The sequence below is a fragment of the Ostrinia nubilalis genome, chromosome 16 (genome assembly GCF_963855985.1).
Source record: "Ostrinia nubilalis chromosome 16, ilOstNubi1.1, whole genome shotgun sequence".
Taxonomy (NCBI): Eukaryota; Metazoa; Arthropoda; class Insecta; order Lepidoptera; family Crambidae; genus Ostrinia; species Ostrinia nubilalis.
In genome coordinates, this window is record NC_087103.1 from 4956547 (window position 1) to 5028635 (window position 72089).

The following is a 72089-nucleotide window of genomic DNA, read 5'->3' on the forward strand; positions in this document are numbered from 1 at the left end:
TTGTACATCATAAGATTAAATAACTCATTATTTTAGTACCTATAATTTTAACTTTATTTTTAGAGTTGTAGAAAAAGCGATACAGCGATTTTACAAATAAATATAAATATTATATAGTAATAAATATTATAAGAAACGTTTATGTTGAAAGAATACAATATTTCAAGTAGAAAATTTTAAAGGTTTTACAGCTGTATTCTTGATATAATATAGCAGTGTAGAATAATTGAAATAGAAGCAGAAGTAGATTGTGAAATAAATATACTAAATTACTAAAATAGGAATCGAGTCCATTTACAGGAAAATACACAGCCTACTTTAAGGCTTGAAACAAGTGATCAGACATTTACAAAGAAGAAGACCAGATATATTATGATTTTTTTTATAAACAGTGTCGTGTCTTACGAAGTGGTCATACACTATTAACTGGATGTAAAAATCTCTACATGTAAAGCTTACCTCAATAGTTTCTGATTAACTACAATATAAAACCCCCTACAGCCTATGATACTTCAAAAAAGCAATTCTGAAACTTACCCTCCCATAAAAAGGGATCTCATAATATCGGGAAATATTTATAGGCCTTTACGACCGACATAAAACAAGGACGCTGTCGGTCTTTCGTCGGGCGTTTGTCGGTCAGTACATAGTAATTACAAAGTTCAATATTGTGATAAACCGGGCCGCGTCACGGGCCGAACTGATGACATTTTGATGGGGTCCACGCATTCGCTATACATTTATTACGAACCAACGCAGCGGGTATTACAAACTTGTTTGGTGCACAGATGAGAGAGGCTGGATGTGACATGTTTTGTAAAAACTACACGGCTCTACGATTCTTCTTTCAATGACGGAAAACTTTTGCTCCAGATTTATGTAATACATCATTGCGTTACTGAAATCAAGCGAATCGAATCTAGAATAGAATAGATGGCTCTACATGCTCACCGCGACGCATAATTTTTTATAAGAATATCAGATGAATTAAAACTCCGAGACCTTATTTTTGATGATGATCTTATGAGAAATCGAACCCAAGACTTATATCTATCTCTTTTTTATTGCGATAAACTCGTCTTGTCCATTTCAATATTAGAAGAAGAAGTACCTATAATAATAAGAAGTGAAAATAGTATGTAATGTAGTAGAAACTTTAAATAATCGTCTTCAAAAGAGCACAATGAAAGAACACGCAACCAGGAGCCTTCAAGGAGAAAACCCCCTTATGCTTTTTCTATTTATTTCATTCTTTAGAGCACTTCCAGTAATATTACATCTGTAGTTTCAAACTCAATATAAACAGGCAAAAAAGTCACGCGCCCATTGCGCCTCCGATCGCGCCGATAATTTTTCAACACACCATCTACTTATTACGATCATAGGCAGAGCATTAACTAACGCGAAGTCTTTTCAATCTTGTCCCTCCACTGCCAATCGAAAACCAACCCTAACGTGTCACAATTCAGTAGATTTTCAACTGGCGCTTTCAGAATAGCATCAGCAGTAAAGACACATGAAAGTATGCTCTATAACGAATAATAATAAAGTGAGTTTTTGTATGTGTCTTTAAAGAAACAGTATAAGCATTTCAGCTAGACATCGGTCAAAGAATCGTGACTGTCCCGTCCCCGGCACCTGACTTCCACCGTACTAATGTACGGAGAGAAATAGTTTCGACATTTGAGACTGTTTTAAATAGGTTTTTTACTAGTAGTTCGCTTGAGGAAGCGACGGTAGGTATTTGTCTAACCTCTAAGGGTCAAGTTTGAAGTAACTTCGGTTTTACTTTATAATAAGCACCTTTGGTGTTAATCAATTGAAAATCAACAAGGTTGAAATTAGAATATTAATTTATTGGATAATTTAATAAGGAAAGTGTTAGTTCAATCGCAATTGGTAGTGTTGCTAAAGCAATACTTATATATTATAATTAATCGTGTGTAATATTTTAGAGTGTTAGAACTTAAATAGACTACAAAACCTATTCAAAAGTTATGAATTATTTCTTTTCTTGATATAATGAACGATTCTATTGCGTATTTTCTTTTAAAAATTTGGGTTGATGGAAAAAAAATAGCAACAGCGTTCGTACCTTTCGAACCTACGTAGGGGGATGTTCTAAGAATAATCTCTCGAGGACAAAAACTGTTACGACTCCTTAATATATGAAAATTCAGTTATGTAACCATCGAGACCCATATCACCCATATTAAAATCTGTCCGCCCATCTCGCAATTTGCGTAAGTAGCCGTGTTATTCCTGAAGAGTTTGTAAGTACAAGAAAATAAATTGTGTATCAAAAGCCGACTCGAGATTAATCCGGGGCTTGTGTCCTCCAGAACACGTATCAATTATATGTAATGCAGCATTGTTTATCATTACTTGTAGCATGTAAGGTCTTTTAGGGGTCAACGGGCGATTTATTGTGATGGGAAAACGCCATAATATTTTTGCTTAATTTTCGTTTAGGATCAGGCACGGAATGTTATGTTTTTTAAGACGGTCTGAAATTGGGTGAAGAACTTAAAACAGGAATGCCAAAGAGCTTCCAAATTTTGGTTGCGCAAATGTTTCATAGTATGGATATCTTATTCTGATTCGATCACTCAGGGAAACTCCAAGCATAGCAAGCTCCATCGCCCTTTGGGTGACCTTGAGACTTCTTATGAGGCCCATAGTAGGCGACCACGTCTCAGACCCGTATACCATCACTGGCAACACACACTGGTCAAAGACTTTTGACTTGAGACACTGCAGAAATGAGGAGATCCTTAGGAGAACCTGAGTGACTGACATAGCTCACAGAATCGCTAAAATCAAGTGGCAGTGGGCGGGGCACATAGCTAGTAGAGCTGATGGCCGCTGGGGCAGGAAAGTTCTTGAGTGGCGAGCCGGAAAACGTAGCGTGGGCAGGCCTCCCACTAGGTGGACCGACGATCTGGTGAAGGTCGCGGGAGGTGCCTGGATGCGAGCGGCGCAGGACCGGTCTTTGTGGAAATCCTGGGAGGCCTTTGTCCAGCAGTGGACGTCATTCGGCTGAAACGAACAAACGAACGATGGATATCTCTTTTTCGTAATATTGACCTAGCAAACTACAAACTATCTAAAATACCAGAAGTAGAAAACTTCAAAATTGTACTGTGGAACCTGCATCACCAGAGGAAATCATAATGTGTATAAGTCGTTTCTTTTGTAGAGATATTCTCAATCCAGACCGGTACTGACGCGCCAAGAATTTATAGCTTGCGACATAACTAAAAAACTTTAACAAAATATAAGTAAGCATTTTGTAAAACAAACATTTTTGTTTTCCAAAAAAGTGTAGGTAACCTTTGACCCAACTCCATAAAATTATTAACATTATTTTATATATTTTGTTACTGTTATCAAAGCAAGCCAATTTTAATATTCTTAACATTAACATTTAGAAATAAAAGGATTGGATTGGATTAAAAGGATAAAAGCCGCGTACTGGAAAACGCAGCGTGGGACGTCCACCCACAAGGTGGACCGACGACACGGTGGAAAACATTGGGGGAATCCTATGTTCAGCAGTGGACGTCCTATGGCTGAAATGATGATGATGATGATGAAATAAAAGGATAATTTTAAAATATACGGGACCACAACCTCAATCCCGGCTCGCCCCCAACCAGTTTTTTCATAGCGCACCGGCCGCTCGTGACCGTCCTGACAGCTACTTTTTATCCGCGCCTTGCTCCTTTTGGTGCTCTTTGTCTACCCTTATTTACGTGCCGACTGGCTCCATATTCGCGAGAGACGTAATAGCTGGTGATTATGTAGGTACAGACAGGAAAAGAGGTTTGAAGTTGGAAATGAGTTTCAGTTATTCTGCCTACGACGATGAAAAGGTTTTGTAAAATTATAATAATCATCAGGATCAGGTTCTTTGGTCTCCACTACAAGAGGAAGATTCTATCTAACTAACTTTCTTTGAGGGTTTTAAGAGAGGGTTTGATCAACACAGGCTAGACGGGCTGAAGAGACCTTTTTATTCCAAACACCTTGTATTAAATATTTATTTTCAAAAAGAAAATAATCAATCACATTTAGCTTCGTCCGAATTGGTTACACGATAACAGCAATAATTTCTGAATTTCTGAAACATTAAAATCCACACCTTTGAGGTTATATTTTTCAATAGCATAAGTCTAGTAACTTGCCTGGTGGAAAAACAATGTCAACAAATGTACGAAAAAAAGTACTGAAACACAATTACTTTTTATACAACGTTTTAACAAAAAAGTACTCTAAAATATGTATAGGAATAAAATTGCATAGGTATTACATAACTGCATATTACATACTTGAATTCCAGCGTTTCTCGCTGGTTACTCTTTGCCAATAATAACGCCCTGTCCCCGGTCTCCCCGCGGAATGCATGGGAACGGGTGCTGTGCTCCTATTACCCCATTACACCGCTGTGTTTAGTGCTGGAATGCTAAACGCACGCATTATGTCGTGGAAAGAAAGCTGCCAACTCTATTTTCTAGTGACTGACTGAATGCTAACTTAAAGTCTGAGATAGGTTTAGAACAATCTACTTACTTGTACCTTCTTCAAACGAATCAACTAGCCCCGAATGATACTAAAATATGGAGTAAGTAGTTCAACAAAGAAAAATCAAGGACAAATTATTTGAAATACTAAATTAAATCGTTTAAAAAATCACATTGGTGGTAGGTGTTCATAAAAAAATGTATCAATCCAATTCCCATCATTTCAGGACCTCTTTACGGTCGAAATAATCGAGTAGAATTAAACTTGAAATCAATAAATATCAGAAAACAAGACATAGTTACCAGATAGAGATATTTTAGCTATGCCATAGCCAAATTAGTTCTTATGACTCCTAAATCTGAAATTTATGAATGTCAACTAATAACTTGGATAATGGAAAAAATCTTGCAACTTAGTCACAAAATAAACATAACTGTGCACAAGTTCATCGGTCCCTCAAAATCCGTTACCATCTGAGGATGCATTTCACAGAAGCATGTGGAGTGAGGAAGTGCAGGCGCGGGACAGCGGCACGTGAAAGTGATTAGTGCACAGAGCGCCTTGTCGCGGACAACGGGCCTTGTGAGGAGGGGAGACTGGGGCGATGAGGATATAGGGAAACATGGGATTTTGACTCTTATAATTCAACTAGCGGCCGCCCGCGACTTCGTACGCGTGTATCTCGTTTTACCCCCGTCTTCTATCTTACGCGGTTTAGATTTTTTCATACAAATGTTTTTTCCCGCTAACTTAGTGCACCTTCCAAATTTCAAGTGCCTACGTTTAGCCGTTTAGGCTGTGCGTTGATATGTCAGTGAGTCAGTTTAGATAGATACATTTGTTTATTATAAAGTGGATAAAAACGCCGAATATAAAATATAAATTCTGCTGAACTCGCCCTGCTAAATAGCTGTTAATAGCCATTGTTCTTTTTAAATAAAAATAGTAAAAACATAAAGATACTACTTATTAGTATTTCAGATTTCTCAGCATGGAATAATAAAATTCTATGTGCATGGTAATTTTATTGCATTTGAATAAGCAAAGTAAAGACAGATAGAGCAGACTCTACGTTACCGTTTGCACGAATAACCCAATCGATATTATTTTTAAATCGCTCATATCCAGTGTGCCAAACCAGCCCTACCTTCCCCAGCGGCGATGTCGCGTGCGATTGAATTTCAACACTCACAAGGCTCCTCTGTCCCGCTGCAGCGAACAAAAAACAGCATGTTAGCGGCACTTCGCGGCGATCTCTATCTAATGTCCGTAATATTACAGTTTCTAAGTACTCCGCTGAATGCTGGTGTAGCTTGGCCTGGCAGAATTTGAAAAAAAAAACGCATTCTCAAAAAAAATGGAGTTTCGAAATAAACTATGGACATCCTTATGCCACTAAGGATTCCTTTTTTAGTGCTTTTTAGATTGTAAATCGCTTTATTCTAGTGTTACAAGCAACCCCTCTCTCCCCCAGCAGCGATGTCGCGTGCGATTGAATTTCAACACTCACAAGGCTCCTCTGTCCCGCTGCAGCGAACAAAAAACAGCGTGTTAGCGTCACTTTGCGGCGATCTCTAATGTCAGAACATTCTTGCTAATGTTACTTGCTAATTACGCCGTTGGTCGCTGGTGTAGCTTGGCCTGCCGAAAATTGGTGTTTTCCAGCGACTGGGCCTACTTTTAGCTTGGGCCACGGGCTAAGTCAGTGGATTGAATTTTTCAATATATTTTTAAGAAAATATATTTAAAATTCATTTGCTGTAAGCAGCAACTGGGCCCATTCTAATATTCTAGAGTAGATTTTTGTTGATTTGGTGTTTAAATTATTAATATGCATTTATGCATATTGATTGAAGATGCTTCTTGCTGGAAGAAAAAATATTTAAAAATTCAATCCAGCGACTTGGCCCGTGGACTAATAATTTCAGCCATAGGACGCTCCACTGCTGAAAATAGATTAGATAGGCCTCCCCAATGATTTCCGTGTTGACCGGTTGGTAACGGCCTGCATCCAGCAGTCCAGTTTTAGGTCAAATGTCTAACATTTTTTAATTTATCTATTTAATTTATGTTACGTAGTTCAAGTAAGACTGGTCGAGTGGTAGTGCCAAAATTGGTGTGCCGCTGGTAATTGTACAATGCGATGCGAGTCATAAACCGCGCTGTAAAACAGTGAGGTCATTCATTTTCGCGTTCCTTGCTCTTAAGACATAGGTATTTCGACATTAAAACGGTGCCGTAACTCTACATGAAGCTTTTGTTTCAAAAAGTTTTTCAATGAAACCGGTTAGTTTAGTTTTCGTCATCATCATTTCAGTGTTTTTCAGTTGACTGCACTAATGTTACGACTGGCAATTTTTTATAGACACTTGTATTTTTCCAAAAATCTTCGGACTTCAGACGTCAAACGCCTAAGACTCTCTAAAGTTGTAACTACAGTTGTTACCCAAACGATAGAAGAAGAAGTTTACTGAGATGAGTCAATCAAGGAATTCCCAAAAGTACCGTTTCCCACTTTTTATTTACGGTCATCATCATCAGTGCATCTCTATTGACAATGTCCTTTAAAACCGGACTTCTACTCTCTACAAAATTCACAACCGAACAACGTAATTAAATGACCACCCTTATTACGTTCCACTTAAAGTTACACAAAATTATCAAATTCCCGATAAAAACCACCGAATATTTCGTTATGAAACCCACAAAATCGTGGCACTCAGCAATAATGGACCAATTTAATAACAAATCTAATTTGCAAAACGAAGCAGGAAGCAGAAACTCTGGGTTGTTTGTAAAAGCCCTCCACACAAGTGCAGATATCGGTAGAGATTTGAGAATTATCGAATGAACCGAAAACGGCAATTACAAACACTCGAAACGAAAAAGTAAAAAGTTTCACAAAACCCGGGGCCACTCAAACTGAGCGTGAAATATGGAAAAAAAATATGCGCAACCGAACAACGGCCTATTCAATGCTTCATAAAAATATGATTGACATGTTTCTTAATATGACATCTTTTGGGCCGGTGATATTTTTTTGTCGCCTGCCTGTACCGGGAAACTGGCCAACAATCTAAAACGTCGTAACTGACTATACACTTTACCAAATTTTACATTTTATGGAACTCAGAATAGGGATAATTTTTCTTTGTTCAAAAACGATATTAAACTCGAAATATGTCGGCAAATGCATTAGAAGAGAGATATTAAGTGCTCAGTAATCCAATTACACGTTCTTTGTTGAGTTTAGGATGTGGATTATGTTTCTGGAGCCACCATGTTTTCCCCCCAAATATGTGATTATGTACAAAGGGATATCTATTGAAGTTTTGTCCCTTTGTCCCTCTGTATGTCGTAATGACACGGTTGAAAGGCACCGATGGGTTTTTGTGCTTTTTGTGCAATATGAAAGCATGTACAATTTTGGATTTTGGATTTCGTTGTACAAATATTTCTTTACAATGATGCGTGACAAAACGATAGGCAAGCTGCGCTGTCAGTAGTAATGTTTGCACAATTGTTGCTATGATAAATACATAAGCAAAGTTATACGGTAGTTAGTTATGTAAAGATTTTCAAATTCTTTTTATAATAATTACTTTTCCAATTCAAAAGAATTCAGATTTCGTTCGTTCGTTTCTTTTGTTTCAGCCGAAAGACGTCCACTGCTGGACAAAGGCCTCCCCCAAGGATTTCCTCTCCATGGAATTCAGATTAATTCAATTAAATCCAATTCCATCATTTAGAAATAATCGATATTAATTTACGCTAAGTGACTGTGAATAAATTCAGTTTTGTTTTGTTTCAGATTTAGTTCAACTAGGCATTCAGAAATATTACATTTAGGAACTAAGATATTGTTATTTCTTTTCTCATTGCCAGTACCTTAAATAATCTTTTATTAAAGTCACTACAAAACTATATTTTCTAGATATTTAGAAAATAGTAAAATTTTTCACGACCTTCGCAGCGAGTAAAGTTGTGTGGTCATCATAGATTGGTTCACGACTATTTATAGTATCGGCATATTCCCTAATGAACTAGTGCCCGATAAACCGTGTCAGCACTATCAGCACACATACCTACAGCAATTACTTTAATGGGCTTATTCTATCATTCCGATGTGCGTGACATTTAATTACTAGCAAGCGAGATAATGAAAAGGTTATGAAAATAATTAATCAACGCAACACACTCGAGAACACGGAAAGTTACAAAAAAGTTTACGCGCGGTTATGACAAACAATACTGGTGAACATAACTCGTTATTTAAAAAAAAGCGTAATGAGGTACTTTCGTTCGCCACAAAATTAACATTTTTGTATCAATAAAAACAAATGCCGATCGTTTTATTCCAAGTTCACGCGTAAAAAACAAAAAACTGTCGCAAAAACAATCGAACAAACATACCGGCTATGTTCGTAGACGTGTCAAATAGTTGATTAGTGGTGTGACTGTCACTCTGCTGTCTAGGATTCGATTCCGCGAACGAGTTTATTGTTGCGATAGCGCGACCGGGATACGTCAGGAGTGACGGCGGCTGCGACTGAGACCCACCGAACGCGGGCAAGGGTTATCTCTTATTAACGTAGAAAGTTTGGTGTAACTATAACGATATTATTATTGACTCATTCAGCTCTATAAGTTTCGCGAACATCATTGGCTTTATTCGGGTTTAAGTATAAGCAAGCATCAGGCATCCTCAACCCGTCTGGCCAGCGTGGGGCAGTAGGCCAAAGCCAAATCATTTGCCTCTAGTTTTTTTAAAAGTATAGAGCACGTGCTTCTGCAGTGACTTGGTGATGATGATGATGATGATGACAGACTTATTAATACCATGTGATAGGATTGCAATTTGCAATGACTGTGCTAAGAGCCATCATCCTCAAAAGTTCATAAGTATGGAAAGCCGGGCACTTAACTCAATGCTTATTAGAAAGATTTCTTAATATGTACCATAATATGATAGGATTGCAATGACTGTACTAAGAGCCATCATCCTCAAAAGTTTAGTATGGAATGCCAACTTATCAGAATACTAAAGATCTGTTTAGTAAATATTAGCCAACTGCATGTTATTACAAATTTTAAAGTCATCATCATCTACTTATGAACATGTCGACCGAGATATTTGTTCAAGTGAAACCAAATGTTCGTTGCCCAATTGCAAATTATCTCTCATAATGTTTACTAAGAGTGAAAGAGCAAATTAAGAAGAAACATGGCAAGATCTTAATCGGGAGACCCTGAAACCATTCCTGGTGTAAAGTTGAAGCTTCATCTTGTAATGTGTAAGGAACTAAATCTAATAATAAAGGTTGCTACGGCCAAAATGTAGTACATAAATAAACTAAACTGACCCCAATCAAATCTTCTAGTCGCCTCCCAATTATGGACCATGTTACCAATGACATTAAGTTTTGACATTTGCGTCGCAAGCCGTTGTAGTGTTGAACAGTCGACCGCACAACAAACCTATATTATTGCTGCAAAATATGACCTATTACCACTAAATAAGAGGCCACAGTGTAGGTTGAAGTGCTGTACAGCAACATGAACCCTCAGGTCAGTGGAGGGTACGATTAATCCAATAGATGCGACGCCTCGATAAGTGCGCCATACGATGGGTCAGCCATACTTTTCTTGTACCGCCCAGAGCCACGATTGTAATCAAAGGTGAAGGACGGACTGTACAAATAAATAATTATAATGGGTGGAGGGACAGAGATAGACAATCGAATATAAATTACTTTAGGTTTTGTACACAAAAAATTCAAGTAATTTGCATCCATTTAAATTGTGGATGGCCGATTTGATGGCCGGTTTTTTGGCGATGTTATGCAAAAAAAAATGTGTTGACACATCCCAGAAGTATTCCATAAATAATTTGTAAATTACAACAGAAAACAGCCTCGAATGAAGTAAAATTGTCTTTCTGAGAGCGTTTAAGGAATATCTAAAGTAGTCATTCGTAAAAGAAGTTCAGAATCATTTCAGCTGCAAATTATAAAAAACAAAATTGGTAGTTACAACTTTGGCCTATAATAGCTTATTTGACAGCTTATCCAAGATCCTCATAACTGTCTTCCATACCCTTATTCATAATTAGCCATACTTTAGCCTACGAGGCTACGAGTGCACGGTCGGGCGAAATCGCAATTAACGATAAATCGGCAGCGATTGATTCTCGCCTGCGCACGAGTCGGGAGATGTCGTGTGAGAGGTACAGTCTGCCACAAAAAGGATTTAGGTATTTTCTATCTGCAATGGTATTAAATTGATAACTCGTATCTTTGAGAGAGTAAATTACATAAAAGGAAGAAGCCGAAAATGACATAGGATCATTTAAGGACCATGACTGAAATGATGAAATCCCAAGTCACCAGTTACTTATTATTATTATTATTTATTATATTTATATGTATTGATATTTCGCTAAAATTCAATGAAGTTACGAAAATCCTTGGTGCATACTTGTAATTTTATTTCATAAGTCAAATTCTTTCGTTCGTTCGTTTCAGCCAAATGACGTTCACTGCTGGACAAAGGCCTCCCCCAATTTAAGGCTACCATCAACTAAACATCAGTCGGAGGTTACGCGAGCGTGTGTGCGGGGCGGCGCGGTATAGGAACAACAGATTTATTGTTAATGGTGTCCCGAACATAATTAAAATGGTTGATGTTCCGCCCGCGTGGCCCGCGTCCTTCGGACGGGTACAGGGTAGCCACGGGACAGAGATAATTTTGATAGGAATAAAAATACCAAGAAAGGCCTGTTTCTCACGATAAAATTAATAGGGTTACTCTTAAAAGGGTTGACAGTGGAAACAATGTTATACTATAGTTCTTCCTTCCTTTTGCATTTTGGGAGCAAACGTTAAGTTAGTTATCCGATTGCTGCAAATGTTATGAATAGGTAGGTAGGTAGGTAGGTAAGCCACATTTATGAATTGCCAAAGTAGCAAAATGAGGTGGAACATAACCCTACACAGTACGCGGTTGGGCTTGAGCCAGGGATTCTGAGTTTTTGGATCTGGAATTTGCTGACACTGAGACCGTTTTACTATTGTCTCCTAATTTGCAAACACTTCAAAGCCAGCCTTTCTTCAAGTCAAAACCTGTATACTCTGCATTGAAGCTACTCTGTGCCACTTCATAGTTATAGATGATACCACCGATAACCGAGCGACGGCTCTCACCTCGTGCGATATGTGGCGCCATCTGCCGGGCCACTATTCTCCAATATCACCTGCCGCGGTCGTGACTGCGGTCTAATAACGTACTTGCAATGAATAAATTAATGCGTTATGTAATTTTAAATGAATTTACGTTTAAATTTAATAAGGCACGCGTCTATTTCTTTTGCCTATGATCCATAGGCTTTAAACTAATGCAAAGTTTTTAAAGGGAAGATAAATAAATTACCTGGCAAATTGTATTTTTTCAAATGAAAGGCATGAATGATGGTATAGAATCAATCAAAATCAAATCAAATCAATCAAATCAAAATCATTTATTTACATACAGACACGGTACATTTGCTGGTAAAAAATAAAATAGATCCACATGTCTCGCCATGGTATGGCATGTAAAAATAATAAGTAGGGTAATTATATAATATTATTATAACGTTATGAAATTTAATAACTCATATATCAATAGTTTGCTACATCCCAACTAATATTATAAATGCGAAAGTAACTCTGTCTGTCTGTCTGTCTGTTACGCTTTACGTCGTTACGTCTCGCAACCGATTTTGATGAAATTTGGCATAGAGATAGTTTGAGTCCCGGGAAAGAACATAGGATAGTTTTTATCCCGGTTTTTGAAACAGGGACGCGCGCGATAAAGTTTTTCTGTGACAGACAAAATTCCACGCGGGCGAAGCCGCGGGCGGAAAGCTAGTAGCTTATAACGCCGCTAATTAACTAATTTCGGTAAATTCTGGTACGGATTACCTGCCTTGTCTTGCATTAAAAAAATATATAATTATACATATAAATTAAAATTAAATTTTATTTCCCACCTTGGTGTTACATGGGACCCTGACTGAAGTAAGTATAGTTTGTACAATAACTTTTTTTCTTTACATCATCATCATCATCTACCGATACTTATTGGGATAATTTCTTCTCTCCTAGCTCGAGCTCCTAGCTCTATTTCACTATAGAAATAAATCTAAACAATTCAATATTTTGGTTTTTTCAAGATATAAGTAAACCAAAGCTGTCGTCTAACCTAATCACCGGGATCCACATTAATCTCAAGCCGACTTAATTATTATGGGCTTAATTTCGTCCCTTGCGTTATGGGACGTCCCGGCCTGAGCGGGACACGCCCTGCCATTACGGAGCTGCCATATATCATACGCGGAATATTACGGGCCGGACTCACCGTTTAAACAAAGGTTAACATTAACCAGAGACAGTATTAAATAACCAATTAAATGTAATGAGTTGGTCTTTTAGAGCAGCGGTTGAGCATTGTAAGGGAATGGCACGGATGGGTTAAAATATTGAAAAATGCAATAAAAGGCATGAAACTTTTGGTACCAAATAAATTTTTTTTCTTTCTTCTTTCTTTCAAATATTTTATTCTTGGTACCAAACAAACATTTTTTATTTCTTTCATTCAAAGAGCTCTCGTGTTTCGCTTTTTTTTTCCATGATGTTTTTCTAATAGGATAAGCACTAAAAAGTAAGTACAAGTTGTTTACATTATTTTGATAAAAGATGGCAGTGTAAGCTTTTGATTCGTGATAGATTTTGATAGTGTTTTTGAAACACTGGGATCATAAAATTGCTCTCAAGTTCTGGCCAATGAATTTAATAAAAGAGTGTAGGTAAACCTACTAAACAAAACGTTTTATTGTCTAACGCATTCAATTCATATTATGACTTCGTTAAGTAAACCAATCTTGAGGTCATCATTTAAACAAGGTTAAGATTTAAAGTACCTACTTGAAGCTTATCAAAAAGAAAAGTTCCATGCTGATTTAATATGTATTTAACCAGTTTAATAATTTTGGCATAAGCATTAGTATTCTTGTTGAAGACTTCTCATCAAGCATCGTAACCGAAACAAAAGAAGGAGCACGCCACTAACACCACAGACTCAAAAATCTTTCACACAGAACTTATTTAATTTATATTCGGTCCCATACGTTATGGGACGTCCCAAATTGCCGGCGACACGCCCAACCATTACGGGACGCTATATATCAAGCTGGATGCAGGACTTATTACACGTTCAAACAAAAACGATGTTAGCGATTTGGGCTGGTGGGACTGGATCGGTGGGAGCTTCCTAATTGTATTGTCAGTAATGTTAGGTTGGGATATTGATTGGCTATTAACTACTAGAGAAGCTATCTCCAAAAAGTTTAAAGTTTGGTTCTTAGAGGGTGGAAATTCGGAGGATGGTTTTATGGTAGAACCTTATAATGGCTTTACTGCCCAAAAAGTAAACAGAATAGAGTCGAATTCGACTCTACGGAGCAAAGAACAATCATGTTAATTTATCTAGATATTTTTAAGTCTTTAAACATCTCACTCATTACATTGCTTCCCAATAGTGGGACTATTTTTTGATATGAAAAGGTACACTAAAATTTACCAATACCTCTAGGTCTAGAGTGACTTAAGTTCTCCTACATTGCTCATTTAGTACGGGAATTTTATAGAGACATTTCGATAAGTAGAGTCAGTTGAGGCAAATGACGAACTTTGCTGTCAAAGGTAAAAAAATACATATAATAAAAAAAGACAAGCTTGAGAGTTTGACACAAAGCTTGCTTAGGCTATAAAATAATGCTGTCATGACATGCATGTATCAAAAGATCATTATTGCCAACAAAAGGACTATTTCAAGCTATAGAAATGGGTCGATCGATATTAAATTAACAATATCCCGTTGTATCGGCATAATTAAGGGACAACACATGTCCACCCCATCCTGGGATGGGTCTACAGTGTGTTTAAGATAGGGCTAGCGATTTAAGGCAATGTTGTGATTTCAATTTTATCGACAAAAATGCCCCCATATTATGTGGAATGGGGGGGGCTTAATTTTTTATGTGACTCTACATATTTTTTTTTTGCATTTCTTATGTGCCTGTCTTACAGATATGTATGTGAATAAAAAATTGCATTTGTAAGCCAATAATATGTGTAATTAAATATGACACAAAAATAATGACCAAAAAACTTAAAAAAAAAATTATGAATTTTTAGTTTTTGTCAAAAAAATCAGTTTTGACAGGCACGTTTTTGGGGGCACTTTTGTCGATAAAATTTACATAATAACATCGCTTTAAATTATCGCCAGCCCTATCCCAAACACACGTATATTTGATGCGTATGCGCCGGTGGTGGGACCCGCAATTGTTCGATTAGATTGATGAAACTTTTTGTTTAATAAATTTAATTAAACGATAACTTGTACAACATTGATTGATAAATTCGTATGACGATCGTTACTTGTTTTTCTGTTGTTTTTTCTATTTGGGTTACTATTCAGCTTCAGTGGGTTCCCTGTTAGTATTATTTTGTGGAATTCAGGTAATTTTATAAACGGTAGAGTTGCCATGCGCGGTAAACAATTAACTATGTCTGACATTCTAGAAACTAAGATTTTCTAGGAAGGCAGGCCCGAAATATTTTGGAACTTATCATTATTTTTGTAACTCAAGAAAAAGAAAGTCCAGAAAAAAACATACACGAATAATTCAACTTTCGCTTAACAAAACATTGAAGTAAATGATATTGATACAATAATAGTACTTTGCCAACACATTTTTTCCACGCCGTATAAACGGGTACAACAAAATACATCTGTCAATTAAATATCCCTCCCTCTCCCAGCACCGTCCTCACGTCACCGATCGACATTTTTCAATCGCTTTTTATTGAGGCACAATTAATAATACGTAAAATCATTAACGGTCGAGACAACAAACGTCGCGGCCTTTGTGCAGGATGTAAAGGGATGAAAAAATGAGATCGCCTCAGAACCCCGCGGGGAGGATCGGGTCGCGGTGTCGGTGTTATGAAATACGACTTTCTGTGAACTGCCCGCGTTTTGTTTGAAAGGTGATTGTAGCTTTCATTTTTTGGGAAATCAAGTTGATGACATTTTTGCACTGAGGTACTGAGTTTGCAAACATAAAATGTTGATTACTATAAGTCAACTTTTTGGGGCAAACGTTCGCTTAGTTCTCATATCTTTGAGTGTCATTTTTGCGAGCATGATATTGTACTTGTTAATATTTTTTACCTAATTAAAATTTATCCTCATGTTTACGAGTAATATGTATGCTACTAATATCAGTTAAGGCACTACGCTACAAATATCTTCGTTATCTGGTAGATAGTTGAATACTGGCCGTCTTCAATCCACCTGCATTCTGCGACCGCTTTGTAATAAGAGCACTGCGGTGTTTCGTTGCGTGCCCCACGGCTATGGGTCGCGTCGCTTGCACAGATGCGATGGGGGATCCGATTTGGCCATTTTGCATATCTCCGAAATTTCCGATCTACATACAACAGCTTCGAAACACTGCGGGTCTCTCTGCCCGTGGCAACAGTCGTGTCACACCGATGTGATTTGTTACGTGAGAGATTACTCATTATAATATCTGACAGAGATTCAGCTTGAGATTATTATGGAGATGGTTTAGATTTGCAAAGTATCGGTGTTTGGTTTAAGTGCTCATCTTGAGAGCGTATCTTTTGGTAATCTTAAATAATACGTCCTTACACGATGCCAAGGTATTGATCAAGAACCGATCGATGATAAAGTATAAATAAAATCTTTGTTTATTTGTTTAAGTGTTTCAAAAGTTTGCTCTACTATACTATAATTTTGGTTGCGATCATTGTCTTACAGTTTGCAAGGCATCACAAGATATACCTAATAAAATACCTTTGTTTAAATAAGCTCGCAGGTTTTAGCAAGTATGGTATGAGCATTAAATTTTTGTCATGAAGTGAGCGCGTCAGACGCATAAGAAAGTTCTTTTCTACGGTACTGAAAATCATAGCATGTACCAAATTCTGTAAATCATAACAAACTAGGCTATAAGCTAACATCATTAACCGAACAATCGAAAAACAATAACGTTGACAACGCTAATGGCATTCCGCGGCGCGTCAAAGCGCGCGCGCCGCTGGAGGTGGCCCCTGCTGTCCGTGGTGACAGACTAGCGTGTGGCGCAGGCGCAGGACGGTTTACACTGAAGGTCCTGAGACACGAAAACAGCAGAAATTACTCCATTTTAAATTAAAAAAATATAAAATAAGGGATACATTTAGATCCTACAATCCTGAAGATATTGGTTCGCTGGAAATGGCCCCCGCTGTCCGTGGTGACAGACTAGCGTGTGGCGCAGGCTGGTTTACACAACTATTTGAATTAACTATGAAAAATAGGAAGGTTTGTCTTCCAAGAATTTGAATTAAACTAACTTCAAATTTTACTCAAAATAGAACCTCAAAGATCCCAATTTCAAAGCAAACACCAAACAAAGATAATAATTAATTATATTTTGTGTTTTCACATTAAAATATCCTCAAACTCGCCTGTAGAAAGAGAATTAACATAACATTCTACGTGACTAATAAAAGATTTATCACAATAAGGTAATGCAGCTGATAACATAAACAATTGTGCAGATGTAAAACGTAATTAAGCGGTCCCTACAGGGCGTCAATGGGAGGGAGGGGAAGGACACGACCTTCATAATGGTATAGTGGCACGTTTAATGAGATACTGTAAAATAGACGAAGAGCTCAACCATACTTTACTAAGCTGCATACTTGATAGCAACATTGTTGTGCATAATATAAGTGGCGATTTACGAAGGTTCTTAAATCGCACTATAATCCATATTCAAGCATCGTTAGTGACAGAAAAAATCTGAAAAGACTATCGTTATATCAATGACGCCTACAAATAGAGTATAGATTTTAGATAAGCTTTCGATAAATCAACTCTTCATTGTATAACGTTACTCGCCTAAATACTTACTTAGGTTCATAGTCGAAACTATAATCAGACTTCAATCATCGTAAATGACAGAAGAAGTCTAAAAATCGTCACTTATTCAATGAAGCTTAAAAATACAAAATAGATTTTAGTTCAGCTTTCGATAAATCAATTCTTCACGGTACTTATAGATAGCGATTCGTCGCCTACAGACTTAGTCCTTCATCACGCTTTGCAACTTTATCCGACATAAACATCAATAGTAACCGACACCGTCATCACGAGTCGCACGGTGTAAACGCACTGCTATATTCGCGGAGTACCACTTCACAGGGCTCTCTCCTAAGCCCTGCGTGTCGCACCGCGCGTCCATAAAACTGATCCGATATTTATGCCCCGTAGTCACGACACCGGCCAATTGGATGTCTCGATAATTTACTATAACGTGACGACATCCATAAGGGCACTTTGATATAGGGCCTTTTAATAATCCCGGTGCGCACGCTGCGACAATGTCGTCTATGCCCTTTTTTCTCAGCGATTTATGTCGGAACATTAATTGAATGAATATTATATTGGAAAGCCGTTTGTTTGGAACGCATACATTAACACTCCGAATTAGTTTTACGGATTTGGGCAATTTGTTTTGTTCGATGTTGTTTGTGGTTCGTTTTGGATTTAACTTTAACAATGCGTGTAATGTTTTGAAGTATCAGGTAATTTAACTACGAATTCGTTTTGCTTATAATTTATTATTTCTATTGCTTACCTATCTGTGTAGACTCCATCTTAAATGGAATTAACCAAATGACAGACCTATCTTACATTAGTGCTGTGAGCTTCACAGATGCAATGGACCTATAGTAAGATTCCCAGTAAAGTCAACTTAATAAAATTATTTTTTTAATTGAGTATAGTAATAGAGCTCTTCTCGTTATATCGTTGATTTCGAGTATTCTCTCAGATTAAAACTTGCAGACGATTAAGAATTTCCAGAACTTTACATTTCAAACCCATCCTGTATTTTATCCAAACACACATAACAGTTAAGACATTCGTCTCAGAGATAACAGTAACTGCACCAAATTGGCGGGTAGATAGCACAACAATGGAATGGTAGCGACGTCAATTGCAGCTACGGGTGTTAATTAATTTAAAAGCTTTTTAATTGCCGATAGCGTTATTGGCTGATGGATATAGTCGACCTTCAGGGGCCAGAATACCTATAGATAAAAACTAATACGGTATTCTAAACTTTACAATACTTCATTCAAAACTAGAGATGCAAAAACGTTTAGATATTTCAAACTTTATTAACCACTTTGCATGCTCTACCTACATTTAAAACTACGCCATTTTGGAACTATTCCCTACTCTATGTATTTTTGCGAGATCTAATTTATCAGGTTTACTTATAGGTGCCCAAATACGTTTTAAGCAACGACAACTTTTTTGGTTTACACAAATTTTAGCTTTATGTCTTCAATGATGTGACAACAACCCAAAATTCTTTAACCACCTTCAAAAATGTCGTGAAACACAGCAATTACTTAGAATAAATAGTTACCTTAATTCGGAAGGCCTCATCAAAATCACAAAGGGGACACGGCCAGCCCATTATAACTGCACAAAGCGACGGCAAAACATAAAAACACTAATAAAGTTCGGCCCAGGTTTTATTTCGGCCATAGTAACGTTTCACATCGTAAATTCTCGTCAGTCAAAACGATTAACAAGAAAAAACTGTCCACTAAAAAAACTATGAAACATCACGCAGAAAACACCCTTAAGTTTGTAGAAATAAAGTTTCCAAAATAGTTAATGTGGAACCAGAGACAAACTGTCATAAGTTAGATTCGGTCACTTTTCGGCGTTTGTGTTTTTTTTTTCTAATTTCGTGTTTTCTTTGGCGGTCCCTTTTATTGGGCCAAATGACACGACAGGTGACGCACTTTTTTCTAGTGAACGAATTAAAAAACTGGCGGGAGAGAATTGTTATACATTTTATTGCGTGCACGGTCGTGCGATCGCGATAGTGAAGCTAATTTGCTGGTTTTTGATCACAGATGTTGAGATATAGACGTATTCTGTTATTGCCCTTTTTATTTGAAGGTAATAATTGGCAATTGACTTGGGAATGAGGTTAATTTAGTATTTTTTGGTTGACGGTTGAAATTGTTGCAATTGAAATGAAGCTTACGATTAACTTTTGATATAAGTAGTAAGTTAATAACAAGAGTTAAAACACAAATAATAATCTAAACTACTATGACCTACCTGTGACCACTACTGTGTAGTAATTGTAGTACACAGGTAATCTATTAGGTATAATGTTACCACAAAAATTACTTCTTTACAATATATTCCAAGAGGTTAAAGTTCATTATCCAGCACTAATCGAGCCCAATCCATAAGCCCGTCCCACAATTTATTTCATTCCGTTAACCTCATGTTACGCTTAAGTCAAAACAAACAACAAACGGCCGATAATCTGTAGACATTAGGGGCATCAGTCAAACTATGAAACAATAGTAATCGTCTAATAAATAACGTCCTAAACATTTTGTAAGCACTTGTCCATTCGGTGCCGGCTATTAAAAATACATTAAAGAAAACATTGTACAGTCGGATACAATAAACAATGTAAAAGAAAACTCGAGTAATAAGATCGGAACTTTAAAAAAAATGCATTCGAGTCACTGGATACTTTGACTCTGAAATGCAGGAAATGGAAATATCTGTCATAGAAATACAAATTATATTTAAAGACCGTTTAGAAATATAAATTGGACTAACTCATCGTCTAAAGTTTCGTAACCAATCAAACCTACCAGCGTAAATGTTGAGTAGTCTGTAAATCTTAGAACTAGCATCGAATTAGATAAAACATTTTCAAAACACCAAAAATATTATGAAAGGGACCTAAGATAACACGAGCTCTACCAATAACCAGTATACAAAATCTTACGAGCACACGTAAACAAGAAATTTAACTTGTCACAAGATTGATGCAGTAACATAATGTATTATATTTGCTTGTATGGAATTATACTCGATACTTAGGACCTCCTCCTCCACGAGTGCACAAGAAAGGCTGCAGTGCGGGAGAAATGGCGACGTATTGAAAGCCTTACCATCGGGCCGGGTGTGACGACCACGACCACTCTGGCAAGGGTGTAGCGACGAAGAAGAAGAAGGACCTCCTTTTCTTGCTTTTAAGCAATTTTTGCAAGCTTTTATATTTAATTATTTTAATGACTTAATGTAATTTAAAACATAAAATATTTATACTGCAGACTGTACCACTTTACAACAGGAAACGCAGGTATTGAGGCACTACGCTTGTGTGTCCGAGGCATAATGTATGGAAATGGTACACATATTATTGCGTATCGCAATTTAATACCCCTTAAAGTGTTGCCAGAGGTTTTATTTGCGAGCGCGATTATTATGGCGTTCATTTATTGTGATAGTTTCACGCTTGTGCTTTGTTTTTCAATAATAATATTTTAATACTATAATAGTACAGCGATGTTCAGAGTCAGACATGTTGAAAGAGAGACAGACTATCGTCTATCGTCAACTGTGCAACTACGAATACTGAAGTTCTTTGGTAAGTAACGTCTCTAGAAATGAGAACTCGATGGAGAGACTGGTAGTTCAGGGCCAGATTGAAGGCAAGGGAGCACTCGGTTGATCGCTAACCCGCAGGATAGACGCCATCACAAAGGCCACTGAGTTCACCATGGTCCAGTGTACTCGCGACGCCTCTAACCGTCAGAAATGGAAGCACATCGCCAGGAGAGCTATCCTCGGAGATGATATCACCCCACCATGTACCTCGTATGCGCAACCACGACCACTCTGACAATAGTGCCCGACTAAGAAGAAGATTCCAGAGTCAAGAATATTTTTCTTTCAAAGTGCATATTGAGGTTTATAACATTGTATTGATTTAATACTAAGGGTGAGTTACACCACCTAACTTTGACCGTAACTTTGACGATAACCGGTGAATTTTGTATGGAGTTTGACAGATGTTTGACGTTTGTCAAAGTTACAGAAAGATGGTGCAACCCAGCCTAATAGTCAAAAACAAACATTCAACAGTATGAAGACTGAAAGAAGACAAATATGTTATTAGCTGTTTAAAAATTTTCAGGCAGTGTATTTATTAACACCCGAACTCTTACAACATAAGTTTCTAAAGCGGAAAATCTGACTCTACATTTTTAATACCAAACAAATATTGATAAAACGCCCCTGCGTTTTATCAATATTTGGCCTACAGTAAAGCTGCATTTCAGGAAACTTCGAAGTCAATTATTTAACTTTTTATCACCACTATCTTCCAGAATAAAAATATCTAAAAATAACAAATAAGTTTTTGCACACAACATCACATCACTCTACACGTAGACGGAATTTAATTTTCATTTCAAACTTCGGCAATTTCGTACCCAACTCCTTTTATCCCAAATGTAGAGCTCACCTGTTTGCAGCTTATTTTTGCATCAGCGCTAAGACACAATACCGGATAATTGTTAAGCGGGTACCAAAATAATCCCTTTGCTGTGTGGGTGGCCAGTGACATTACTATTGCTATGTCTACACTGAAAAAAAAAACAAAAGGGATTTCCAATTTGGCCATTGTCCAAAATCGCGGTGCCCCTGTGGGCCGGACTTTGACAAACCGAATCTGTCACAATCCCATAGTCGCAGCTCACAATCCCATTGTGACAGCTCGCAATCCCATTGTCCCTTTGTGGCGGTGGCGCTACCGCATTGTCACAGATTCGCGTGCACTTGTAGCCGAAAGTCAATTTTTTGAGTACGTGCTGACAGGTGACAAAGGTAGGTGATTTACGGAATGGCCTCTATAACGAGATTAATTTTTTTGTTGGACCGAGTTTTTTGCTGGTTTTTGACAATAGTGGATTTAAATTTAAATTATACGTTTTAAATTTGAGTTTAGTGTTAGCAAGCTAAATATTTATTTGTAGCTCAGGTTTCGTTATTGAAATATTAATGCACCTACTTAACTCAGTTTCAAGACATTAAAATAAAATATTAAAAAAGGTAGAGTCTCATCAAAAGTCAAAGATCTCTCATTAGGAACCCATTTACAGTACACTTGTTTAGTAACGCAGTAAATACGCAATGCCAACTATAAAATAAACCATACTTACGCGCATCCCAGCACATGTTGACCAAAAGGCCACATTGCGCAAACATCCTCGCAAATCCGCGCTGATCCGGCTTAGGACCTAAAAAGCGCCACCGGTGACACCTCCCGGGCCATCGCAGTGCCACCCGTCCCGCTCGCACGCCCGCGCCCCACGACACCGCGACAAACGACCAGCCACGCCAAAATCGCCTCTACCGCACTAGTTTTAAAACCTGCACGACTAACGCGACACATTAGACGACAATCCTACCCGTATATAACGACACAACCGACACATTCGCCACGCGATCGTCGACTCTATTACGTTGACCCGAAAGCTAGGAATCGCGTTGTACAGCCAAAGGTGGCGTAGAGACACAGTTTTCAAATGTCACGCAGTGTAGTCGTCTCTTTTCTCCGGAGTCCTGTCGCATCTGCCCGCTCCTTTGGCATCCTTCAGCGTGCATGTGTCCCCCCGCGTATCTTTTATCCCGCTCTACGACTGAAGCGAGGCCCAGTGTCCGGCCTCGCCGACTGTTAGACGGTTGTGTTGTGACGCGCAAGAATATCTCTCGTGCGTACTATTCTACATATAGGATAAAGGATTAGGTGTGATATGTACTGTGAAGTGGACCCGTGTACTTGATGTTTGTTTGTGTGGAAGATTCTGAGAAGCATCCATGATTCAGGTCAGTCGAACACTCATTTGTTTTAGAAAAAGGTCGAAAATTGTAACGATGATTTTCTTTGGGTTTCGGAAGCTTTTGTTTTGAAAGGTCAACGTTATCTGGAACTTCAACTTTGGCTTTTGCACTGATAATGCTCCTTTGTACTCGAGTTATTATTTATCTAATCTTAGGATTCCTTTGAAATGTAGCGACTTTTGATGAAAACTTAACTCTACCAATAAGATTGATATACAATTTTAAAATAAAAGAAAAGCGAAATGATGTAAAACTATAGGCAAACTATATTGGTCAAACCAACTACATTGTGTCTATGCAATTTACGTATTTGTAAGCTGTTTTTTTTTTCTGAATAAAATAAAATAAAAAGGTTTGAGTCTCTACCTGAATTTACAGAAAAGTTATTCAAACTGCACAACAGAAAAACAAATAAACATCAGCTATTTAATCACTTCTTCTTAATTACCCTCACTTCATATTGGAAAACAAATCCAATACCTACAGCATTGCCGAAAGCAGTAGGTGTGCGTGTTGAAATCTTCCAGTTCAATTGAAGTCCAGCGAGTGGGTGTCAAAGTGGTCAATTGAAAATAAATTTAATTATCAAATGTGTTCATTAACGTTGCAGAGCCTCGGCGAACGATTAAATTAATTATTGACCGTTGCACAATTAATATATAGCGTAGGTATCGCCCGAACATAGTATTATATTATCATCATCACTCACACGATGCCGTTACTAAATCCGCAATTAAAAAATATGATGTGTATTGACTGATTGATGTTAAAGCTGATGATTTAAGCTAAATGATTATTAAATAAATTGCACAGTTGAAATTGGAGTTGCAAAATGAGCTGGACTTAAAAAATAAGCTAGTTCTTTAATATTATGCTGTGTGGAGTTGTTTAAATGGAGCTTATTTATTACTGTCTTCAGAACTGAAACTAATTGTACATCAATAAAGCTTTTAGCACCACACGTGATTATTAAGTGTTAACAATCAAACCTATTCACTCGTTAGTAAAAGAAGAACTCTACCAAACTTTATAATTAGTCATATAGGATTAGAAAAGCTCCTGAAAGTTCGTATTTTTCCGTAAAGTTTTCGTTCCTTGGGTTACTTATAAAATTAGTTATGCCTAACGTTACATTACTATCAGTTATACAGGCTGTCCTAAAAATAGTTTAATGCACTTAGAGAACTGGACATATCCACACCTATAGAGGTGTGGATATGTCCAGTTCTCTAAGTGCCAGTTCTCTAAGTGATTCCGGAAGCCATAGGGCTTCCGGAATCTCTTCTATAAGTTCAAGGAAGTTTTTTTATGTAACATGTTTGGGTGGTTTTGCTAAACTCCGACATTAAATACATTTTCGACTCTACACCTGAAAACTTCGTATAGATTGTAATAAAATATAGAACAAAACATGGTGTTCATAAAAGCTCTACAATTTAAGGTTGAATTATTTCAAAGCATATCCACTTGTTTTACGTAGTAGATTAAAGATGAACCTAAATACTTTTGCCTTTGAAATAAAATTTACTCAAGCGTTTATAACAGTTCAAAAAGACTGAAAACGGGTAGGTATTTCTGCCCATGAAATACACTAAGAATGAATAGATAAAAGTCTACCAGTGCTACCTTTAGTATAGTTATCTATATATATAAGATATTTTTAAGATATCTTCTATATATATAAAAGAAAGTCGTGTTAGTTACTCCACTTATAACTCAAGAACGGCTGAACCGATTTAGCTGAAAATTGTCAGGGAGGTAGTTTAGAGCCAGGAGAAGGACATAGGATACTTTTTATCCCGTTCGACAGCATTCCCGTGTGACTTGACATGAAACGTCAGTCACTATTAAACGTGGTATAACAAAAAAGAATCAGACTTGGAATAACAAACCACGCGGGCGAAGCCGCGGGCGGAAAGCTAGTTTATTATATTTGTAAGGTGCCTTTGGAGACAATCATGAATACATATTGCCTCTCCACTTTAGAGCACTTTTATCCGGTTACATACATGTTTCAATATGAATGGACGGTTTGTTGACATGCCACGTAAAATTGTATTTATACAATTCCTGTAAATTATTAGTATATTTCTATGAATGTTAATGCAGTTTTATATATTTTACAGCTAATGTAATTATTTCAAGCTTCCATACAGAGACATTCAATGAACTGAGAAGTGTCATTTTAGCACATTTGAAGAAAGCACATGAAAAACTAGTTAAATATTTATGGCACTAGAATGTTATGGTGATAGTTTAATTTCTATTAAATTATTTTATGAGAGATAGTAACTTTGCCCGCGACTTTACGGTACCTACTTGTGGAGTTTGTTTTCCAATGTAGAGCCTTAATATACGCAAAAATTGTGCCTTTTCAACTTATTGGGTTTCTTATGATTAACGCCCGAATTCATAAACATTACTATGAGGTTTCACAGTGCGCGTGGACGCACAGGGTGACACACGAATCAATCGCTCTATTCAACGCTGTGCGTTCGATATGCTGCTTCACTTAAGCAAGCATCGTTTGTGAATACGTGCGAAAAAGTGTTGTATGTGATAGGATAATAGCATGACATTTCCTAAACAAAATGTAATGTTCAGGCTGCTCTTGCCTTTATTTGTCTTTACACCAATTAACGAACTTCCAATAATAATATGTATATGAATTCGCATGTTCACATATTTTTGGCTATCAAACGAGACCTTCTTGTTACTGATAAATTGACAGTAAAAACTGCTACGATTGCTACGAGCTCTACCTAAGTAGCTACGAGGCCAAATGTGTCAATATTGTAGTCAAGATTACTTTTATTTGTCTCTTTCTGTTTTGTAATATGCCCTTTACTTTTACAAGTAAAGGCTTTACTTGAAGTATTGGATTAGATTCTCGCTTAGACGGTTTATAAATAAATTCTTATCTAGATAACTTGAGAAAACATCAACGAAAGAATGCGATAGTGAAAACCCAGTCAGACGAGGCCTACAGTCAATGAGAATCGTTAAACGATTGCGTTTATTGGAGCCAGTTTAAGTTGTGTATTTGAGGTATTGCCAATCCATTTTTGTATCTTCGTAAGATTACAGAGTGGATTCTCTACAAAAAGCTTCAACGTGAGCTTTTCATTGAGCTTCAAAACCAAGTCATAGAAACATAGGTACAGTTATACTCTTATATCCCTATCAGGGAGGTACAGAAACCAAAATAAATCATAATACCTAAGTCATCCAGCCAGATGTCTGTACGCGTGACAGCATTAGTTCGGCGGGCTGCCGCCGATCGCAGCGCCGCCGCGGGCGCAGCGCGTTCAAATTGCACGAGCAACTTATATAGTTATACACTAACTTGTGTTATTAATGTGAGAGAGGATTGTTTGTTCATACTCCACAATTGCTGATTTAGGAAAATGAAAATTATTTGGTTATTTAAGGTGTGAGGAGGTAAGGAGTTCGATTTTCCAGTTGGCAATTTATGTGCAAAATGTAGAGACGCAAGCTGTATTGTAGTGCCTTAAAAGTTGCTGCACTAGAAGCAAATTTTCAACAAAATTATGTGTTAAAGGACCGGCTATTTAGGAGCCTTGGATATCTCCAAGGCTCCTAAATAGCCGGTCGACTAAACAATTGTCGGCCGTTTGGTGTAGTGGTTCAGAACGGACTACTATGCCGAGAGGTCCCGGGTTCGATTCCCGGCCGGGCAGAAATTGAAATGATGAATTTTAATTTCTGTGACGGGTCTGGGTGTTACTATGTATAATATGTATGTATTTAAAAAAAAGTATTTAAGTAGTATATTATCCGTTAAGCTAGTACCCATAACACAAGCATTAAGTTGCTAACTTTGGGGCTAGCTGGCGCTGTGTGAAATTGTTCAAAGATTTATTTAATTAGTCGAATTTCAAACATTTGCTGATTAAAGTATGTACCTAGTTAGAACTTAAACCTCTGTCACTTTGTTTGATTAGTTCAAAATAGCCATTCTCAATCGCTCTATTAATAATTAATTCTCTCAAAACTCGAATCCAAGGGCTGAGTTGCACAATCTTACTTTAACTTTAGCAAACGTCAATAATCTGTCAAACTCCAACAAAAAACACCGGTAATTGTTAAAGACAGTTAAAGAAAGTTGGTGCAACTCAGTCTAAGAGTCGAGAGAGTTCAACTGAGGCGTTAAAACATAACTAATGAGAAAAATCTAATGCGAAAGCCGTGAAGCTAATGTCCGAGTCAGTTTGCAGACCAATATTTGAACTAATGGTCGTTAAAACATGACATTGGTTGATAACCCTCTTGTTTCAATAACCTGAATGCGTCTTGGCTGACCTGAGAAGATATTTCAAATAGCTTTCTTAAAGTAACATTTATACTTAGTATGGATGATTGAATTACTATCTTCATACAATTTCTAAGTAAGGACTAAGAATGAAAGAAATGAATGGAAATTATTACATTTTAGAAGCTCAAGTTCTGTGTTTTAAAATTAACACGAAAAAAACACAAATTATCGAGCACTCTTAAGCCTACTAAAATCAAACTTTACATTTTGCGAGGTAGGTAAATAAGATTTTCTACACTGCACCTCTAGTCCCAAACTAAGCAAAGCTTGTACTATGTGTACTAGAGAACGGATATAAACATACTTAAATACTTTTTTTAGGTATTCTATGCGTGAGGTAGAATAACAAGTTTTCCTAATGCAAATCAGGCTTTCCTAACTCTATTCATAACTCTAGTTGCTATGACTAAACCAGTCGTATAAATATGCAATATTATGCATCTTTACTAACATGCGTTTAAATTACTCGTTTACATAGGTAACCTTTCCATTTGTCTAAGTACTTGTGACTTATGATATGCTAATTCTGAGAAGGAAAACATCTTGATAGCTAATGATATGATAGTTTAAACGTTTACAAGTTCCAAATCTTAGTCAAAATTGAACACAAATATTTCATTTTATATTTTATACTCTCCTTTGTAAAAAGTTATTGTACCACTGTATATACATCGTTTGAACCATTGTAACGCTCTGGCACTAACTAACAAACTTTGATTTTGCAATGATGAAAATAAACTAAAGCTATAGTTAAAATGGCAGACAGTTTAACTTTTCATGAATTAGTAGAGCTACTTTTTAGCTTACCAAAATAAATGTTGTCAAGAATAAATGTTACGAATTCTGCATGTTTCACAAGTCCAGTTTGTTTTTAAGTCCAGATTGTTACTTCTATTTGTTACCTTTAGTCACTAGGCATAACTTTGGTTAGAAAATGATTTAAAAAGAACCTAACCACGTAGCACCTAATGCAAAATCCGTGACGGTCAGTCATCCTGATGGCTGATGGCAGGTCAGGCTTGCTGATGAGCACCGATTTGTTTCAATAAGCCAGCGCGGCTCAACAGAATATTATATTGCATTGACGCACCCCGCGGCTTGCGACGGCCATAGCGCGGTGTAATTTCGGTCATGAAAATTGTTGTGTTTACTGTCTATTTGCTTTGGGTTTATTGAAAAGATTGGAAAGTTAAGTTGACTATTGAACTGGAATCTGAGGATTGAGTGAGAGTTGCGTCAAACAAATTCAATTTTAACTGGATTTTGTCAACATCATGCCTAGGCGCAGACCATCGATTTTTCATCGGCCGATAGTTTAGTCGGGCAGTTGATTAGTATGGGCATGTATGGAAATGCGCACATTATACCGATTCGATTTGGCCGATTCTTCATACAATTTAAAATCGGACACAACTATCGGCCAACTAAAAATCGGTGGTCTGCGCCTAGTCTTAAGCTGAGTTGCATTACCTAACTTTAACCGTAACTATGACGACAACCGGTGTTTTCTGTACGGAGTTTGACAGTAAGGTAGTGTAACCCAGCCTTAGAAATCATAACGATTTGGCTTTTGTTTTTTCACTAACTTGGCTGAGTTGCAATCTTACGAGTACACTAACTATAACCAACTCTAAAAGTCAAACTTCATAAAAACACCGGTTAAGGTTTATTGTTACAGTTAAAGTAAGATGGTGCAACTTAGCCTTAATTATTATTAATTTTCATTCACTTCAACGTGGCCATTTTATGAAAGAAATACTTTAATAAATAACTTTGTAAACGTTATGAAATACAATTGCGAGGAGCAATTTGCCATTCCGGTATGTTTATGTATGTTTAGCGCACGAACGGATTTCAATTAAACCACATCTTTAATTGTATATTTTATCCAACCTTGAGACTACGAACTTCAGACCTAATTAACAACATCTGTAACTTGTATAGTTCCAAAATACTGAACTGTCCTATCCATGACATTGACAGTGGGGCGCCACCGTCAATACCGGATCGCTGGTTCCGATTTTTGCCATGTTGGAAACTATATACTTAGTTGAAAGATGGTAGCGCCCCCCTGTCATTGAATTTGGTGGGACAGTTCAGCGTGGGTCATCTATACTCTCTATGACTTTTTACAATATTATGTCAAAAGTCGACGACTCGAGTTGGCGGGTTTGGTGTATTAACCTAGCCGCAGGCAGACTACAGATTTTTGTCGGCCGATAGTTTGGTCGGGCTGTTATCAGTATGGACATGTAGTGCGCGCATTGGTATCAGCCGATTCTTTATACAAATTAGAATCGGGCCCAACTAAATGGCTGCAGAGAATCTAAGATGGTCTTTAAAAACATATTGAATTGAGATCCTACTCCGTTTTTGAAGTTGGGTAAAATCGCCAGAAGTTTTTATTCTTAGAACCAGTTATTTTCGTCTTCAACCCGATACTATTTGCAACTATGAAGTTTCCAATCAAGACAACTCGGAGGCAGATTACCGAGAATTGGAGTGGCCTAATAATTAGGAATCGATAGAGTTCAAGGCCAGACAGGCCTGTTTACGCAGTCGTTCAGTTTTGTTACTGCCCAGTTCTGTTTTAATACCTGGGTTTGTAACTGTCCGGTTTTACAAGATTGACGCCTGTATTCATAAATGATGCTTGCTTAAGTTAAGCAGCAAATCGAACGCACAGCGTTGAATAGAGCTATGTGATTGGTTCATGTGTCACCCTGTGCGTCCACGCGCACTGTAAGACCTCATAGTAATGTTTGTGAATACGGGCGTCATAGTGTTGGGAAAATGACAGGAATTAGTTGCGATAGTGAACTTGCAATTCAGTTGTTTTGATTTTTTTTATTCAAATGGTTTCCTCAAGATTACAGTACCTTCTTATATTTGTAAGAAGCGGTTCTTTGTGTGCGTTTAGTGTTACAACATCGAATAATTTATAACCTATGCTGTGTGCTGTGTATTACAGAACAATAAATAATAAATCGTTCTTATTATAATCAATCCAATTACCTAGCTCTACCAAACAAGCAGAGCTTGTACTATCCAGATAACGGATAAATATGTATACTGGAAACACACATTTTTAAATACACACATTTTTAAATACACACACTTTAAAAACGACCGTGACTCCAGGTACCTACCTATACTTAATTCCCAGACTTTAATACGCCCTCGGCAGAATTTGAATCTGCAACCGCAGCTGGCGTTGACCATTTACTTTAAACATTTTCTTTTTTCTGAATCTGAATTGGTAATAAAATTATTTGACCAGGACTAATTTTATTACTATAAATTATCATCCCTTCAACTTCTAGAGACGTTTATCAATTAAAACGAATACTATTACAATAGTAACTCATGAACATGAAAAGCAGTTTCAGTTCACTGATTCAGATACCACTAGCGCCATCTCTAATCGGAGCGGGAAACTAAAAACGAAGCCTCCAAATGAAGCCGTACAGAGAGCGCGTCTTCGTCTGCGTTTCAATACATCAATGAAAAAGGTGTTCTTAATTTGAATATTTAAAAGTTAGAAAATAGGTTTTATTTCATATTTGACAACAGTGTTCGAAATTCAAAAAGGTGTATCCGACTTTTTTTATGAAATGAAATCATGAGAGATTTTTTTTTAAATAAGTAGTTTTGAGGTTGCCATTCCTAATCATAAACTTTTTAGACAGAAATCATAAAATCAGATACACTCGACATCAAATAAATCGCACCTCCCGCGACAAGCATTTTCAAACGTATGCATCCCAACTTCCTACCAATATTGGCACTATTTAAAAGCCTAGTTCTAACCTTAATTTCATTAAAGGAAAGGTTTTTACCCCAAAAATGTGTCTAGGGAAGGATCCAGAGTCACTTCTTCAAAAAATAGGTAGTTACGCTAAAGCCAACTTTTATGGCTATAAAACTGTTAAGTTGGGATTAATCGCTATCCATCTGTTAAAGAGGACACGTGAGATCATTATTTGGTTTAATAACCATAAAAAATGGTCTAATTAATCCCATAGGTGGGCCCAAAGTGAGGTATTTTTTCAAGTCACATTTATGGTATATGTTAATCATTTATTAAGAAATTAAATGTGTTTTTCTTAAAGGATATTTATTGGGCTTTCAAATAACACCAATATTGTTGGGGCACCATGATTGTGTCTGAAGAAAATCGTTAAAGTTCGCGTCGCGGAAGGTGCGGTTTATTTGATGTTGAGTATGTTTTATTGTCAACGTTAAAATAAAAAAAAACTTGCAAATCCTAAAATAAGCTTCTAACATTATTAAAAAACCTCTAATCTCTTAATCAAAATTTAGAATGTTATAATACAAAACTTAACACCTCAACCAACGTGCGTCTAAAGAAATAACTATAACTCACCGCTTCGCCCACACAGCTCCAACGAATTAATATTGTAAGCGCCACTCTGATTAACTGCAACAACGGTTAACGTTAGTTTAGGCGTAATTTATCGCTGGATAAATAGATATTAACTATCTGAAATTAATTATCATTAAATCATTATTTTGCTTTAGGTGATGATAATGATATCATCAAATAAGTGACACTAACATATTGAGAAGAATTTCTCGTAAATATTGGTCGTATTTCATGTTGTTCAGTGTATCTAGAACAAGATTTTTTTAACTGTCGCGAAACTACAAATTCTCGAGTGACTCATCAATTAGTTGCTATTTATCGCATATTTCTATTACTCAATAAACATTAATTTTGGACTAAACGAAACCACAGGTTTAAGATATTACTAACAAATCCAAGTTAATTAATTAACTACTTTTTAAACGGAGTTCAATTAGATCAGAATGCGGAATTTGTCTTCTAACCGGGCCGTTAATATATCACCAGGCAACTGGGACTGGCGCCTACGCAGAATACAGCTAGAGCAGTGGTTCTCAACCTTTTCTGAAGGGTAGTCTACCTTTAATAAAGTAAACCCTAGTTAAAATCCAATGTAGGCTGTTAGTAGTAAGAATATTATTTAGTCGATTTTGTTTTTGGAAATTCAAAATCATTTCCTCTGCGAAAATCTAAATCTTCGCGGATTTTATCATGTCAGTTGCGAACCGGACACCATATTTTTTTAATGAAAATTCATATAAATTTTAAATAAATCAGATTTTTTAATTTGATTTTAAAAAAAGTTCAAGCTTGTATAATTTGTAAAAACTCGGTATTCCTAGGACTTTTACTAAACGTATTACTTACTTGAGTAGGTAACTTAACACGTTTCCGACCACAGCAGATTGGGAACCGCTGAGCTATTCTGGTTAGCTTGATTGATATAGACAACCTTTCGGCTAAATGTTACTTGATCCATTGCCTCAAGTTTTCATTTGCTGTGGGAATATGATTATTCATTTAGCAAATAGGTTGCTGTTTGTGAAAGAAATTGAGAATGTTACTAGGTATGCAAAATCACTTGAAACCTATGTTACAGTTAGGCTTTTACATTTACAAATATGTACATTAGTTTTTATTTCATTCAAAAATACCCAGTAGTTATGATTTTATAGGCATTCAAAGTTCGCTTAAATATTGAGTGCCGCCGACGGTCACGTGACCCCGCGTGACGTACATTCACAGTATCCGCTCACTAGAAAACGGATATAAACATACTTAAATACATTTTTTTTTTGTAAATATGTACAAACTTATTATACATATTAACACCCAGACCCATTACAGAAATTAAAATTGAACCAAACCCAAACTTGATGCGATTGTGTCGTTTTATTGCGAATTACCTTCCAGCTCCATCATTAGACCCTGATTACTATATAGAATTAAAGTACTCGTCAATACAAAACGAACGAACCCAAACTCGATGGATTTAAGTCGTTTTATTATAGAGTTCCTATGGCCACCTTCCAGCTCCATCATCAGATCAGCTCCATGTCATCATAATATTGCATGGTCATCCAAATCACATGTGTTTGCGAAATTTCAGCTTAATCGGTTGCCTGGAAGTGGGTCTTAATTCAGCTTGCAAGATTCCACCCATACAAATATGAGCCAGTCACTGTAATATGACGTCACGCGCATAAAATGGCGGGCCGGCCGCCGCCCGCACTTTTAAAATTCAATATCTTGGAAACTAATTGACGTATCGAAATAATTCTTTCACGTGTATTTTTTATTTTTAACAGAGAATACAGAAAGCTAAAAAACAAAATTAGTGAACATTCTTCATTGATACTGTATTTTGTTGCATGCCCTTGAATAGTATTGAAGATGTTTTACCATCGGGCTCCACTTTTGTTCTTTATTAACTTTTATATTATACTATTTTATGCATATTGCGCATTTATTATCAACTAGCGGCCGCCCGCGACTTCGTACGCGTGGATCTCGTTTTACCCCCCCTTCATCTATCTTACGCGGTTCAGATTTTTTCATACAAATGTTTTTTCCCGCTAACTCCCGTTCCCGTGGGAATTTTGCAATATCCTGTTTAAACTAATGTTTAAGTTTACTAAGGTACCTGCATGCCAAATTTCAAGAGTCTATCTTACGCGGTTTAGATTTTTTCATACAAATGTTTTTTCCCACTAACTCCCGTTCCCGTAGGAATTTTGCAATATCCTGTTGTAACTAAGCTTTAAGTTTACCAAGGTACCTGCATGCCAAATTTCAAGCGTCTAACTAAAACGGTTTAGATTTTTCATACAAATGTTTTTTCCCGCTAACTCCCGTTCCCGTGGAAATTTTGCAATATCCTGTTGTAACTAAGCTTCAAGTTTACTAAGGTACCTGCATGCCAAATTTCAAGCGTCTAACTTAAGCGCTTTAGATTTTTCATACAAAAGGATTTTCCCGCTAATTCCCGTTCCCGTGGGAATTCATAAGTATCCTATAACCTGCCCAGGAGTATGAAGAATAATTGTACCAAGTTTCGTTAAAATCCGTCAAGTAGTTTTTGTTTATATAAGGAACATACAGACAGACAGACAGACAGACAGACAGACAGACAGACAGACAAAAATTTTACTGATTGCATTTTTGGCATCAGTATCGATCACTAATCACCCCCTGATAGTTATTTTGAAAATATATTTCATGTACAGAATTGACCTCTCTACAGATTTATTATAAGTATAGATTACGAAAAGTTATGTAAAAAAAGAAGAAACCAACGTAAAGCAAACCTATTTCTGCTTAAAGTATTCTTTCATAGTCAAACTAATGTAGCTGATAATACACTCGGCATCAAATAAATCGCACCTCCCGCGACATGCACTTATCAAACGTATGCATCCCCACTTCCCATCAACATTGGTGCCATTTGAAAGCCTAGTTCTAAACTTCATTTCATTAAAATTTAAAGGAAAGGTTTTTACCCCAAAAATGTGTCTTTACAAGGATCCAGAGTCACTTCTTCAAAAAATAGGTAGTTACGCTATAGCCATTTTTTATGACTATAAAACTGTTAAGTTGGGATTAATCGCTATCCATCTGTTAAAGAGGACACGTGAGATCTTTATTTGGTTTTATAACCATAAAAATTGGTCTAATTGATCCCAGAAGTGAGCCCAAAGTGAGGTCTATTTTCAAGTCACATTTATGGTATATGTTAATCATTTATTTAGAAATGAAATGTATTTTTCTTTAAGGATATTTATTGGGCTTTCAAATAACACCAATATTATTGGGGTACCATGATTGTGCCAGAAGAAAATCTTTAAAGTTCGCGTCGCGGAAGGTGCGGTTTATTTGATGTTGAGTGTAGTCATCAGATGACTATACACTGTTGGTACGTGTACGTACTAAGTACATGACGAGGGACGACATATCAAATACACTCACCTCAAACCAAATATTGTGGCATCTTATTTATGCTGTAATAGGTGCGATTTTAAAACGTATATTCTTCTGTGCTTGATATATGATATAAACAACCTACAAACTAGGAAACTTCAAACCCACAAAAACTCATTTGATAAATGATTGACAACGTATCCAAAGGACAATGTTCTTTCTCCATACATTGTTCGCCGTTAGATCAACAGTGCCGAAAAAATACTTTCTAGGTTCTAAATGACACAAATCTTTATGTAAGAACAATTATTCCTGGCGGACCAATTCTATAAACTTATTGATAGCAATATTGTTATCATAACCTCTTACTTACTAGTATTGTATTATAATATTGTATGCACATCGATTTGGGAGATGTTCTGTATTGTAGTTGTCGCAGCCAAATTGTATTATAATATTGGACGGGTTTTGGAAATAGCTCGGCGTTCCACTTTTATGATTTACTTACTTACATTTTGCACGTAAATAAATAACATGAATCCTATGTTTACTTTCCACTCTTGACATTTAACACGTGACTTACCAAACTAACTATCTCCATGGTTACCGTCTTAGTCTATGCATGACTAGGGATTGAACAACTTTTAATTGAATATTATTAACAATTCTCGATAATTTTTATCGATTGAAAAATATTCGGTATTTGAATCGAAAGGTATATTCAATTTTATCAATATCAAAATATTCAATTTTAATAATAAAATAAATATTATTTACTACCACCTATGAAATGTTCTGAAAATTGCCTGGAGCGCTCCCCCAATCCTGGGTTTTCCCTTTCCAAGCTGAGAAGACATCATTTTGGTTCTATCGATACATTATAAAGGTACTTAATATTTGAAATGTATTACCAATTATTGTTATAAGCATATTGAGCGAATAAAACTTTCAATTCTATTAGAACTTTAGACATTTCTCTCACTTTAAGCGGCATTGGATTTTTCATCGGATTTTGAAACTGTTACAGATATATTAAAGATGATCCCATATTGTTGTCATTGTCAATATCGGTATTATGATCACAATTCTTTTTATTTTATTCATGACCTTTTAGACCAGTTGGACACATTAGATAGCTTCTTGTAGTATCGTGCAATATATTTTTAACTTTTAATTAAAATCTAGTCAAACTGTAGCAATTTGGACGATTTATTTTATTTACAAGATCGGTATCTTATTGTCTATGATGACCGCAGTCAACATCACTATTACGTGGATTCCTAACAATGAAGTACGGCATTGCCTTGTGCCGATTTTACATAGATTTTATCGACACAAATTATGGAACTTCATAGGATATGGAGCAGGCCACGCCCTAAAATGTCCGGATGTCGTCATAGTATTATGGAATACATATAAAAGACTTTTATTATTTCATTTTGTAATCCTCAAGTGTCCATTACAATCTAATTAATATTTATGTATTCAAAAAGTAAGAGATTAATTTTGATACTTTACTGCTGTGCCCAGGAATCTAAGGCCGTTTCTGACAATGTCCTTTATTACACACTCAAAGTTTGACTCACTGTTGGTTAACGATATCCGCGGACGACTCTATCTCGCCGTCAAATCTGATGTCTACCTACTTGGCAATCCATCCTACTAATATTATAAAAGGCTAGTTTCCTAAAAAAATTTTTTTAGTCCGTCATGTTTAATATCAAAAAATATTGGACACTTATATTTTTATTTGTCAATCTAACAAATAATTACAAATAATTATGGTGCGTTGAAGTTCCGCTGGACGTCACAAAGTGCGGCACTTTTATGCACTCATCGACGTCACGGGCCTCTTCTTATGAACTTTGGCGCGCTTTATCTCTTTAAATTTTCATTAGTTTGAAAAAGTGAAAAATACGTGTAGAGTATTATTTGATAAGTTAACTGACGGACTAATCATAACTCTTGCTTTTTGACCCAGGAAACATCCCTAATGCGAAAGTAACTCTGTCTGTATAGCTTTTAACACAACCACTGTACCGATTTACATGAGATAGTGTACCAGGGAAAAGCATAATAATGTATTCCATTTTTACGCAATACATTGTGGCGCTATAGTATTGTATGACACTCAAACCACTGAACTAATTTTCATGAAAGGTATGACCCACAGGGAAAAACAGAATAATTTTCATCACAGTTTTTGGCAGGGGAATGGGTGCGCGATAATGTATCAAAAGCAACCTGTCTAGCTGTGACTTTTTCACGCTCAAACGCTCAACTGATTTTCATGATTTTTAGGGTTCCGTATTTTAAATCTCTTTAAGACCTAGGGATTTTAAGAATTATATCCCCAATTTTGGAAGGAGGAAGCGTGCGGTAAAGCCTTTCTCTCTTTCTGTGGTTGACCGAAATACACGCAGACGAAGCCGCAGGCAAAACCTAGTTATTTATTTGTAAATATTTATAAATTACGTCGACTATTGCAACTGCCCACGTTAGGTTTGACTGAATGCGAAGGTAACTCCCCTCGTCGTGAGCTACGAGATGCTATCGTCCCATACTTCGGACATAAATTTTCGCTTGTCAATGAAATTATAGGTTTTATTAATTAAACACACAAATAGATCCGTTGGGCAACCGACATAAAAGTCTCGTGTTTTGGTTATCTGAGTTTTCTATCTTCAGTTACTATGCAGTTACAAAAATAGTAACGTATAATTGAATTAATCGTGATGATGAAACCATACTTTGTGACTGTTTTGGTACTAAATTAAATCAGTAATTATAGTTGAGCTTGTTATGTTTTCACGCCTATTTGAGAGATTTCGGCTTTGTCCATTAAGTGGCTTTTTATGTAAAAATTGGATCTAGAGGAAAATAATTGTCGCTGAGCAGCTAAATAAATAGACGGAGTGGAAAATTAGCGTATTTCTCAGAAACTCATCACCAACATTTGTAAAGTTCTTACATAAAAACCCAGATAAAAAATTTGATAACAGAAGAGTAGGATCATAAGGGTTACACTACCATTCCATGAATGCTCTACGTATAATAATATTCGATCATTGCAATGAATCGTGTATCACGGATTGAAAGTTCGTTTGTTCTATTCACTTACAGAATGATCGATTTGATATCACAGTGAATAATAGAAGTATTCTAAGGTACGATTGCTTCGACAACAGCACTCGTGTCACCATGGTATCAGAGATCTTTAGGCATTTCGCACCACTAGTGGTTCGGACCGTGGTCCGAATCGCCCAAGAGTTCTTATCGAATGAAGTTATTTGCACTGTTACTTGAAAGTTGAAACGGTGCGAATTTCCCAAAGGAATCATTTGAAACTCATAAAAAGACCTCATAAAACTCATCTATTTTCTTTAAGTGTAGGAACTGAAGTAGGATTGAAAAGGGTCGATTTTGTTAGACGGTTACTTTATGGAAAATACGCCTTGATGAATTGTTGTGTTACCTATTATGGTCTTAATCGACCCATTACAAAAAGTTCTTAGGCGATTCGCAGCAAGGTACCAAGTGAAAAGCCCCTTTTCAAAAGGGCCACTGTCCGATTCACACCGCGGTCCGAACCGTGGTGCGAACGCCTAAAGACTCCTATCAGTGGGCGTGCGCTGTCCTGTAGCCCTCGCATTGTTCGATCAATCGGCCAGTTCGCGTAGGCAATGCCCGATTGCCTTTTAATTTTACTCCTTTTGTTGCTGAGAAAGCCAATCAACACACCGTGTCTTTTTAGTATAACTGGCCAGTATTTAGAACACGAATTATTAGCGCATCAAATGGTACAAAGTATTTGGTAGGGGTGTTTTTCTTTTTTAATACATCTGGCCAGTATTTAGAAAATGAAATATGAGTGCATCAAATGTCATTTTAGAAGAGCTGTTTATTTTTTATTTGTTTTAAATGTAGGCAAAGATCATAAATCATGATGCCTAGTTGTTTTCCACTCAAAGGAATTCGGCAAGTCGCGAGGCGCACGAGAGCTCGATCTTGTTTTTTAAATATCGAAAGTTTTTTTTTCTTATTTTGACATAACTTTTTAAAACTAGACCGCGATAAGTGTCACCAAATTGGTGACGAAAAAGGTTACACATCCACAAACCTCAAATGAATTCACGCGTGTATTCTTCATAAACGCACGCGTTACAGATGTATATTATTATTTTATTCTTAATAATCTTTACATTTTATGGTTCAACTACACGTTCCGTTTCATGTAATGTTCTTACTAAATGACCAACATCACGTGTTATGCTTACATCCTGAGTTATTACCGTATTCAAGGCATGTTCAGGAAGGGGACTATAATTTATAATGACACAATTTTAATTAATACCTGACAGCCTATTGACACAATGATAAATAAAGTTTAAAAACGTAAAGTTATTCCAATAAAATTTTAAACAGCAATGTCATAACCATTTTCCGTAGTAACAATTGACTGTGTTTATACTGATGTTGCATAAATAAAAGTATCTTAGTAATTATAATCTTCGTAGCTATCTTAATGAATTTATTCATATAATTTCATATGCTAAACAATATCGTCTAATTTAAGCAACTTTTGACAACCGTCCACTTAATAATTACTAACGGAGAAAACAACTGACCGCCACCGAAACACGTGGATTCTGTGGATCCATATTCTGTAAAACGTTTTCATCATATTCAGCTCTACCTGCCTCTCTCTCTCGTACTAAGAGAGACAGAGACAGTCAGCTCTGATATATCATGACCGTTTAACAGGGTAGACCCAAGCATCCAAGAAAGTCGAAACCCGAGGCGAGTCGCATGTAAAATTATAACCGCGAAGTAAATTATAATTGCATTGCAAAATTATTAGGTGCAAACATTATATTATTGGTGGACCGCCGCGGGCCTATCAGATGCGCCTGACAGGCTAAATGATGACTTGCTTGATAGAAATGCACTGCGGGTTAGCTCATTGAATTTATGCTAGTGACTGTACTTTGGGGAGATGGATAGATAGGATGGTTTGGGCTCCGATGATGTTATTAAATACAGAATTTCGCTTCGAAGGGAAGCGCTATTTGGGGCGCGCTAAACGGCCGTCAGGCAAGCGTGAGGCGTTTGAGAAGTTGATTTAGAATATTTTGCGCTAAGTACCCATCTTGAATATCTATGACGTCATCATCATATTTCAGCCATAGGACGTCCACTGCTGAACATAGGCCTTTCCCAAAGATTTAGATAATGACCGGTTGGCGGCCTGGATCCAGCGCCTTCCTATTACCTTTATGAGGTCGTCGGTTCACCTAGTGGGGGGCCTGCCCAAATACAATTATGAATATATTATCTAAAGTACGGATGACGACACATTAAACACTGAAGCAACAAAAATACAGTCGGCAATAAAATTGTGCCTCCAACTTCTTACACCCTATCCCTTATTGAGTTACATTCACACGTTCAATCTAAAAAAGAGCCAGACTAGATAATAGTGGTCTGGCGTCAAAACTACAATAAAGAACAACTTTTTCCTCAAAGGTCATGAAACCTTATTATGTCCCTAACTTTTAAAGTTCCCAAGTTGTAATATTCCTTTGATCTTCGCCGCTTCAAAACACACGTACACGTGCATTGGGGTCAACTTCTCTCGCACAATAGAAGTCCAATTCTTAGAAAAAGGGTGACCTTTGTTGTGTTTTTACCCCAAATATTTGCAATAAAGGCACAATTCGCAAACAAAGTCCTTATCAGTAGGGTCCGCCATTGTTATCAGGCCAATTATCGCCATCTCACATACGATGACTTCAAAGGAGCCGCTTTCTTTGAATGTTATTGTTTTGCGTGTATATTCCAAATTTTTTGTCTAGTCCCATAGTAACTACCATTGTGGTATGGCTAAATTTTTTACGCGACAATAACGTATTCACATAGGTTTGTGTGTTAACATATTCACATTTTCTAAGAACTGATAGTAATATAGGTAAAAATATACCACACATGAGATTTTGTAAAATATTCTAAAGACAAAATAATCTAAACTAATAAATCTTCCATCCGTACTCTTGTTTCACGTATGCCTCTTCTAAAATATTACCGTAGCGTTATTTCTAGTAATATGCTATAATATCCATAATAAGTACTAATTAATACCTTGTACTTTAAAACGGAGGTTTATTCAAAAGCTTTTAGTGAGCTTAATACGGAAAATTCAGAAACACTACTTGCATACAAATCTGTGTAAATGAGTAGGGAAAAGACCTCCTCTGAGATAGTGTCAATTTCCAATTCCAATGATAGTAAACTGTGTTTAAGTTGATAAATACGGTATACTTTCTATACTTTATACGGTCAATAGCTCTATCATACCTTTTCACAATGATAGGCAAATGAAATCGAATTTGCAACTGCGGACCACCCACATATTTCGAGATTTCCACTCTATGTGTGGTAATTTTGGTGGAAGCTGTCATTCAAAATCAAAATTATCTTTATTTGTGTAGACTAATTAAATTGGTACTACAAATCGTCAAATGCTCTGGAGCCTTACATTTCTCATTATTTTTTTGCCCTACCAGCGCTTCGAGACAAACATTTGGCAAGTGCTGAGAAGAAGCGCCGCAACAAACTCAGTCACTACTGTCTGCCGGTTTATTCATCTTACCTAAGTATTTGGTTGCATAAGTTTGGTTTATTATATTTTTATTATTTGTCCAAAATATTGATATTTAAAATACGTGAAAGCTTCTCTCAATCACTATACCGGTTCAAACTCCAAATACGCTTAAAATATTTCCATAAACAAATAAAACTCAATAAAATTAACCGCCAAAAACACTCATACGAAAATCATAAATATTCAACAGCCAACGGTAGCTGTTAAATCAATAAAATGCTTCACCGTTAATGATAATAAATGTCGTCCAGCCAGCATTGTGGGTATGAACTTCGATAATAATTTTATGACCGTAGTACTGGGTCTTTAGACCCCAGGTACTTTCTATTGTTTTTCGGGCAGGTAGTGTCAAGGGTTAGGTCCATTCAGACCCACCCCCACCACTCGGCGGCGCCTTTGAGGGCTTAACGCTTGTGTCACAGGATTAGTCTTGTCCTAGACATTTGAAGTCGCCGACGTTTGACAAGTGCAGTGAGTCTCTAGGTTAATCCGTGCATAATAATATTATCTGTGGTTTATAAGTCTCCAGTGCTAGCATTGTAGCTAATCTGTGGTTTACAAGTATCCAATTTTAACAGCATCTGTGGTTTTAAGTTTTCAAAAATGGAACGGTTTTCGTGCTCCTAGTTGGTGTTGGAACTAAGTTATTTGCCAGTGTTTGGACCAATCATGGACCATAGTGATGGTGATAGCCTGAACAAATTAAGTTTGTTCGTGAGGCGATGGTGGGAAGATAATTATGAGGTTTGTTTCTTTTCCTTCGTACCGCGTTAGGGTTCGTTACCAATGTGTATGTGTTTCAATTTTCCTTCTTATACACGTAATAATTATATTAAAGTTGAGCAGTGTAGCTAGATATGAACTCCCAAGTTTTTCAAGTTTCAATCAAGATTATATTCTTGATTGAAACTTGCTCTATGTTCATTTGTAAGCTTGTATTTATTTTTAATATTAGAATAATGAAACTTTTCAGCTTGTTAAATTCATTTTGCGCCTTTTCCTACAATTTATAGTATAGTTAAACGATAAAAACTTCAGTAGTGATTTACTGAATAGAGCCTTTTATTCTCAAATCTCCACGACATTTTCGGCCACATAATCCGGATCAATACTTGACCCACGTTATCCAATTATTATTTAATACCCATAACGACGCCATGAGGTGCCTTAAGCCCAGATTAAGATAAGCCAAGACCGGCGCACTGTCCACACTGTATCATTACCAGTATTAAACTTAAGCGGCCGCTTGAGGATAATTTCGTGAATCTAAATTGTATCAGCTTAATGCTATAGGTGGACAGATTACGGTGTCTTTGTAACTATATGTGATGGGCTTTAATCGCATATCATTTATAATGAGAACAGTCAGGAACACGTCATTATAGTGTTATCATGTCATTATGGTGTTTAACTAATCACGAATCATGTCCAATACTTTGATGAGAACGATTTTGGAAACAACTAACTTTAAGGTGATTTGTTGAAATTGTGACTACAAAGAAAAGTCTTCTGATTTGGCCCACTTTTAGCTTGGCTCACGGGCCAAGTCCCTGTATTTTAAATATTTTTTCTTCCAGCAACTGGGCCCACTCTAAGGCTGGGTTGCACTATCTTACTTTAGCTTTAACAAACGTCAAAAATCTGTCAAACTCCATACAAAAACCATACATACACCGGTTATCGTCAAAGTGACGGTCAAAGTTAGGTGATGCAAATCAGCCTAAGGTTCTAGAGTAGATTTTTGTTGATTTGGTGTTTAAATTATTAATAAAACATTGAAGGCGCCCAGTTCCTGGAAGAAAAAATATTTAAAAAATCAAACCGGTGACTTGGCCCGTGGACCAAGCTAAAAGTGGGTCAAGTCGCTGGAAGACACGTCTTTCTGCATCAGATTTTAAGGAAACCATCATTTATCGGTTCGTAACTCTGAATGAAACATGCCATAATGAGTCTTAGAATGTTTGATAAGCATACGTTAATGAGCACACATTTGTATAGCAAGTAACGAGGCCTCACCTTCCGAATCCATTGTGCTTTCTTTTCTGATTCATTCCTCACACGGCGTAATGATAATTGAATTAATGGGCAGAACCAACGTTGGCCACCCACGGCCATTGTTGGCCCAATGACAAATATTGGCGCGCTCCGTTTGATGTCATGACCGTGTATGAGTTACACGAACACGCGAAAACGTGTTTGTTTATGTTATTAATAGGTGTTATTGAATAGTAAGTTACTAACGATTTGATTAAATGCTACTTTGAGCGTTCATTTTTAAACAAAGAAAGGTGACTAAACTTTTTAGGCCACTTCTAAGTAACTTAGGCCCAGTTTTTTGATTCGTAGTTAAAATAACCAATGGTCAAATTTGACAGATGTCAAATGACAAGTGGTTAAATATCAGAAAAAAATGTTTTTCGAACAATGGTTAGCTTGACTTTTAGTACATTTTTTAACTATCAGTTAACATTTTGTTAATATTTAACCATTAGTAGCAAAATTTAACAATTTGTTATTTTAACCATGAATCAAAAAACTGGGCCTTAGCAATTAATTTAGCATTAGCCTTAGGGGACACTAATGTACAGCTGTGAGCTTCTTCTTCTTCTTCTCTATGGCTATTGTGCTTCCACGTGTGAGCTTAATTGGGTTGATAGTCATGGATCACATCACATTGTCTTAATCTAAGCACCTGAACGGGCTTTTCTTAGTTAGGTCTCATGTCTCCAACAAAAACCTAAACTCTACTTTCTTGGTCGAATCCTGAAAAATATTAAAATACTCCGTAAATTGATTACTGTATAGTTTTGTCAATGTTAAGTTTTTTGTTTTAATAATTATGTGCAATGTAGAGTATATGAGTAATCTACGTAACTTACTTTCGTCGTTATGATTTCTTATCGATCTATCGATTCGATAAATATCTTTGATAATAATGTCTATGTAGCCATGAAAACCCCATTAAAAGTAAAGCCATTTTGACTCCATGTGCAACCTTTAAGACATCTGAAATTTTTCCAGAACACCTTTAAACCTTTTTGACTCCAACTTTGAAGGCATCTGAAAAATTTCCCAGAACACATTCTGCATGAGTATTTGCACCAGCCCTGTATAATGAACGTGTGCGCCCGCGCCACTCTGGCCGCTCTGGGCCACTTAGGTGCCTTCGCTATGCAAGTCTAATTATTAGGTAGACCGACTTAACTTTGAGACTTCATATGGTACATGCAAGTAGAAAAGTATTATGTTATAAATTTTTTACTGTATAGGGATTTAGTAAGAGATTTTTGCTACGGTAAAGGACACAAATATCAACCCTCAAATGCTGTATGGACCTAAAATTCCCGGGACATCTAATGTGCTTAACTTTATAAGACCTTTTTGATGTTTTTAAATGCTAAAATCTTGTTAATTTTAAGTATTAAATAATTCTCATCGATAGCATTTTTACCCGTGCAGCTGCGTTTATAAATGAAATGGTGAATTAAAAATAATTACCTGCGAAGAGGAAGGCAAATTAAATAATGATAGTGACACCGTTCCTCATTACGCTTAGTTGTCGTTTCCCACATTTCATGCGGCTGCGCATATTTAAGCGGTCATTACGCAAAACGGAACGCGCTCTGCGCTTCACAGTACCAAACCTGTTTACTTACTTCATGTATCATGCCCCGAACAATATGGCATGTCACGACGCACACCCAACGAAAAACGATCATCGAGAAATGCACAGTTTTTAAAAAAAATCCAAAGAAAAGCGCACTCGCAACCGAAATAACACCATACATCAAGGTAATAAGGTACACATTGTAATGTGGCCACCTCAAAAAAAATCCGTGAAATATGTCCGCTTGTCCAGTAGGCGTGGGTCAGATACATCGGCAAGTTTATTCTCTTCATTAAAACCAGTGCAAAATAAACTCTTTGCGGAGGTAATAAGATTGTTTAGGTGTTACTAAAAGCGTGCAGGTCACTCACCTCGGCTTAACATCGCGACTTTGAACGACTTTTTTATGTTTTTTGCTGTTGACTGTTGACAATTACTTGTAACATTCCCACAGTTAAGTAGAGAGCCGATTGCCTTATAGGAACCGTTTGGGAACGCAAAAAGTCGAGAGGCCCGCGCTTACGCATTCACTTTATTTTTAGCTGCTGGTCTAAAGATAGCCAATGTTTTACTGAAGAACATATTTTTCAGGAAAATCATGCCTGCACACTACATCTTTCACTTTGGCGGATCTCATTAATGAAAGCTTAAGTTTTTTTCTTACAAAATGAGCAACAAATTGTGAAACAACCCGTTTACACGTCAATTTTATCATTTTAATTTCCACGTCCTTTTTGATTGAATACAAAAATATTTTCAATTAATTTAATCATAAACATTTACACCGTCGCTATCAAACGTTTCGCTCCAAAACTTCTCAGCGTAATATTCGTTACTTGCCACTTTAAAAATCGATCGCTCCGAGATGTGTAATTTAATTAAAGTATATGAATTTACGTCGAGTAATGATGTGATTGGTTAATGGCGGGTATGGGCCTTAAACGCCGCATCGCTCTCCGATAATGAGAAACCCAGCTTTGCTAAAATTAAATTCAGTCACAATGTAAAGGGTTATTCAAGCTTTAAACAAAAGTCTTAACCCTAAATCGATTTATTGGCTAATTTAAAACCAAATTAAAAATTACTACCCCCGCTTATAATCGGCATGTGTGGCTCATAAATTCCGGGAACATTGTAAGCGTCTTTAAAAGTTTAAAATCCCACAAATTGTCGACAATTATAAAAATGATATCCCCAGAACGGTTCCAAACAAAAAACGTCACAGGTCGAGATAAATCTACTTGCACTTACGAGAAGGAAATTACTTTCGGTGAGGGCTATAATTTGGTACGGTCAACTCGATTTGTGGCGTGTGTTTTTGGTAAACGACACTTTATTATCCTGCGTTTATCCGTTTTGTTGCATTAGAAACGGCATCGTTTTTTTTGTAATTGCCGTGTTTTGTGTGAAATTGCCCCCGTGGCGACGATTTAATCCGTCCGTCGGTAATGACACGGCGGGTTGTCGCCGCACGCCATTTTAATGGCGACAAACGTTTGTGAACAAGTGACAAATGTTGGAGCGACACGAGGGGACTATTAGACACGGACTACGACAGTGAAAGGGTTGCACCTAATATAGGTTCTATTGTAACAAAAGTACATAGAAATGACACCTAAACTGAAAGGGTTTTTGCTTAGGTAATTTGTTTTCTATCTGAATAGCAATAAAAGCGAAAACTTGTTAAAGATAGGTAATGTATTTTGGAGTTGGTTGAGCGTGGATAGGTGTTAGTATCAGCACATTTTATTAGATTGCAATTTTACGTGCAAAGAAATAGGTATATTTGTTTCCAGTTTATCATCAAGGTGTTAGCTTCCTAATTTGTTAATTGGAACTCATTATCATTAGGTATACCTACCCGCAATTTGATTTTTATAATATAAACTAGTTTTCCCTAAAAATATCTAAAAACGACAAGCTTCAAATTTTCAAAACGAAAACAGAAAACAGTTGAACTAATAGTTAAGGTATTTTAAACGCACAAAAACTCCGAACTATCCCTTCAAATGTCTTGGTAAAAAACACTTAACAGCTGATCGTTACGTTGATGTCAATCATAAACGGCATCATTTCGGGTTTTGTACGCTAACATTAAAATAAATTCCGAGGAGTGCCCAAATTAAGGCGAACTTAACTTTGACAACGCGGCCAGCCCGAATGCTTACTAAATGAATAGTAATTTTGTTTTCGGATTAAATCGTTCCAAACACGCGACACAAACCACTTTTCTATTCCTGAGTGGATTCGAAGCCGTCATTTTACACAATTTTACCCAATTGCTCTCCGTTCTTGGAATTAATTTGATATTAGCCTTTGAAACGCAAGGTGTGGTTTTGTGCTCTGATAGTTATTTTGAAGAGTTTAAACAACCCGTGTTTAGGGTTTACTCTAGACTCGATAATCTTTTGGAATTAGCCTCACTTATTCATTGTCGTTTTTTCGATTGAATGAAATGTTTACGATAACGTGTAATTTGTCGACTCACTTTTGTTTTTATGGTCCCGCCGAGTATTAATTTGGTAACTGCTACAAAAAGTCTAGCCCCGATTGATTGTAGCAATCGTAACAGCTTGCATAAAACTAATGTAAAATGTTTTCTTGTTACAGGAATCTCAATCTAGCAGCGCAGAGCGATGGGGAGGGCGCGGTCCAGAGCACAACATGGCGTTACAGCAAATTCTGAAGCTGCAAGAAGCTCGAGCTCTCCACAAAACATCTTTGCTGCCAATCTACAAGAAGAACGGCCTACCCTCACCCTCCGAGGATAGTGAAGACTACGAGCAAAGCAGGAGTGACAAGAAAAGTGAACCGTACAGTGATCCGCGAGCTCTTGAACAACTCAAGTTAGAAGCTGAGTTCAGAAAACTGATGGAACAGTCAGCTAAAGATGTACGTAATGAAGAATCATTTAAATACTTTCAACACATGATGGAAGCAAAACACCACTTTGAATACCTCAAAAGCATTCAAGAAAAAGAAAGAAAAAGCCCTTCAAGTGAAAGCAAGGTATTAGTGAAAAGGGAAATGCAGTCACCGGTGCATAATAGGTCGTCTCCCGTTCCGAGCCATTCGCCACGCAGGCCATCATCGGCAGAACTCTCGCCAAATCATAGTGTCCGTTTATCTACCTCATCAAGTCCTCTCTCTACTACTAGTCCCGTAAACTCATCTCCTTTAAGTCACTTACAAAATATGCAACCTTTTGATTTTCGCAAACACAAAATCAATGAAAATGACAAGGAAGAACCTCGAAAGTATGATATGACAGCTGCTGAGAAAGCCACCATGGATTTGATGAGAAGCCAATTCTTCAATTTTCCATTATCAGGTAGCTTGCCTATCCCACCTATGTCAATGCCTTCAACCTTCAGTCATCCAGCTGCAATGGTAGCTGCTCTTAGTCAAAATCCGATGGGACTGGCGTCATTACAAGCTCTCTTACCTCAGATGTCTTCAAAACCAGTGGAGTCTGCAGAAAATAAGCCCAGTAACATGTCTGGAAAAGGAAGGTTGGACGATTATAGACAAGAAGACGAAAACGTACTGAACTTGAGCAAAGACTCGTATGACGCAGTACAAAATTCCAGAAATATGTTGTTGGGTAAATGTATCACGCCACCAAAGCGGCAATGGGGTGCGTCGCCGATGCCTCTAAATTTGGGAACGCATTTTATCAATCCTGCAACTGGCAAGAAGAGAGTACAATGTAACGTGTGTTTGAAAACATTCTGTGATAAAGGTGCTCTTAAAATTCACTTTTCAGCTGTTCATCTCAGAGAAATGCACAAATGTACAGTGGAGGGTTGCAGTATGATGTTTAGCTCACGAAGATCTAGAAATAGGCATAGTGCTAATCCTAATCCAAAGTTACATTCACCTCATTTAAGACGAAAGATTTCACCGCATGATGGAAGAAGCGCGCAAGCTCATTCGGTGCTAATTCCTCCACATGCTGCTGGACTGAGTATACCTCCTGTGATAAATCCAATGCATCCATTTGGTTCGTACCCTCTTCTAAACCCACCCCACAATATGAGGCAGTTTTCTTCAAACTCGCCTCTAGATTACAAAAACAATATGCACTATTCTTCATCCTCCGATCAGTCTCCAATGATGAGAAGGGAGTCAGACTCTGTAGAAAACAAAGATCAAGATGGTCAGGGAGAATCAGATGAAGACGATGGAATCGTAGTTGTTGCAGGCGACGACGACGATGAAGACGTAGATCATATGGATACCAGCGACTACTATTCAACGCTTAACAAATCAAATGGTTCTGTAGAAGACTCTGAAACAGACTATGACCAACGGAGTGTTAGTGATCACAACGAAAATAACGAAAACAAAAAAGATGAACCCACCAGTCCTGAAGTAAAACGAAAAAGAAAGAATCTCAATCCTACGCGTTTGCAAAATAGTCAAGAGCCTGATCATAATGTAAAGGACAATGATGCCAATGATGACATAAGAAATAATGATGAAAACCATGCTCTAGATCTCAAAAGAGTTAAAACTGAAGAAAGTTGTGAAAAAGAAACTAATCACACAGAAGTGAAAGAAACAAAAAGCCTTATCAAAGTTAAAGAAGAGTTTACTCCAGTCAAAGAAGAACCCATGGATGTAAATTATGGAATACAAGATTTGCGTGTTAAAGATGAACCGGCTGATAAGTCTGAAAAATATAAAACAAATGATAGTCTACCAACCAGTGAAGAGCAATTTTCGTCTGAAAATGCTTTGAAGCGCCTTGAAAGCTTATCTAAGTGCGACTTTCCCAGCTTAAGAAAATCTGAACTACACAGTGCTATTGGACCTTACAACTTATCTTTAAATGAGTCAGTAGATTATTCTGACAGGTCACCTTCATCATCCGTGTCTAGTTTTGACTATACGTCAGAAGATACACAAGGCCAAATCTATGGTCACTTCGACAGTGGCTTCTTCATTAGTACCTCAGATGTACCTCTAGATCCTGAGAACCCCCGCCGATGTTCAGTTTGCGGGAAGATATCACAGAATGTATACCTTCTAAAAACACATTACCAAAACGCACATTTAAAAATAATGAATAAATGCAGTGTCGAAGGTTGCAGAGCCGCTTTTCCATCGAGGCAAGGAAGAGACCGCCATAGCGCAAACGAAAATCTTCACAGGAAAATTCTCTCCTCTGAAGATCTACGGGTTTGTGACGAGTCTGGAGCCAGGATTATGGAAAAGGCGAGAGAACAAATGGAACTGATAGCGAGGTTCAACGAGGAAGAACGTGCGGTGCCCTACATTGAATCGCACAAATACTATCGAGCTAAAGAGTCTGATAAGATGAGAAACCATTTCAGTCACATGCCGTTCAGTCCGACATACCCACCGTTGCAGTTAACTGATGCATATTTAGGTAACCGGGACATGTTTGCTCAACACCCATTTCTCTTTGGCCCTTTCGGCATGTTGCCTAATTTCCCGCCCTTGCCATTGGGGTTTCTGCCTCCCAGTTTGAGTGCTTTCGGTTGCCAGAACCAAAATTATTCCCCTCCCTTGTCCCGAAAACTTAATTACTGCGTAGAGGATGAGGCTCCCCGACCGAATAAGGATGGTAGCTTCCCCTGCCGAGGCTGCAGAGAGAGTTTCAAGGATCTGATGACCCTGAAAATTCATTGTGAGAATGCACATGCGCAGTCACTTCACAGGTGCACCGTCAGTGGATGCACCTCTGCTTTCTTCTCCAGAACGAAAAGGAATATACACTACGAAGCTCACGTCGCTAGAAGACCTAACGGGCGTATCCCAGTCAATTCTTCGTGACCTACATAGACCAAAACTGAACGGTTAGGCGCAGTGAAATATCCAGTGCATTTGTGATGTTTTTTTAAATTACCAAATAGTAATAGCCTAGATCCTATCGTAGCATGTCAGTACCTTTAATTCTCATAGATCTTCTCGATGATTAAGTGGGGTGTGTAATTTATAATTGTGTCTGTAAATAATATTGTATGAATGCTTATGTAATGCGATTTCTTGGTGATATCTATTTACAATATTTAATGTAAGAAACGTATGTGTAAAGTAACAGAGAGTAGTCTAAGTTTTAGTGTTCTAATAAAAATAAAAGTTTTTGTATTAGTGTATAGAATCTTGACATTCCATAGTAATAATTTGTGCAATAAAATGTATATAGTTAAGTATTAAATGAGTGTACAAAATGATAGAGAACGGTTCAAAGGCTGGATACAAATTATGATTTTATTAAAAGGTTGCAGTCTAGTACTTTTTCAATAGTCTAAAATTGACGTTAACTTCATATTATGTAAATCTTTCTCTTTATATTGCTTTATGTATCAAAAATACTAGCGTTTTAATTATTATCTAAGTATATCATATTGGTGATTACATTCACAAATATTTATTATTGAATCCATATCTCTTGCTATTTTGGTGCTAATTACAAAATCTTCATAGTAATTGTATGTTAGTATATCTCCTGAAACTCCATAACAATTGCAATGTTAATATTAAAATTGTGTAAGAACCAAAAAGTATTAAAGTGTAAGTTAAGGTCTTAACTGTAATAACGAAGCATGTTATCTTCTTTTTGCCAAACGACATTAATAAAATGTTTTGAAAATTATGTTGATTTTCAATGTATTTACCTTACTACCCCTTACATAGTAAAAACTAAAAAATAGTTGAAAATATTAGTTGGTTTAATGCGGCCGCAATTACACTTGATTAATTCATCCAGTGTCTAAAGAAGCTCTGATGAAAAAGCATTTTCCCGGCGAGGGTTCGATTCCCGCCTTAGGTAGTTCGATTTTCTCAAGTTATTTATAAGGTTAGTTGAATTGCATAGTGTCATTATTGTCAAAATTTAATAATTCCATGACGCAACTGCTCTAAAACATTTAGATTAATCCCTAAAATCCTAATTAGTTTGCAATTAAGTAAAATTAGATGTTCTGTTGTTTCACGTCTACATAATTACTCAATTATTACTAACTTAGGTACGAATTACGTAATAACATAATATTTATAGTGTCCTTGTATAGTATTTGAAATGTAAATACGACGAAAATTCATATGCCTAAGAAATAATTATATCACAATAACTACGTGACTCTAGATATATTATCACAATTGAATTAACCCCAGCGGGATTCAAACCCCCAACCACAGTTACTATAGTGCTAGGTGAGCTAACCACCAAGTGGAAAATACATCTTACATGCCTAGTAAGTAAGTGACAAGTGAGAACATTTAACACGGTAGACCTTCTTCTACCAGTCAATCTTCATGCCAAGTCCAACATTATACTCAATAATCTGATGTTATGGATTTTAATCAAATACCTATTGCTTTTATTTTTATTATTTTTTTTATTATTTTATAATACAAAATATTTTTTCCTCTAACATCTATTGCTTAACTCTACAAAAGATTGGCCTGAGGCAACCATTAGCTAAGTATTCGCTACAAACACCCAGGGGCTGTCTTAATATTCCAGGAGCCAAAATACGCTATAGTGATTTATGAATTTGAAATAGGAACGTTTTGAATAATATTATATTCTTTTTCGAAAAAATAAAACAAACATTTAAGAGCCTTGACACTGGCCACTTGCAAAACATAAAGAAAAACACTTCAAAATGGCGGCAGATTAGACGCGTGCACTTCTTACTAACTTACGGATCAGCTGTCAAAAAAGTTTCGAATGACATCCTTTTTGCAAAAAAAAAAAGAAACATTTACCTTGACACTGGCCATTTGCAAGTTCTAGAAAAAAACATAACATCGGCAAATCAGTGGTTGCTTGCACTTCTGCGTAACTGACGGATCAACTGTTAAAGTCTGTATCAGTGCCTTTTTTTTTAAATTACCAATTTAGTACCATACAAGAAGTTATTGAACCTCTCAGATCTAATAGGATTTATTCTGTAGCACACTTAGGTTACTTACTTTGAAGATACTGACTTTTTCGACATTCTGAGTTCAATGCTAACATTTATTAATTATTAAATACTGCGTAGGTATACCTAAGTCATCACTAAGGGGTCTCAAACTCAAAATCAATTTACTATCCACCCTAACAAGTCCCGATAATTGGGAATTTAAAAATTAACAAGCTGCTGTCACGCGACAGGCGCGACGTGACGTCGCGTGACACGCCCGTGACACCTAAATGTCACGACTACAGGCAGGGTTGCTAACAATTACAGTCCACTTTTTACCCTACGGAGAAACTCTTAGGTTATATCTCACCTGTTTTCCAGTCCACCAGTAGTTGCTGTTGATCAGGCCGAAGGCAGGAGCGAGCTTTGAAGAAAGTAAGAGATAGTCTAAGCTAATAATTCGATTAGTTTCAGCACTAAATGGGAGATTAATAACTACCATTTATCTACCAACTAAAATTACCTTAACAAAAATAACACTTCTACTTCTTAATAAAATATACCTACTTACGCCAGAGACAAAATACGTAAAACTAAAGTGACCGACTTTTTAATAGCTGCCAGCCCTATAAGAAAGTCGCGCGAACGCGACAAGTGAATGTCAGCAATAAAGTGTGTACACATCGCCTTATTTTGTATTTCCTTTACCCTTTGTTACTGCTGCCTTGTGTAGACACGGCTTAAAATAAATCACAGGCGCCATGTGAAATGTATTGCCTGCTACGTCTTTTACATGAGTTTTGTGTTTGCATTCTTGTGAATAGAGAGATATTGAAATTCAGTTAGCTTGGCTTGCTTCTGCAAAACACATTCGTTAATAGTTGTTCCAAAATGATGGTCAGCCTGGCTAGGATGCGCACCGTGATAAAATCTTATCGATGATTTAGACGACAAATGCATGGGTTTATCACGTAAAATCGATAAAATGGCGTGGTAAACGCTTATCGCGGCGCGCATCCTAGGCCTACATAATATCGCTTCCAACATTGGAAAATGCCTGAGGTAATGTTAAGGATTCAATAAAAACATTGAAAATACTTAATGATATTCCCACAAACTTTCTTACAACTTCGGTAATCAATGCATAAGCCGAGTCTCTAAAGCTTCTGTCCTCAGTAATCTCGCTTCTGTAAAACATCACAATACAGACCGGTATCACGGCCAAACAATACGCACTTCTCGAAACCGTAGTCCGCATTTACATAATCAACTCTCATCAACGGCATTTGCATCCGAAACGCACACGAATTAAATTCAAAATACTTCACAACCAACTTAAGTTTACCATCTAAACCACCCCAAAGACCAAAGAAATAAGGTTCATATCAGTGCCAGTGACTACATTGAAAGTTGGCGCGGAAACGGTGCGCAGTTGCCGTATTCAAAATAAGAAATTCGAACGTCCCGCTTGTCAGCAATTTGTTTTGAAGAGAGAACACTTCTAATTCGCAAAAAGAACGAGCCTTCTATTTTTAAAAAGTATCGTCACGCAAGCTACGACATTAAGGCAGGTTTACATTGGACGCAAAATAAGTTACGTTGGTTAGTAAACATTATTTAAAACTTTTGACTGAAGTCTAGCAATCATTCACACTAATCGATAACCAGTGACTGAAACTTAAATAACACTTTTTACACGACTATCGCCTGAAAACAATCTTTTTCAGCAACCTACAACATTAAAAAGATGTTAAACAGTGACGCGTGAAAAGCGTGAAAAACTATTTGATTTTAATTTCTTTAAAGTTTTTAAAATCAATTAACAATTTTTCAATCTTAAACGTTGTAACCGCAGCCTTATGCGAGTTCCGAATTTGAATTTGAAAAGTTCGAAATGGGGCTTTCTAGACCGCTGTTTTTTTCTTCATCATTAATGAGCGTGTGGCTTCTTAGGGAGCCGGTGGGGTTATTACGGAGGACGTTAGGCAATTTAGGGTTGGGCATGATACTGCGGTGATTTAATATCAGGGTGTGGAGGGTTATGGACTTAAACACGAGTAGGCCAATCTATTGTAGAGTCGATCAATAGATATGGTTTTTTCTCAAGTTTTTTAGTTTGATCTAACTTTGAACAAATCAATATTTGGTACCCTTATTTACCAAGTGTTCATTATATTAAACAATTAATTTCAGTTACCATGGCTTTTGTTTTTTTTTAAATAAGGCAATTTAGCTCTTAAGTAAGACAGATAATTTACTTATTTCACTTAACGTGCCATCATATTATGTACCCACAATTACCAAGGTTAGTTTTGTATATGGCTCGAGGCTCAGAATCGGATCATAACTATGATTTTAATAAATTATACACTATAATACATGTCAGTAACATTTTTATTATTCTTATTTTCGGTAATAAAATGTAATGCGCATCATTATTCTGTTCAATGTCCTTCCACGATGACTGTAATGATGTGCACATCTATTGATCAACCTACCTTCTCGGTTTTATTATCTATACCATTGGTTCCCAAAGTGGGGGGCGCAAAGACCTTTAAAGGGGGGCACGGGCCATCTGTAAGAAACCTGCGACCGCTGAGAGAATGCATTCCAGACTGCTCGATACGAACAATAAATAATCTTGACTGGAGGAGGGGGGACGCGAAATTTTTTGTATGGTCGAAAGGGGGCGCGTCTCAAATAAGTTTGGGAACCAATGATCTACACAATTTTAGTGAGTTTTTAATTTTTTAAGTCACCTCTGAAACTACTGAACCGATTTTAAAAATATTTCAGCAGTAGATATCTTTACTGTATAGATATTATAGTGTGGAGACAAATAGAGTTGCCGTTAACCAATCTATCCTATGTCACTCGCCTTTAATGTTATCAATCTAACGTGATTTAGTTCTAGCACAATAAATATTTGTTTTATTAGTATTTTTTTCACAGAGAAATTATAGACTTCTCTATGCTTATTTGGATTTTTTGTTACGTTTTTTGACCTCATTGCATCAGAATCAAAAATTACTTTACTGGATCTCTGTCCGTCTCCATCTGTGCTACTTCAGCTGGCTACAGTCCAATTAAATTACTGCTTTTATAGGCATTTTACTCATGGTAAGTACTAAAACCAAAGACACACCTGCCAGTCCTTCAATACCTCCACAAGGAACCTCATAAGTCACGGTATAGCTCAACCGTCTGTATCTGAGCTACTCAGCTGGCTACAGGCTACATGGCAATATTACAGGGCAATACAATTAATATTATGTAAGTACATATAGCTACTCTTCAGGCTTATTTGGAATTTTGATCTCATTGTACTCATTAAAACCAAAAATACCTACACCTGCCGGTCCCCCAAGGAACCCCATAAGTCACGGTATTGCTCAACCGTCTGTATCTGTGCTACTCTGGCTACATACTAGAGGAAAATTATAGCTATTTCTGTAAGCTTACCCATTTGGAATATTTATAACAAATCCTACGCTTTTTGACCTCTTTTCATCAGAACCAAAAACACCTGCCGGTTCCTCAATACCCCCACAAGAAATCCCATAAGTCACGGCATTGCTCAACCGTCTATGCTACTCAGCTGGCTACTACAGGCTACAAGGAAATTATGTAAGTACACATAGCTACTATTATGGCTTATTTGTAATTTTGATCTCATCGTACTCATTAAAACTAAAAATACCTACACCTGCCGGTCTCCCGAAGGAACCCCATAAGTCACGGTATTGCTCAACCGTCTGTATCTGTGCTACTCAGCTGGCTACAGGCAACAGTCCAATTAAATTACTGCTTTTTTAGATCTCATGGTTACTAAAACCGAAAGCTCTACAATACACACCTGCCGGTCCTTCAATACCCCTACAAGGAACCCCATAAGTCACGGCATTGCTCAACCGTCTGTATCTGTGCTGGCTACAGGCTACAGGGCGCGTTCGACCTCTCATTGTCGAGCGCTCGGTCACGCGAACTCTGCCCCGCGGCACGGCGCCTGCTCGAATTTGGAAGCCTTGCTGGATGCGTATTTGTTATATCTACGAGGTAAGGTAAGTTCTTTAAAGATAGGTAAAACCAAAAACTACATTTTGTATTTAAGAGACTGTATTCAAAAAGAGGGATGAGGAATAGAGAATTTTCTTTAAAGATAGGTGTGACCAAAAACTACATAGGTATGTGTAAGAGACTGTAAAAAGAACTTTGAAAAGGATTTCACCAAAAAAAGGATGCCAAATTTTCAGCATTGTAGAGCTTACCTAACTACCTAGGCATTTTTTCTAACGACTATGCAACCTTATGGTGCTCAGTAATTAACTTTACCTACTGAAATAGTTTTCAGATATGCATGAATGATTCAGAGATTACCATGGTAATCTACAACTTAGCGATATTTAACAACTCTATTACTTAGAAACCTTATTTAAATAAATAACGTTTTAAAGATAGAAAAAAATATCTAAATAAAACACACTACTACTAACGTAAGTATACTAATATTTTGTGTAAATGTAGGTACTAACATTTTGTTGGTATAATTTACTGACAACTACAAAATCAGCAACTGCCGTAACACCAATGTAGTGGTACTAAATACGCGCCCGCGCAGCCATATTGCACACGCGATGCGCGGGCGCATCATTAAGCTATTTCGATGCTAGATCACTAGCGGACACGACCTCAAGGTCAGAAAACAATAAATAGACCCACTTCTTTGAATGTAGGTCATTAGTAAATTATATCTTACATTATTCGGCAGTAGCACGATTAACTAATATTTGTGAAGCGTTTGATAGAGACAGTAAACGCAACCTGATATTGCGAATTGTGAGTTAAGTAAAATAAAGTTGAATATATGGACATTAAAGAAGAGTTTTGATGGTCATTGAATAGAAATCAACGGTCTCATGTTATTAGACATTATTCGAATAAAACTTCTCGAACGTGTCACGAAAATGTCACGTCGTCAGCACATCAAGCTATGCACTGTGTCACCTCCTGTACTTAGTAGGTACTAATTGTCAAGTAAATAGTCTGTTTTGCTTTCGTAAAAACGGGTAGCAGAAGATGTTTTTGCTGTAGTATCTAAGTAGATAGAGACTATTTTATGCAAGGCCATGTGGTAATATTCGATGTATAACACATACTTATAAAACACACAGCACAATAATTTATTTGTTATCGTTTTTATGTTATAATAACAGTTTTAATAGTTTTAAGTACCTAAAATATTGTAAAATTATCTCCTGGCCTCCACGAGACAGGCTTGCCTAGTGTGGAGTCCAAGTTTAATCTGACAAATGTAATTGTTTTTCTTGCAATAAACGATTTTATTATTTTATTATTATTATAATTAATTAAAATCATCGGATTTCCTTGGATTTCCTTTACATACTTATAACGAGTATTGCTTGGCTAGAAATTGAGCTGTTTTAGTGAATAAAACGTTGAATGAATGGTTGGGATACGTGACTCTACATAACTTTTAAGGATCATTTCTATTGTTATGCATCGAAACTTTCCCACACCCCTCATAAGAATTTATGTTAAATTGGTATTTCTCAAAATCAAATCGATCTACCTACTACAATTTGGAATGCAAATTTTATTGAATTTTCCATAATTCACCAAAATAAAATATGCAAAAAATGTACAGAAGCTCAAAAATGCTATTCGTCGTGAGAATTTTAATCTGTTTTACATTTTGAAATTCAGAAGGTATGTGAAAAACGCAGGCGATCACGCAAGCGAAATTCAAAATTCGAATTAAGTAATTCAAATGAAGAATTTCACCGATCACGAGAGAAAGTTCTCACAGTTTGTCACTCCCTCAAGGGACAACAGATTTAAATTTGGAACGCTGGGAATTCAAAGGACACGTGAGGGTATTTCTTCGGAGGCAAAATTTTCGATGTCTTTGGGTATAGTTCAGTAACCAACTAACAAAATGGCATGCAATATTTTTTTTCGTATAGCTTAGCTATAGCCCTATCTGGCGCAAATTACATTTTTGACATAATTGCTGTCTTTATACAAATTAAAAATATTTGAAGTGTGATTCTCTGATTCATATGGTGTGTCCGTTAGCCATTTTCCGGAACAAAATGGTTGATGTAGCATTTTCCTTTTGATATATCAATATAAATTAAAATTATTTCGAAAGCTAATGAGTTGTCCTTCTACAAAATAAATGTGTCATAATTTTAATTAAGTTAGTTTGTTCGCAAAAAAATAAATAAGCAGTGTCCGGCATAAAATACTGATTCATATGGCGTGAGCTGTTCTTGATCATAACTGATCAGGTTTTAATCATGCGAGTCTGGTTTCTGGCGTGGAGGCAAGCCCATCTTGCAACGGATGAGCTAGAAGGCAGACGTGGAGCTGGTTGGCTTAGAACCCTATGTGACGAAGGCAAATACTTGATTCATCTGTGCTTGGTTCAGGTGGCATGCTGATTACAATGCCTACTTTATAAAATTATATTATTGCATTAAAAATCTAATCTGTCTTCCATGTGATGCTTTTGGGTTATAGATTCATGTAGAAAAATGACAACACTGTGGTTTGTGTGTATGACGAGTTTTGCTCGATTTCAGGCAAAAAACTGATTCATCTGTGCGTGATTCATATGGTCAGGGCCGATGTGATTGCGGTTTTGTAATGAATAAAAAAAATCATCATCATTTTTATACTATAAATAATGTATGTTTAAACAGTAAATAAGTAGTATATCCGTTAAGCTAGGAACCATAACACAAGCATATTTGTTGCTTATTTTATGGCTAAATGGCGCTGTATGAAATTCATCATCATCATCATCATTTCAGCCATAGGACGTCCATTGCTGAACATAGGCCTCCCCCAATGCTTTCCATCTGTATGAAATTGCCCAACGATTATTCATTTTTATTATTATTTCAGCTACACTTATGGCGTCCATAGCACATAATAATACTGCTGAGCATAGGCCTCCAATGATTTCGAGATTAACTGATTGCCATTGCCACAACCTCTATAAGCTCATCTCAACTTCTTCATCTTGTGGGTGGACGTCTTAACAACGATAGCTTGGATAAGTGATACAGCTGCTGGGTAGAGTCATCTAAAATACCTTAGTCCCATAAGATGAAAGTCTACATCCACTGTGTGTTATCAGTGATGACATATTGTTCTGAAAAGCGGCCTCTCACTATAGGCCTACGAACCACAAAATTGCATACCATACTATGGAGTGGACTATGCTTGGTTTTTTTATGCAATCGAATCTGAAATGAGGATATCCATAAACGGTCTAAAGTCGCATGGTGGCATAGTCCGATGTTTTAGCAAGCTGAAGTGATAATGGACAGGACACATAGTATGCAGAACTGATGGCCTAGATGACCATCCAATGGATAGCAAGTTTCTGGAGTGGAAGCCACGTGCCGGAAAGCTCAGTGTAGAACGTTCACTCACAGGAAGGCGCTGAATGCAGTCCGCTACCAACTGGTCATTATTGAAATCATTGGGGTAGGCTTATGTTCAGTAGTGGATCTTATGGTTAAAATGATTATGATGATGACAAAATATTATGGATGTATACTAAAGTTTCAGAAAAATGTTTTTCACGATTTATTGTGGAATTCGTTGCATTATTTTTTCTCGTAATATTTTGATAACTGATATTGTTTTCATAACAACAGATCTTTTTTTTATTATAATATGATTATTTTCTTAATATAGAGCCAATTGTACATAAAGATTTTAAATTTTATTTCTATTTTTGATTAATATTAACAAATTCTGATTCATATGGGCACAAAATATTTAAACGTCGATATCTTGAAAACTACTTTACAAAAACGAGTCCCTTATCTAAATATATGTTATTGGGTGTACCTATTTTCATATGAGTCTATGTTACAGACCTAAATTTGAGTTTGAAATTTGTCTATATGAATCAGCCGAAGAATGCAATTTCGAAGAAGTGCCCGTGAGAATTCCGCAAATTTAAAATATCGCATTCAGATAATGGTTCGAATATTTAAATTTAGAAAAAAACGAAAAAGGATCATTTTTGTAAAATTCTTAAAGAATGCCTGATTGTCTGAGTCACATTATTCGCATATCAAAGGCGTTGTTTAGATACAAAAGATGATTGGAATCCGAGACCTCACAAAACGTCGTAATTTGCGCTATATGTCGTTAAAAAGAGAATTGACATAAGGACGCCTTTTGAGTACGTCGCAAAAATTTCCATAGCGAAACAAAAGTAAAAAAAAGTTTTCCACAGAAATACGGGCATTGTCAAAATGACAAAAACCGTGCCACGCGTAATACGAGTATTGTCAAAATGACAAAGTGCTCGACAATTTTACCCTGTTCGGCAAAATACATGACCCGAAGGGCTTCGTTGGTTTCGCAACAAAACGCACGCATTACCCTCGATTTCGCAACTGGCTGACCTATATTCTTTTCAGGTAGTAGTTTTATTCATTCAGTCGTTTATTTTTAGCTCTACATTTTTATTTTCCAACGTATCCTATAAATCCTAAAGTATTATTTACGTTCATCAAGCTTTCAAGCCGATTATATTTTAATCAAATTAAAAAACAGAAGTATCGTGTATAAGATCTTCGTGTTACAGATAAAAGCTTTTTGATTCGAGATTCCAACATAATAAACCGATCTTTTGATCGAAAACAAAAGATTACCGATCACGCCAAAATACCACACGCACCACTTTTGATTTTCGAATGCCAACAGGAGCTCGTGCCAAAATACAAAAATTGTTCTTAATTCAAACTTGATAATCCAGGAGCACGCTTCTGAAGAAACGCACGCTTCTAAAGAAACGCACGCTTTTGCCTCCGGTAGCAGAAAAAAGGTTGCTACTTAAACCCTTACTTCAAATCACGCTACTTTAATTTTTTTAAATTGTCGTTCCTAATTCGAAATTTCACGCGATTAAGTTTTTTATGATGTGCCAGATACATTTTATGCAGTGCTATCCCGCTCACTCGCTGCGCTATTTCCGTATGACTATCCCGTTTCATGGGAGCGCGACAAACAGTGACATCTAGGCGACGTTGTCACCGCTAGCCAATGACGAAAGCTTGCGCTCCCATTGGCCGAAGATGTCATTGTGATATTTTTTTCTGTGACATGTGTTATGGTTATGAACACTATTATTCGTTTGCTTTGATGATGTCTTTACTTTTTCTCACACGATGTTGTTGGTATTATTATGTGTTTAATAATTAGGTAGTAACCACCAACTTAAATATTGTTTACCATTTTCAGACTATTTTCAAGCCATTTCCTGGGTTATAAAAAGGACCGTAAGAATTCGATTTACGAATAGTATAATAGGATTAGAAATAATTAAAAAATGTTAAGTTATGAGACGTCTAACAAATCTTTATCAGAGAGCTTATTGAGAATAAGCTGTTGTTTTGCAATTTACACAGAAAGTTTGATAAATAAGTAGATATTATTTGTAAAGTTTTTCGTTTATTTCTTTAGTGATCGTAAAAATAATAATACATATTTTGGAAAAAATACCCTACTCCTTAGTCTTTCTATGCATTTATTTTCATGGTATACCAAAATTTTAAACTTGTAGCTTGTAGTAGTCAAATCACGTTTTAAAATTCTAAAATAGACGGAACTGATTCTAAACGACGTGGGCGTATTCGCTGTCATTGGTTAAAAATGTCACCAACACCCACGCGTGCCGTGCCATGATTGGTCCAAAGTGTCACCGTGTCGCAGCGCGCGACATTCACCATTGGCCCGACCACGCCCACCTATTTCAAATTAGAACGCGGAAAACGTGCTCTAAATTTAAATTGAGTTGAACGAAGTAGGTATGGAACGCAGTTTGAAATTTAAATTTCGAATTCGTTGAGACATCTGAATGTCTAAGAACTTTTGTTGAGATTGCGACTAAAAGCGCGCCAAATGTAGAGTTCCAAATTCAAAAAGTTAACCCTTGAAAAGCGATACGGTACTGAAAATAGGTCAAATGCAATTTTTTTTCTTTCTATTTAACGAAAATCTTGCTGATAAGAATGTTTTTGGCGTGTTGTCGTAGCCTGCCAGTGTCTCGCTGGAGTTGCGCGAAACTATTGATTGCGGCGCGGCGGGGTGACAAATGACTTAGCGCGGGCACATTTCAGACATAATGCGAACTTAATTGACGGGTATGCGGTTATTGCCGGATTTTGTGGGCGGAATTGTTTTGATTACCCAATTTAGGTAATGAGAACTTTTTAAAAAAATAGCCGTTTTTCTTTTTTTTTTGGTCCGATGAACCCAAACATTTTTCATTCCTAAAGCATAGATATTCGTCTGATTAATTAATCACAAATCTACAGAAATAAGTCAAATAAGGTAAATGAATTAGCCTACATAGAAGTCCAAATCTAATCCCACAGATAATTCGCTACCCAAGATTTATGGGGTAATCGAACCCTACATTCCTGCTCGCTAAATTCAAATCCACTGTCTAACATTTTAACAACCTCAATTCAGAACCTAAGTACATTGTTTCAATCAACATTTTATACCTGCATCGCACTTAAGTCTTATTTATACTGTTTTACTCTGCTTTCCCAAGCCCATTTCTTACAGAGTCTTAGAAAGTATGAGGGGAATAAAAAACCCCTTGAGGTAAAAGGGTAGTGCAGTAGAGGGTTGCACGACATAAAACTTTACGTGTGGTCGTAAAACCGCGGATCAACAGGTATTTTAGGGTTAGTGACGATTTTGGCCCGGGACCAAAGTATCAAAGGTAAGTAATATAATTATTATTCAACCGATAAGGTAAAGCCAAGAAAAAAAAACCGATAAGGAAAGAATTACATCAGAAAGCGAACGTGAGCATTTCCTGTCACCTTATACTTTTTCATTTGATAAGGCCTTTGTGGCTCATAAAATCTGACATCAGGGTTGTGTTTAATTAAAGCCCTGAAACTTGAGGTCGAATTAGTACAACACAAAACCCAAAACTAGATTCAAACTCCTCTGAATTGAATTTCAACTAAACTCAGGTGTCGTTTCATAATACGGGCTTTATATCAGTGTTAAGTCCTGACAATACTTAAGTCGTTGACTGCCGAGACATTAGGACCAAAAGAAATGTTATTTCAAGCATGGCCGCATGGCGTCTAACATGTTAAGTGTAATAAAATAATAAAGTGAGTAGGTAATCATCTACAAACCTTCAGACAATTAAAGCAAGTCTTTGTTTCTATCAACTACCAAGCTCATTGGCGAAGTGGCTTTCAGGAGCTGGCCTTATGGCGCCGTAAACTTTTATTGTAAGGCACAGGTAGACTACGTTCACAAATATGTAGAGGAGAAAGCAGTTTGAACCCTATTGCAAAGATATAGGGCAAGACCTGGTCTCATCAAAAAGGAATAAAAACAAAGAACCTAAAAGACACAGAGTAAACAAATTGATGAATACCTCAAACAACAAAATATTTAAGCTGTAAAGATAGATTAAAAATAAGCTTAAGTTACTTACGTTTTCAGCAGTAGACGTCCTTTGGTTGAAACGAACAAACCCGTGCCACAGTTCTTTGATTAATTAATTAATTGTTTTTCAAAACACTCTAGTCACATTAGACACCACAAAACTCCACTATTGTCAGTACATAAAACAAAATAAAAATCCAGAACGTTAACTTCCTGATAATTTCCTTCATTTGGAAATACTCTTTTCTACCCGCATCAAACGAATTAGGTACCAATCTCTTAAAAAATCCGAATTATTGCAACACACAAGTACCCTTACCTATACAAGAGCCAAGATTAAACGCACAGAAAAATATCGTACGGTGTTCAAAGACTTACATCATCTACCCTCCACTCAGAGCCTCTATAAAAGGCGCGGGTACGCTCATTTGTTTATTTTACTTCACCCAGTTACATTTGCATTCCATTTCATTTCGACTGACTACTGGACACTTTTATACCTTTTTTACTGTCGTTTTATTTTTATTCGGGTACAGCGTAGGTAAGGGTAGGGTTCGTTTTTAGGTTTACGAGTACCCGCGGAGTGTAGTTGGCGGAATGTTCAAGTGGCGTGCTTTATTTTAGGGTTAACTTTGAATGGATGGAACTACTGAAAAGGTGAATAGAATGTAGATGGAGGATGCCGTAATGAATACTTTATGAGTTTGATTTCGTTTGGTGAAGAGCTTCATTGTTATTAAAATTATGTATTGTGAACAATTGTAATCCCTTTCTTAAAGCTAAGAGTAGTACGTTACATTAACTTGTTACTACTAATTAAGTATCTACGTTTAATTAGATCGTTAACCAAGGGAAGATTTTTCAGTATTTAAACTATTTTTTATCAAAGAATAAAATTGACATTCTGACGTTTATTTATTTTTGACCTTGACTAAAACTGATGATAAAATTGTGTGTTTTCAAAATGCGCGAGTAAATAATACTTATTTCTAACAAAACTCTGTACTCAATAAATAGTAGTTAATAATAAATCCAACGCATTACTATTTACGAGTACATTCGAAATCAAATCCACATTTCTCGAAACACTTTAATTTATAAAATTTAGTGGCGTATTACTCCATTACATCCAATTTTAAGCGTAGATTAAGTTTGTTAAGTTGTCAGCTAGTTGAAGGTTAATCAAGAGGCAAGCGCGGTTCTTAACCCTTTACACTCCACAGTATATTAAAAAAACTTTGGACCTTATGACAAGGGAATAAGGTTCAAATTATGGTGGCAAATATTAAATACGCAGGGTCGTATAAAGGCTTAATTCGTCCGTCTACGGAACCCGTGGTGGTTAATTGAACATCTGCATCCCGCTGGGAACCCTGTCTCTAGGATTCTAGATGCTTCGGGATTGCACAAAGCAGTGGCCATAGTGGAAAATGAGCATAGTTCTTACCCGATACTTTTAACGCTTCATTTTTTTCAAAAATGCGAACTAAAGGTCATAGCAGACTTATCAACTCTGAAAGGGATCAACACTGTATCGCCTTTCACAAGCTGTCACCGCCTTCCGCGCTGTCAACCGTGAGGCGAGGCGTTTACGATACGGTGCGGCTAAGGCCCAGAACACACGGTGAAACGCAACTGCAACGAAACTGCAACTTCTAGTTACTTTTCAGTTGCATCTAAGTTTCTGTCATAGCGTCTGTTGAGAGACCACACATGACGCGACCAGTTTGAAACTGGTAGTAACTAGAAGTTGCAGTTGCGTTTCACCGTGTGTTCTGGGCCTAAGTGTACATCGCAGTATGGATTATGATGGTACTGACCGCCTCCTTTCCGGGTTGATGTGCTACGTTCTTTATCCCTGATACTTAGGTACTTACTAAAAACCTATGTCTTGCCTTATCTATGTGGCATAGGTAATTTTAAATATCCATGTTTGTTATATTGAAAGTCAAAACAGCAGCAGCCTACTTCAATCCTCTATTCAGTAGTAGTGAAATAAAGTAGGACATAAAGCCAGCTCCATAAAATTCACAGCAAAAATATAAATTAGGACTCTACATAATTATGCTATAACCAAACAATGTGACTGCTGCCTTACTCTGGAGCAGTCAAAGTGGTTGCCTAGTTCTAAAAACCAACGCCGCCACTTTGTGTGGTCGCCACTATGTGAGTATTTTTTTTTTATTCACAACGAGGAAGCTCTTGGCCTGTATCTCACCTGATGGTAAGTGACGATCAGGCCGAAGATGGAGAAAGCGAGCTTCACCCGGAATCCTCAAACACAGAAGAACTGGCTACGAGTATCTTACCCCTAACTGCCGGAACACAACAATACATTACCATTTTTTTACAGAGCAAGTGCCGAAAATTAGTAGTAGTTAGTATTATTTGTAGTACACAAATATAATACTTTCGTTAGTAACTCCTACCAAGTTTAGCTTAATTTATGTAGGTAAGTACTTGTGTTTAAGAGTAGGCGCACACCGTTGATTTTTCGTCGGCCGATAGTTTAGTCGGGCAGTTGATCAGTATGGGCTGGGCATGTATGGGAGTGCGCACACTACGCCGATTCAATTTGGCCGATTCTTCATACAAATTAAAATCGGGCACAACTATCGGCCAACTAAAAATCAACGGTGTGCGCATACTCTAAGGATGAGTTTTAATCCAACCAAAAAATGTGTGTCTTTTGCTTAGCAACAAACTCATGTGTTGTCATAGCAACCAAACTATTTCGTGTGCTCACGCGCATACCGCATACTTGGTTTACTTACTTCAAAGTCAAATACAACAGCCAGCACACCACATCAAACCTAAAACAATACTTATGCTACACTAGCGGCTGCCCGCGACTTCGTACGCGTGGATCCCCCTTTACCCCCTTAGGGTTGAAGTTTCGTAAAATCCTTTCTTAGCGGATGCCTACGTCATAAAATCTACCTGCGGGCATGCTAAATTTCAGCCCGATCCGTCCTGTGCTTTGGGCTGTGCGTTGATAGATCACTAGATGTCAGTCAGTCAGTCAGTCAATCAGTAAGTCACCTTTGAGTTATATATATTTAGATTTATTTATTTTGAAAGGGAATTTGACATACGACATTACTGCAACTGATAATTACTCGTAAATCATAAATCTGGGAATCGTACAATACTATTTGAGAACTAAAAGTTAATTGGATGATTCTAAAAACACGAATGTTTCTAGATAACTTTCCTCTTGCAAATAATAATGAGTGCCTGAGTTTGCACCTGACTTATCTCGCCAGACTCAATTCATAAGGTTAGGTATCTACATGAAAACTTAAATAAAAGTGGAAAAGTTGCAGTTGGAAAAGCTGCTGTTGTGTTTTTTCTTTTTCAAGATTGTACTGGCTGTTTTGTTCAGATGTGCGTGCGTGTTAATTCCTAGGCATTAATTGATTCCCTCCGGCCACCCGCGTCGCCTCTGTGTATTTTTAAACTTTGCCAGAACAGTGGGCTACTGTTAGTTCTTCATAAACGAAAAGTTAGCGGTAGAAATATTAAAACAACTGTCCTCTCCAGGAGGATTGTTGGAAGAAATCGCTATTCAGAGGTATAAAGACCGCCAATTTGATTATGTTCTTTCCAAGTGCAATAAAGAAAAACTATCTCTATCTAAGTAGCTTTTTGTGAAAAAAACAAAGAAATACTTAATAAGTTACCTGGATACTTCATCATCAGGAATTTAGTAAATTTAATAAATGGAAAAATTGTTTGGTCTAGTTCAACAATTTGATACTCACACAAAAGGATTGTGCATTATGATAAAATAAGAAACTCTTTATTTGACACATAGACACCTAACAAGAAGTACGAGTATGCTGACTAGAAAAGTTCTAGATTCAAGACTACTAGAAAAACCATGGAGTAATCCTACCAATAGCCACTTAGAACGCCGAATGTGACCGCTAAAATCATAGTCTAATAGCTGGCTGGTGAAATACTCCTTCGATCTTCACTTGTTCCATTTGTTCCACTCCGAAAGTTGAAGTCGCTGTCATAATAACCATCTCGTTGAATGACACAGTGCAAAACAGTCGTCCTACATCAAGATTTCAGGGGTTTTATTACAATGGAAATATGTATTGTTTTTTGTTTTGTCACTCATGCGTGACATGTAGTATAGGTAAATGAAAATTGAGCAGTCTAACATGAAGTTATTTATTTATCAAGATTCTAACCATTGACGTTGCAATTAGGCTTGTAAGGAAAACTAGCCTAGCCAAAAGCTTTTAGAAACCTTTACGTGACAACTGAAATCATCGCCTAATAGCAAGCTAGTGAAATACTCCTTGTGAGATACTCCTCTGATTTTCACTTGTTCCATTTGTTCCACTCCGAAAGTAGAAGTCGCTGTCATAATAACCATCGCGTTGAATGACAAAGTGCAAAACGGTCGCCCTACTACACCCCCGGCGACAGTTCACGATAACTCACGGTACGCCTCCCTCGTTAGTGTTCCAAGTTCAAATTTTAAATTTCGCTCGAGTCATTTGCCGTCGCCGCTCGCGATCGGTGCGCGGGACACATGACGTCATTAGTCAACGGGAATACGCCGCTGAAAAGAACTTGATACTTGACATGCTTGAGTTTAGTTTCTAAACTTCGTTTTATCCAAAAATAAAAGTCTTTAAAAGCAAGACCTACACGCGTCCAATATCGTGTGTTGTCCAGTCTTAATTTATCACAGCGGTTTATTAGTTTTCCGAAGTAATTTTACTACGAAGTGATTCTGCTACTAATAGTGTAGTATCGTGGTTACTACGTTTGGTGAAAAGGTACATGGTAGCAATCCCGCAAATAATAATTATTCTAACGATTGGTATTAGTCAGTAAATCGCAGGCATTGTATGCACCTATGTATGTATGTATGTATACCTGATGGTAATCACATACCATCAGGTGATCCGTCTGCTCGTTTGCCTTCTGTCACATAAAAAATTAAAAAAAAGGCATCTTACAGAAATTACGGTCTTCAAGTTAATACTAGAAGACAGTAATTTCTATTTGTCAGATTCTTATCAGTAACTATTCAATGTTATATTGCTACTGGATTTGTAGACTCGACTCTATGATAATACTAAAGAGTCAGATACTAACAACAAATTGAGACAATTTTCATGAGCTGTCAAAAATCTGTTTCTCTGTAGAGTTCTTTTTAAAATATTCCTGTATGACCATTTGACTAAGTCTAGATTTAGTTCAGCGAATTATTTAAAATAATACGTGTTGATACGCCACCCTATTTGCGAAAGTACCAAATCACATCGGTCGACCTAGCCCCAATAGCGCCGCGGCGTCGGTGTCGCGGGCGCGCGGCGACATGACGAATGGCGCCCGTTCCAAATTTAAAATCTGCCGCGTAACGCTCGCGCTAATGGCATTGTTTATGGAAGCGTTCGCGGCTGCCAGTGACTTACGAAGGCTGAACGGGCGATTTCCTTCGCCCGAGATTAATTTAAATGACGCTTGAAATCGTTTAAGTGCATTTTCTGACTTGTAACGGGGGAGATTATGATGTTTTGCCAAAGTCATTGGAATTGAAACCGGCGATTTTAACTAGAGTGGCTGTCAGAGTTATAATAACAAAACTTAAGTACTTAAAAAGCCTCAGACAAAGAATCGGTTTGAATTTTTCACAGGCATAAACACAAAGTGGACAGATGACCTTATAAAGGTTGCAGGGGCGCTAGATTCGAGCCACCTCCAACCAGCCAATCTGAAATCATTGGAGGAGGCGTCGCAGTGGACGTCCTAATAAGACAGAAATGATGACGATGATGACATAATTTACAAATATGATACACCTACCCACATTCATCAACGGTTACATGAAGGAAGTTAATTACAACCAAAATAGTAATTTTCACTTGGTGCTCAGTTTAGAAAATACGGTACTACATAATAACCTCTTTCTCTTTGATAATAAACAACGGCCGTATAACAAAACGCGGCTCACATTTAGTTAACGTTCTCATTTAGAGCCATTCAAAACAGCCAGCTAATTAATCTTAATTGCACTTTTGCAACTACCCGCCAGCTTGCAGGGGCCTGCTACCTTTGGACGTGCTTATAGTGGAACAACAAAAGGAGTATGGCTTAAATAAAACAGCCACATCAGGTCTCTACATCTATGTATTTTATAAATTGGTTGACTTTTTTCCTTCTGTGTTATGTCTGCCTTTTTTTTTTATGTGTGACAGGAGGCTAACGAGCAGACGGATCACCTGATGTATAAGGTAGAATTACATAAAACTGAACTAAAACAACTATAAGTTGAAGTCTCTATTTTAGAATGTGACAACATTGGATCTTAAAACCGTAAGGTTTGAAACGGCAACAGTAACTAGCTCATCGGTGGGATTGTTCACTCAATATTTATCTAACTTCTAAGGGTCTATACTGGTACGGGGTTCTGTCGCTTGAGTCACTCTGGCTGAACTGGCACTGGCACGCTAATGTCGCTACTCAAGCCAAACAGTTAGCACTTGGCGTCTGCTTTTGCCACTTTGAGTTGTTCTCTCTGCTTTAAGCCAAACGTCTAGTGCCCACACTGGTCCGAGGCTCTGTGGCTTGAGTCACTGCCGAACTGGCATTGGCACGCTAATGCCGCACTCATTGCCAAACAGTTAGCGCTTGGCATCTGCTTGAGATGGCTGTTGTTTCTGGGCTAAGCTAAGGGTCTACTCACACCGGTCCGAGGCTCTGTCGCTTGAGTCACTGCCGAACTGGCATTGGCACGCTAATGCCGCACTCATTGCCAAACAGTTAGCGTTTGGAGTCTTATTGAGATGGCTGTTCTTTTTGCGCCTAGCTAAGGGTCTACTCACACTGGTCCGAGGCTCTGTCGCTTGAGTCACTGCCGAACTGGCATTGGCACGAGAATGCCACACTCATTGCCGCCAAACAGTTAGCGCTTGGCTTCTGCTGTTGCCATTCTGATT

General features: G+C 37.1%; 1 protein-coding gene across 1 annotated transcript; it reads left to right on the forward strand.

The window, feature by feature from the left end:
• The first annotated feature begins 23210 nt into the window (after window positions 1-23210).
• Window positions 23211-52394, forward strand: LOC135079113 (zinc finger protein basonuclin-2-like). Its single transcript, XM_063973711.1, has 2 exons — window positions 23211-23367; window positions 48380-52394. Exons 1-2 carry the CDS (start codon window positions 23359-23361, stop codon window positions 51569-51571), a joined length of 3201 nt encoding a protein of 1066 aa, XP_063829781.1. The 5' UTR covers window positions 23211-23358; the 3' UTR covers window positions 51572-52394.
• Window positions 52395-72089: the final 19695 nt, after the last annotated feature.